Source organism: Spea bombifrons, chromosome 3, assembly GCF_027358695.1.
Source record: "Spea bombifrons isolate aSpeBom1 chromosome 3, aSpeBom1.2.pri, whole genome shotgun sequence".
Lineage (NCBI taxonomy): Eukaryota > Metazoa > Chordata > Amphibia > Anura > Pelobatidae > Spea > Spea bombifrons.
Window position 1 is genome coordinate 78,021,964 of NC_071089.1, and position 72,089 is coordinate 78,094,052.

Genomic DNA, 72,089 nt, shown 5'->3' on the forward strand with positions numbered 1-72,089 from the left:
GCCGGTTGTGCCAACAGACACCACCGTCGCCTTCTGCCAGTCTCACATACACCCTATACACCCTTATCACGGTCACCTAAGGCCGGATGTGCCAAAAGACACCACCGTCGCCTTCATCCAGTCTCACAACCACCACTACCATGACCGCCTCAAGCTGGTTGCACCAACAGACACCACCTCCGTCATCGGCCAATCTCACATGCACCCAAACCACGTGAATTTCAGGCTGGTTGTGCCAACAGACACCACAGTCACCTTCAGCCAGTCTCGCATACACCCAAACCACATTCAGTTCAGGCCAGTTGTGCTCACAGACACCACCGTCGCCTTCAGCCAGTCTCACATACACCCATATTACGGTCACCTAAGGACAGATGTGCCAAAAGACACCACGTCGCCTTCAGCCAGTCTCACAACCACCACTACCATGACCGCCTCAAGCTTGTTGCACCAACAGACACCACCTCCGTCATTGGACAATCTCACATACACTCAAACCACGTTCATTTCAGGCCGGTTGTGCCAACAGACACCACCGTCGCCTTCTGCCAGTCTCACATACACCCTATACACCCTTATCACGGTCACCTAAGGCCGGATGTGCCAAAAGACACCACCGTCGCCTTCAGCCAGTCTCACAACCACCACTACCATGACCGCCTCAAGCTGGTTGCACCAACAGACACCACCTCCGTCATCGGCCAATCTCACATACACCCAAACCACGTTAATTTCAGGCTGGTTGTGCCAACAGACACCACCGTCGCCTTCAGCCAGTCTCACATACACACATATATCACAGTCACCTAAGGCCGGATGTGCCAAAAGACACCACCGTCGCCTTCAGCCAGTCTCACAACCACCACTACCATGACCGCCTCAAGGTGGTTGCACCAAGAGACACCACCACCGTCATCGGCCAATCTCGCATACACCCAAACCACGTTCAGTTCAGGCCAGTTGTCATCACAGACACCACCGTCGCCTTCAGCCAGTCTCACACACACCCATATCACATTCACCTAAGGCCGGATGTGCCAAAAAACACCACCGTCGCCTTCAGCCAGTCTCACAAACACCACTACCATGACCGCCTCAAGCTTGTTGCACCAACAGACACCACCGCCGTCATCGGCCAGTCTCGCATACACCCAAACCACATTCAGTTCAGGCCAGTTGTGCTCACAGACACCACCGTCGCCTTCAGCCAGTCTCACATACACCCATATTACAGTCACCTAAGGACAGATGTGCCAAAAGGCACCACGTTGCCTTCAGCCAGTCTCACAACCACCACTACCATGACCACCTCAAGCTGGTTGCACCAAGAGAAACCACCGCCGTCATCGGCCAGTCTCGCATACACCCAAACCACGTTCATTTCAGGCCGGTTGTGCCAATAGACACCACCGTCGCATTCTGCCAGTCTCACATACACCCTATACACCCTTATCACGGTCACCTAAGGCCGGATGTGCCAAAAGACACCACCGTCGCCTTCAACCAGTCTCACAACCACCACTTCCATGACCGCCTCAAGCCGGTTGCACCAACAGACACCACCGCCGTCTTCGGCCAATCTCACATACACCCAAACCACGTTAATTTCAGGCTGGTTGTGCCAACAGACACCACCGTCGCCTTCAGCCAGTCTCACACACACCCATATCACAGTCACCTAAGGCCGGATGTGCCAAAAGACACCACCGTCGCCTTCAGCCAGTCTCACAACCACCACTACCATGACCGCCTCAAGCTGGTTGCACCAACAGACACCACCGCCGTCATCGGCCAGTCTCGCATACACCCAAACCACATTCAGTTCAGGCCAGTTGTGCTCACAGACACCACCGTCGCCTTCAGCCAGTCTCACATACACCCATATTACGGTCACCTAAGGACAGATGTGCCAAACGACACCATGTCGCCTTCAGCCAGTCTCACAACCACCACTACCATGACCGCCTGAAGCTTGTTGCACCAACAGACACCACCTCCGTCATCGGACAATCTCACATACACTCAAACCACATTCATTTCAGGCCGGTTGTGCTAACAGACACCACCGTCGCCTTCTGCCAGTTTCACATACACCCTATAAACCCTTATCATGGTCACCTATGGCCGGATGTGCCAAAAGACACCACCGTCGCCTTCAGCCAGTCTCACAACCACCACTACCATGACCGCCTCAAGCTGGTTGCACCAACAGACACCACCTCTGTCATCGGCGAATCTCACATACACCCAAACCACGTTAATTTCAGGCTGGTTGTGCCAAAAGACACCACCGTCGCCTTCAGCCACTCTCACAACCACCACTACCGTGACCGCCTCAAGCTGGTTGCACCAACAGACACCACCGCCGTCATCGGCCAATCCTGCATACACCCAAAGCACGTTAATTTCAGGCTGGTTGTGCCAACAGACACCACCGTTGCCTTCAGCCAGTCTCACACACACCCATATCACAGTCACCTAAGGCCGGATGTGCCAAAAGACACCACCGTCGCCTTCAGCCAGTCTCACAACCACCACTACCATGACCGCCTCAAGCTGGTTGCACCAAGAGACACCACCGCCGTCATCGGCCAATCTCGCATACACCCAAACCACGTTAATTTCAGGCTGGTTGTGCTCACAGACACCACCGTCGCCTTCAGCCAGTCTCACATACACCCATATTACGGTCACCTAAGGACAGATGTGCCAAAAGACACCACGTCGCCTTCAGCCAGTCTAACAACCACCACTACCATGACCACTGAACCTGGTTGCACCAACAGACACCACCTCCATCATCGGACAATCTCACATACACCCAAACCACGTTAATTTCAGGCCGGTTGTGCCAACAGACACCACCGTCGCCTTCAGCCAGTCTCACAACCACCACTACCATGACCGCCTCAAGCTGGTTGCACCAACAGACACCACCTCCGTCATCGGACAATCTCACATACACTCAAACCACGTTCATTTCAGGCCGGTTGTGCCAACAGACACCACCGTCGCCTTCTGCCAGTCTCACATACACCCTATACACCCTTATCACGGTCACCTAAGGCCGGATGTGCCAAAAGACACCACCGTCGCCTTCATCCAGTCTCACAACCATCACTACCATGACCGCCTCAAGCTGGTTGCACCAACAGACACCACCTCCGTCATCGGCCAATCTCACAAACACCCAAACAACGTTAATTTCAGGCTGGTTGTGCCAACAGACACCACCGTCGCCTTCAGCCAGTCTCACATACACCCATATCACGGTCGCCTTAGGCCGGATGTGCCAAAAGACACCACCGTCGCCTTCAGCCAGTCTCACAACCACCACTACCGTGACCGCCTCAAGCTGGTTGCACCAACAGACACCACCGCCGTCTTCGGCCAATCTCACATACACCTAAACCACGTTCAGTTCAGCCTGGTTGTGCCAACAGACACCACCGACGCATTCGGCCAGTCTCACATACACACATATCACGGTCACCTTAGGCCGGATGTGCCAAAAGACACCACCGTCGCCTTCAGCCAGTCTCACAACCACCACTACCGTGACCGCCTCAAGCTGGTTGCACCAACAGACACCACCACCGTCATCGGCCAATCTCGCATACACACAAACCACGTTCAGTTCAGGCCAGTTGTCATCACAGACACCACCGTCGCCTTCAGCCAGTCTCACACACACCCATATCACAGTCACCTAAGGCCGGATGTGCCAAAAGACACCACCGTCGCCTTCAGCCAGTCTCACAAACACCACTACCATGACCGCCTCAAGCTGGTTGCACCAACAGACACCACCGCCGTCATCGGCCAGTCTCGCATACACCAAAACACATTCAGTTCAGGCCAGTTGTGCTCACGGACACCACCGTCGCTTTCAGCCAGTCTCACATACATCCATATTACAGTCACCTAAAGGACAGATGTGCCAAAAGACACCACGTCGCCTTCAGCCAGTCTCACAACCACCGCTACCATTACCGCCTCAAACTGGTTGCACCAACAGACACCACCTCTGTCATCGGCGAATCTCACATACACCCAAACCACGTTAAATTCAGCCTGGTTGTGCCAACAGACACCACCGACGCATTCGGCCAGTCTCACATACACCCATATCACGGTCACCTTAGGCCGGATGTGCCAAAAGACACCACCGTCGCCTTCAGCCAGTCTCACAACCACCACTACCGTGACCGCCTCAAGCTGGTTGCACCAACAGACACCACCGCCGTCATCGGCCAATCTCGCATACACCCAAACCACGTTCAGTTCAGGCCAGTTGTCATCACAGACACCACCGTCGCCTTCAGCCAGTCTCACACACACCCATATCACAGTCACCTAAGGCCGGATGTGCCAAAAGACACCACCGTCGCCTTCAGCCAGTCTCACAACCACCACTACCATGACCGCCTCAAGCTGGTTGCACCAAGAGACACCACCACCGTCATCGGCCAGTCTCACATACACCAAACCACATTCAGTTCAGGCCAGTTGTGCTCACGGACACCACCGTCGCCTTCAGCCAGTCTCACATACATCCATATTACAGTCACCTAAGGACAGATGTGCCAAAAGACACCACGTCGCCTTCAGCCAGTCTCACAACCACCACTACCATGACCGCCTCAAGCTGGTTGCACCAACAGACAACACCGACGCATTCGGCCAGTCTCATACACCCATATCACAATCACCTAAGGCCGGATGTGCCAAAAGACACCACCGTCGCCTTCAGCCAGTCTCACAACCACCACTACCATGACCGCCTCAAGGTGGTTGCACCAAGAGACACCACCGCCGTCATCGGCCAGTCTCACATACACCCAAACCACATTCAGTTCAGGCCAGTTGTGCTCACAGACACCACCGTCGCCTCCAGCCAGTCTCACATACACCCATATTACGGTCACCTAAGGACAGATGTACCAAAAGACACCACGTCGCCTTCAGCCAGTCTCACAACCACCACTACCATGACCACCTGAAGCTGGTTGCACCAACAGACACCACCTCCGTCATCGGACAATCTCACATACACTCAAACCACGTTCATTTCAGGCCGGTTGTGCCAACAGATACCACCGTCGCCTTCTGCCAGTCTCACATACACGCTATACACCCTTATCACGATCACCTAAGGCCGGATGTGCCAAAAGACACCACCGTCGCTTTCAGACAGTCTCACAACCACCACTACCGTGACCGCCTCAAGCTGGTTGCACCAACAGACAACACCGCCGTTTTCGGCCAATCTCACATACACCCAAACCACGTTCAGTTCAGCCTGGTTGTGCCAACAGATACCACCGACGCATTCGGCCAGTCTCACATACACGCTATACACCCATATCACGGTCACCTTAGGCCGGATGTGCCAAAAGACACCACCGTCGCCTTCAGCCAGTCTCACAACCACCACTACCGTGACCGCCTCAAGCTGGTTGCACCAACAGACACCACCGCCGTCATCGGCCAATCTTGCATACACCTAAACCACGTTCAGTTCAGGCCAGTTGTCATCACAGACACCACCGTCGCCTTCAGCCAGTCTCACACACACCCATATCACAGTCACCTAAGGCCGGATGTGCCAAAAGACACCACCGTCGCCTTCAGCCAGTCTCACAACCACCACTACCATGACCGCCTCAAGCTGGTTGCACCAAGAGACACCACCGCCGTCATCGGCCAATCTCGCATACACCCAAACCACGTTAATTTCAGGCTGGTTGTGCTCACAGACACCACCGTCGCCTTCAGCCAGTCTCACATACACCCATATTACGGTCACCTAAGGACAGATGTGCCAAAAGACACCACGTCGCCTTCAGCCAGTCTAACAACCACCACTACCATGACCACTGAACCTGGTTGCACCAACAGACACCACCTCCATCATCGGACAATCTCACATACACCCAAACCACGTTAATTTCAGGCCGGTTGTGCCAACAGACACCACCGTCGCCTTCAGCCAGTCTCACAACCACCACTACCATGACCGCCTCAAGCTGGTTGCACCAACAGACACCACCTCCGTCATCGGACAATCTCACATACACTCAAACCACGTTCATTTCAGGCCGGTTGTGCCAACAGACACCACCGTCGCCTTCTGCCAGTCTCACATACACCCTATACACCCTTATCACGGTCACCTATGGCCGGATGTGCCAAAAGACACCACCGTCGCCTTCATCCAGTCTCACAACCATCACTACCATGACCGCCTCAAGCTGGTTGCACCAACAGACACCACCTCCGTCATCGGCCAATCTCACAAACACCCAAACAACGTTAATTTCAGGCTGGTTGTGCCAACAGACACCACCGTCGCCTTCAGCCAGTCTCACATACAGCCATATCACGGTCGCCTTAGGCCGGATGTGCCAAAAGACACCACCGTCGCCTTCAGCCAGTCTCACAACCACCACTACCACACATACACCCATATTACGGTCACCTAAGGACAGATGTACCAAAAGACACCACGTCGCCTTCAGCCAGTCTCACAACCACCACTACCATGACCACCTGAAGCTGGTTGCACCAACAGACACCACCTCCGTCATCGGACAATCTCACATACACTCAAACCACGTTCATTTCAGGCCGGTTGTGCCAACAGATACCACCGTCGCCTTCTGCCAGTCTCACATACACGCTATACACCCTTATCACGATCACCTAAGGCCGGATGTGCCAAAAGACACCACCGTCGCTTTCAGACAGTCTCACAACCACCACTACCGTGACCGCCTCAAGCTGGTTGCACCAACAGACAACACCGCCGTTTTCGGCCAATCTCACATACACCCAAACCACGTTCAGTTCAGCCTGGTTGTGCCAACAGATACCACCGACGCATTCGGCCAGTCTCACATACACGCTATACACCCATATCACGGTCACCTTAGGCCGGATGTGCCAAAAGACACCACCGTCGCCTTCAGCCAGTCTCACAACCACCACTACCGTGACCGCCTCAAGCTGGTTGCACCAACAGACACCACCGCCGTCATCGGCCAATCTTGCATACACCTAAACCACGTTCAGTTCAGGCCAGTTGTCATCACAGACACCACCGTCGCCTTCAGCCAGTCTCACACACACCCATATCACAGTCACCTAAGGCCGGATGTGGCAAAAGACACCACCGTCGCCTTCAGCCAGTCTCACAACCACCACTACCATGACCGCCTCAAGCTGGTTGCACCAACAGACACCACCGCCGTCATCGGCCAGTCTCGCATACACCCAAACCACATTCAGTTCAGTCCAGTTGTGCTCACAGACACCACCGTCGCCTTCAGCCAGTCTCACATACACCCATATTACGGTCACCTAAGGACAGATGTGCCAAAAGACACCACGTCGCCTTCAGCCAGTCTCACAACCACCACTACCATAACCGCCTGAAGGTGGTTGCACCAACAGACACCACCTCCGTCATCGGACAATCTCACATACACCCAAACCACGTTAATTTCAGGCCGGTTGTGCCAACAGACACCACCGTCGCCTTCAGCCAGTCTCACAACCACCACTACCATGAACGCCTCAAGCTGGTTGCACCAACAGACACCACATCCGTCATGGGACAATCTCACATACACTCAAACCACGTTCATTTCAGGCCGGTTGTGCCAACAGACACCACCGTCGCCTTCTGCCAGTCGCACATACACCCTATACACCCTTATCACGGTCACCTAAGGCCGGATGTGCCAAAAGACATCACCGTCGCCTTCATCCAGTCTCACAACCACCACTACCATGACCGCCTCAAGCAGGTTGCACCAACAGACACCACTTCCGTCATCGGCCAATCTCACAAACACCCAAACAACGTTAATTTCAGGCTGGTTGTGCCAACAGACACCACCGTCGCCTTCAGTCAGTCTCACACACACCCATATCACCGTCGCCTTAGGCCGGATGTGCCAAAAGACACCACCGTCGCCTTCAGCCAGCCTCATAACCACCACTACCGTGACCGCCTCAAGCTGGTTGCACAAACAGACACCACCGCCGTCTTCGGCCAATCTCACATACACCCAAACCACGTTCAGTTCAGCCTGGTTGTGCCAACAGACACCACCGACGCATTCGGCCAGTCTCACATACACACATATCACGGTCACCTTAGGCCGGATGTGCCAAAAGACACCACCGTCGCCTTCAGCCAGTCTCACAACCACCACTACCGTGACCGCCTCAAGCTGGTTGCACCAACAGACACCACCACCGTCATCGGCCAATCTCGCATACACCCAAACCACGTTCAGTTCAGGCCAGTTGTCATCACAGACACCACCGTCGCCTTCAGCCAGTCTCACACACACCCATATCACAGTCACCTAAGGCCGGATGTGCCAAAAGACACCACCGTCGCCTTCAGCCAGTCTCACAAACACCCCTACCATGACCGCCTCAAGCTGGTTGCACCAACAGACACCACCGCCGTCATCGGCCAGTCTCGCATACACCAAACCACATTCAGTTCAGGCCAGTTGTGCTCACGGACACCACCGTCGCCTTCAGCCAGTCTCACATACATCCATATTACAGTCACCTAAGGACAGATGTGCCAAAACACACCACGTCGCCTTCAGCCAGTCTCACAACCACCACTACCATGACCGCCTCAAGCTGGTTGCACCAAGAGACACCACCGCCGTCATCGGCCAGTCTCGCATACACCCAAACCACGTTCATTTCAGGCCGGTTGTGCCAATAGACACCACCGTCGCCTTCTGCCAGTGTCACATACACCCTATACACCCTTATCACGGTCACCTAAGGCCGGATATGCCAAAAGACACCACCGTCGCCTTCAGCAAGTCTCACAACCGACACTACCATGACCGCCTCAAGCTGGTTGCACCAACAGACACCACCGCCGTCTTCGGCCAATCTCACATACACCCTATACACCCTTATCACGGTCAACTAAGGCCGGATGTGCCAAAAGACACCACCGTCGCCTTCAGCCAGTCTCACAACCACCACTACCATGACCGCCTCAAGCTGGTTGCACCAACAGACACCACCGCCGTCATCGGCCAGTCTCGCATACACCCAAACCACATTCAGTTCAGGCCAGTTGTGCTCACAGACACCACCGTCGCCTTCAGCCAGTCTCACATACACCCATATTACGGTCACCTAAGGACAGATGTGCCAAAAGACACCACGTCGCCTTCAGCCAGTCTCACAACCACCACTACCAGGACCGCCTGAAGCTGCTTGCACCAACAGACACCACCTCCGTCATCGGACAATCTCACATACACCCAAACCACGTTAATTTCAGGCCGGTTGTGCCAACAGACACCACCGTCGCCTTCAGCCAGTCTCACAACCACCACTACCATGACCGCCACAAGCTGGTTGCACCAACAGACACCACCTCCGTCATCGGACAATCTCACATACACTCAAACCACGTTCATTTCAGGCCGGTTGTGCCAACAGACACCACCGTCGCCTTCTGCCAGTCTCACATACACCCTATATACCCTTATCACGGTCACCTAAGGCCGGATGTGCCAAAAGACACCACCGTCGCCTTCAGCCAGTCTCACAACCACCACTACCGTGACCGCCTCAAGCTGGTTGCACCAACAGACACCACCGCCGTCATCGGCCAGTCTCGCATACACCCAAACCACATTCAGTTCAGGCCAGTTGTGCTCACAGACACCACCGTCGCCATCAGCCAGTCTCACATACACCCATATTACGGTCACCTAAGGACAGATGTGCCAACATACACCACCGTCACCTTCAGCCAGTCTCACATACACCCATATCACGGTCGCCTTAGGCCGGATGTGCCAAAAGACACCACCGTCGCCTTCAGCCAGCCTCACAACCACCACTACCGTGACCGCCTCAAGCTGGTTGCACAAACAGACACCACCGCCGTCTTCGGCCAATCTCACATACACCCAAACCACGTTCAGTTCAGCCTGGTTGTGCCAAGAGACACCACCAACGCATTCGGCCTGTCTCACATACACACATATCACGGTCACCTTAGGCCGGATGTGCCAAAACATACCACCGTCGCCTTCAGCCAGTCTCACAACCACCACTACCGTGACCGCCTCAAGCTGGTTGCACCAACAGACACCACCACCGTCATCGGGCAATCTTGGATACACCCAAACCACGTTCAGTTCAGGCCAGTTGTCATCACAGACACCATCGTCGCCTTCAGCCAGTCTCACACACACCCATATCACAGTCACCTAAGGCCGGATGTGCCAAAAGACACCACCGTCGCCTTCAGCCAGTCTCACAAACACCACTACCATGACCGCCTCAAGCTGGTTGCACCAACAGACACCACCGCTGTCATCGGCCAGTCTCGCATACACCAATCCACATTCAGGTCAGGCCGGTTGTGCTCACGGACACCACCGTCGTCTTCAGCCAGTCTCACATACATCCATATTACAGTCACCTAAGGACAGATGTGCCAAAAGACACCACGTCGCCTTCAGCCAGTCTCACAACCACCACTACCATGACCGCCTCAAGCTGGTTGCACCAACAGACACCACCGTCGTCATCGGCCAGTCTCGCATACACCCAAACCACGTTCATTTCAGGCCGGTTGTGCCAATAGACACCACCGTCGCCTTCTGCCAGTCTCACATACACCCTATACACCATTATCACGGTCACCTAAGGCCGGATGTGCCAAAAGACACCACCGTCGCCTTCAGCCAGTCTCACAACCAACAATACCATGACCGCCTCAAGCTGGTTGCACCAACAGACACCACCGCCGTCATCGGCCAGTCTCGCATACACCCAAACCACATTCAGTTCAGGCCAGTTGTGCTCACAGACACCACCGTCGCCTTCAGCCAGTCTCACATACACCCATATTACGGTCACCTAAGGACAGATGTGCCAAAAGACACCACGTCGCCTTCAGCCAGTCTCACAACCACCACTACCATGACCGCCTGAAGGTGGTTGCACCAACAGACACCACCTCCGTCATCGGACAATCTCACATACACTCAAACCACGTTCATTTCAGGCCGGTTGTGCCAACAGACACCACCGTCGCCTTCTGCCAGTCTCACATACACCCTATACACCCTTATCATGGTCACCTAAGGCCGGATATGAGAAAAGACACCACCGTCGCCTTCAGCCAGTCTCACAACCACCACTACCATGACCGCCTCAAGCAGGTTGCACCAACAGACACCACCTCCGTCATCGGCCAATCTCACCAACACCCAAACAACGTTAATTTCAGGCTGGTTGTGCCAACAGACACCACCGTCGCCTTCAGCCAGTCTCACAACCACCACTACCATGACCGCCTCAAGCTGGTTGCACCAAGAGACACCACCGCTGTCATCGGCCAGTCTCGCATACACCCAAACCACGTTCATTTCAGGCCGGTTGTGCCAATAGACACCACCGTCGCCTTCTGCCAGTCTCACATACACCCTATACACCCTTATCACGGTCACCTAATGCCGGATATGCCAAAAGACACCACCGTCGCCTTCAGCAAGTCTCACAACCGACACTACCATGACCGCCTCAAGCTGGTTGCACCAACAGACACCACCGCCGTCTTCGGCCAATCTCACATACACCCAAACCACGTTCAGTTCAGCCTGGTTGTGCCAACAGACACCACCGACGCATTCGGCCAGTCACACATACACCCATTTCACGGTCACCTTAGGCCGGATGTGCCAAAAGACACCACCGTCGCCTTCAGCCAGTCTCACAACCACCACTACCGTGACCGCCTCAAGCTGGTTGCACCAACAGACACCACCGCCGTCATCAGCCAATCTCGCATACACCCAAACCGCGTTCAGTTCAGGCCACTTGTAATCACAGACACCACCGTCGCCTTCAGCCAGTCTCACACACACCCATATCACAGTCACCTAAGGCCGGATGTGCCAAAAGACACCACCGTCGCCTTCAGCCAGTCTCGCAACCACCACTACCATGACCGCCTCAAGCTGGTTGCACCAACAGACACCACCTCCGTCATCGGACAATCTCACATACACTCAAACCACGTTCATTTCAGGCCGGTTGTGCCAACAGACACCACCGTCGCCTTCTGCCAGTCTCACATACACCCTATAAACCCTTATCACGGTCAACTAAGGCCGGATGTGCCAAAAGACACCACCGTCGCCTTCAGCCAGTCTCACAACCACCACTACCATGACCACCTCAAGCTGGTTGCACCAACAGACACCACCGCCGTCATCGGCCAGTCTCGCATACACCCAAACCACATTCAGTTCAGGCCAGTTGTGCTCACAGACACCACCGTCGCCTTCAGCCAGTCTCACATACACCCATATTACGGTCACCTAAGGACAGATGTGCCAAAAGACACCACGTCGCCTTCAGCCAGTCTCACAACCACCACTACCATGACCGCCTGAAGCTGGTTGCACCAACAGACACCACCTCCGTCATCGGACAATCTCACATACACCCAAACCACGTTAATTTCAGGCCGGTTGTGCCAACAGACACCACCGTCGCCTTCAGCCAGTCTCACAACCACCACTACCATGACCGCCTCAAGCTGGTTGCACCAACAGACACCACCTCCGTCATCGGACAATCTCACATACACTCAAACCACGTTCATTTCAGGCCGGTTGTGCCAACAGACACCACCGTCGCCTTCTGCCAGTCTCACATACACCCTATATACCCTTATCACGGTCACCTAAGGCCGGATGTGCCAAAAGACACCACCGTCGCCTTCAGCCAGTCTCACAACCACCACTACCATGAACGCCTCAAGCTGGTTGCACCAACAGACACCACCTCCGTCATCGGACAATCTCACATACACTCAAACCACGTTCATTTCAGGCCGGTTGTGCCAACAGACACCACCGTCGCCTTCTGCCAGTCTCACATACACCCTATACACCCTTATCACGGTCACCTAAGGCCGGATGTGCCAAAAGACACCACCGTCGCCTTCATCCACTCTCACAACCACCACTACCATGACCGCCTCAAGCTGGTTGCACCAACAGACACCACCGCCGTCTTCGGCCAATCTCACATACACCCAAACCACGTTCAGTTCAGCCTGGTTGTGCCAACAGAAACCACCGACGCATTCGGCCAGTCTCACATATACCCATATCACGGTCACCTTAGGCCGGATGTGCCAAAAGACACCACCGTCGCCTTCAGCCAGTCTCACAACCACCACTACCGTGACCGCCTCAAGCTGGTTGCACCAAGAGACACCACCGCCGTCATCGGCCAATCTTGCATACACCCAAACCACGTTCAGTTCAGGCCAGTTGTCATCACAGACACCACCGTCGCCTTCAGCCAGTCTCACAACCACCACTACCATGACCGCCTCAAGCTGGTTGCACCAACAGACACCACCGCTGTCATCGGCCAGTCTCGCATACACCCAAACCACGTTAGTTTCAGGCCGGTTGTGCCAATAGACACCACCGTCGCATTCTGCCAGTCTCACATACACCCTATACACCCTTATCACGGTCACCTAAGGCCGGATGTGCCAAAAGACACCACCGTCGCCTTCAGCCAGTCTCACAACCACCACTACCATGACCGCCTCAAGCTGGTTGCACCAACAGACACCACCTCCGTCATCGGCCAATCTCACATACACCCAAACCACGTTAATTTCAGGCTGGTTGTGCCAACAGACACCACAGTCACCTTCAGCCAGTCTCACATACACCCATATCACGGTCGCCTTAGGCCGGATGTGCCAAAAGACACCACCGTCGCCTTCAGCCACTCTCACAACCACCACTACTGTGACCGCCTCAAGCTGGTTGCACCAACAGACACCACCGCCGTGATCGGCCAATCTTGCATACACCCGTTCAGTTCAGGCCAGTTGTAATCACAGACACCACCGTCGCCTTCAGCCAGTCTCACACACACCCATATCACAGTCACCTAAGGCCGGATGTGGCAAAAGACACCACCGTCGCCTTCAGCCAGTCTCACAACCACCACTACCATGACCGCCTCAAGCTGGTTGCACCAACAGACACCACCGCCGTCATCGGCCAGTCTCACATACACCAAAGCCACATTCAGTTCAAGCCAGTTGTGCTCACAGACACCACCGTCGCCTTCAGCCAGTCTCACATACACCCATATTACGGTCACCTAAGGACAGATGTGTCAAAAGACACCACGTCGCCTATAGCCAGTCTCACAACTACCACTACCATGACCGCCTGAAGCTGGTTGCACCAACAGACACCACCTCCGTCATCGGACAATCTCACATACACCCAAACCACGTTAATTTCAGGCCGGTTGTGCCAACAGACACCACCGTCGCCTTCAGCCAGTCTCACAACCACCACTACCATGACCGCCTCAAGCTGGTTGCACCAACAGACACCACCTCCGTCATCGGACAATCTCACATACACTCAAACCACGTTCATTTCAGGCCGGTTGTGCCAACAGACACCACCGTCGCCTTCTGCCAGTCTCACATACACCCTATATACCCTTATCACGGTCACCTAAGGCCGGATGTGCCAAAAGACACCACCGTCGCCTTCAGCCAGTATCACAACCACCACTACCATGAACGCCTCAAGCTGGTTGCACCAACAGACACCACCTCCGTCATCGGACAATCTCACATACACTCAAACCACGTTCATTTCAGGCCGGTTGTGCCAACAGACACCACCGTCGCCTTCTGCCAGTCTCACATGCACCCTATACACCCTTATCACGGTCACCTAAGGCCGGATGTGCCAAAAGACACCACCGTCGCCTTCAGCCAGTCTCACAACCAACACTACCATGACGGCCTCAAGCTGGTTGCACCAACAGACACCACCTCCGTCTTCGGCCAATCTCACATACACCCAAACCATGTTCAGTTCAGCCTGGTTGTGCCAACAGACGCCACAGACACATTCGGCCAGTCTCACATACACACATATCACGGTCACCTTAGGCCGGATGTGCCAAAAGACACCACCGTCGCCTTCAGCCAGTCTCACAACCACCACTACCGTGACCGCCTCAAGCTGGTTGCACCAACAGACACCACCGCCGTCATCGGCCAGTCTCGCATACACCCAAACCACATTCAGTTCAGGCCAGTTGTGCTCACAGACACCACCGTCGCCTTCAGCCAGTCTCACATACACCCATATTACGGTCACCTAAGGACAGATGTGCCAACAGACACCACCGTCACCTTCAGCCAGTCTCACATACACCCATATCACGGTCGCCTTAGGCCGGATGTGCCAAAAGACACCACCGTCGCCTTCAGCCAGCCTCACAACCACCACTACCGTGACCGCCTCAAGCTGGTTGCACAAACAGACACCACCGCCGTCTTCGGCCAATCTCACATACACCCAAACCACGTTCAGTTCAGCCTGGTTGTGCCAAGAGACACCACCAACGCATTCGGCCTGTCTCACATACACACATATCACGGTCACCTTAGGCCGGATGTGCCAAAACATACCACCGTCGCCTTCAGCCAGTCTCACAACCACCACTACCGTGACCGCCTCAAGCTGGTTGCACCAACAGACACCACCACCGTCATCGGGCAATCTTGCATACACCCAAACCACGTTCAGTTCAGGCCAGTTGTCATCACAGACACCATCGTCGCCTTCAGCCAGTCTCACACACACCCATATCACAGTCACCTAAGGCCGGATGTGCCAAAAGACACCACCGTCGCCTTCAGCCAGTCTCACAAACACCACTACCATGACCGCCTCAAGCTGGTTGCACCAACAGACACCACCGCTGTCATCGGCCAGTCTCGCATACACCAATCCACATTCAGTTCAGGCCAGTTGTGCTCACGGACACCACCGTCGTCTTCAGCCAGTCTCACATACATCCATATTACAGTCACCTAAGGACAGATGTGCCAAAAGACACCACGTCGCCTTCAGCCAGTCTCACAACCACCACTACCATGACCGCCTCAAGCTGGTTGCACCAACAGACACCACCGTCGTCATCGGCCAGTCTCGCATACACCCAAACCACGTTCATTTCAGGCCGGTTGTGCCAATAGACACCACCGTCGCCTTCTGCCAGTCTCACATACACCCTATACACCCTTATCACGGTCACCTAAGGACGGATGTGCCAAAAGACACCACCGTCGCCTTCAGCCAGTCTCACAACCAACAATACCATGACCGCCTCAAGCTGGTTGCACCAACAGACACCACCGCCGTCCTCGGCCAATCTCACATACACCCAAACCACGTTCAGTTCAGCCTGTTTGTGTCAACAGACACCACCGACGCATTCGGCCAGTCTCACATACACCCATATCACGGTCACCTTAGGCCGGATGTGCCAAAAGACACCACCGTCGCCTTCAGCCAGTCTCACAACCACCACTACCGTGACCGCCTCAAGCTGGTTGCACCAACAGACACCACCGCCGTCATCAGCCAATCTCGCATACACCCAAACCACGTTCAGTTCAGGCCAGTTGTAATCACAGACACCACCGTCGCCTTCAGCCAGTCTCACACACACCCATATCACAGTCACCTAAGGCCGGATGTGCCAAAAGACACCACCGTCGCCTTCAGCCAGTCTCACAACCACCACTACCATGACCGCCTCAAGCTGGTTGCACCAAGAGACACCACCGCCGTCATCGGCCAGTCTCGCATACACCCAAACCACATTCAGTTCAGGCCAGTTGTGCTCACAGACACCACCGTCGCCTTCAGCCAGTCTCACATACACCCATATTACGGTCACCTAAGGACAGATGTGCCAAAAGACACCACGTCGCCTTCAGCCAGTCTCACAACCACCACTACCATGAACGCCTGAAGCTTGTTGCACCAACAGACACCACCTCCGTCATCGGACAATCTCACATACACTCAAACCAAGTTCATTTCAGGCCGGTTGTGCCAACAGACACCACCGTTGCCTTCTGCCAGTCTCACATACACCCTATACACCCTTATCACGGTCACCTAAGGCCGGATGTGCCAAAAGACACCACCGTCGCCTTCAGCCAGTCTCACAACCACCACTACCATGACCGCCTCAAGCTGGTTGCACCAACAGACACCACCTCCGTCATCGGCCAATCTCACATACACCCAAACCACGTTCATTTCAGGCTGGTTGTGCCAACAGACACCACAGTCGCCTTCAGCCAGTCTCACATACACCCATATCACGGTCACCTTAGGCCGGATGTGCCAAAAGACACCAACGTCGCCTTCAGCCAGTCTCACAACCACCACTACCGTGACCGCCTCAAGCTGGTTGCACCAACAGACACCACCGCCGTCATCGGCTAATCTCGCATACACCCAAATCGCGTTCAGTTCAGGGCAGTTGTAATCACAGACACCACTGTCGCCTTCAGCCAGTCTCACACACACCCATATCACAGTCACCTAAGGCCGGATGTGCCAAAAGACACCACCGTCGCCTTCAGCCAGTCTCACAACCACCACTACCATGACCGCCTCAAGCTGGTTGCACCAAGAGACACCACCGCCGTCATCGGCCAGTCTCACATACACCCAAACCACATTCAGTTCAGGCCAGTTGTGCTCACAGACACCACCGTCGCCTTCAGCCAGTCTCACATACACCCATATTACGGTCACCTAAGGACAGATGTGCCAAAAGACACCACGTCGCCTTCAGCCAGTCTCACAACCACCACTACCATGACCACCTGAAGCTGGTTGCACCAACAGACACCACCTCCGTCATCAGACAATCTCACATACACTCAAACCACGTTCATTTCAGGCCGGTTGTGCCAACAGACACCACCGTCGCCTTCAGCCAGTCTCACAACCACCACTACCATGAACGCCTCAAGCTGGTTGCACCAACAGACACCACCGCCGTCATCGGCCAATCTTGCATACACCCAAACCACGTTCAGTTCAGCCTGGTTGTGCCAACAGAAACCACCGACGCATTCGGCCAGTCTCACATACACCCATATCACGGTCACCTTAGGCCGGATGTGCCAAAAGACACCATCGTCACCTTCAGCCAGTCTCACAACCACCACTACCGTGACCGCCTCAAGCTGGTTGCACCAACAGACACCACCGCCGTCATCGGCCAATCTTGCATACACCCAAACCACGTTCAGTTCAGGCCAGTTGTCATCACAGACATCACCGTCACCTTCAGCCAGTCTCACACACACCCATATCACAGTCACCTAAGGCCGGATGTGGCAAAAGACACCACCGTCGCCTTTAGCCAGTCTCACAACCACCACTACCGTGACCGCCTCAAGCTGGTTGCACCAACAGACACCACCGCCGTCATCGGCCAGTCTCGCATACACCCAAACCACATTCAGTTCAGGCCAGTTGTGCTCACAGACACCACCGTTGCATTCAGCCAGTCTCACATACACCCATATTACGGTCACCTAAGGACAGATGTGCCAAAAGACACCACGTCGCCTTCAGCCAGTCTCACAACCACCACTACCATGACCGCCTGAAGCTGGTTGCACCAACAGACACCACCTCCGTCATCGGACAATCTCACATACACCCAAACCACGTTAATTTCAGGCCGGTTGTGCCAACAGACACCACCGTCGCCTTCATCCAGTCTCACAACCACCACTACCATGACCGCCTCAAGCTGGTTGCACCAACAGACACCACCTCCATCATCGGACAATCTCACATACACTCAAACCACGTTCATTTCAGGCCGGTTGTGCCAACAGACACCACCGTCGCCTTCTGCCAGTCTCACATACACCCTATATACCCTTATCACGGTCACCTAAGGCCGGATGTGCCAAAAGACACCACCGTCGCCTTCAGCCAGTCTCACAACCACCACTACCATGAACGCCTCAAGCTGGTTGCACCAACAGACACCACCTCCGTCATCGGACAATCGCACATACACTCAAACCACGTTCATTTCAGGCCGGTTGTGCCAACAGACACCACCGTCGCCTTCTGCCAGTCTCACATACACCCTATACACCCTAATCACGGTCACCTAAGGCCGGATGTGCCAAAAGACACCACCGTCGCCTTCATCCAGTCTCACAACCACCACTACCATGACCGCCTCAAGCTGGTTGCACCAACAGACACCACCGCCGTCTTCGGCCAATCTCAAATACACCCAAACCACGTTCAGTTCAGCCTGGTTGTGCCAACAGAAACCACCGACGCATTCGGCCAGTCTCACATACACCCATATCACGGTCACCTTAGGCCGGATGTGCCAAAAGACACCACCGTCGCCTTCAGCCAGTCTCACAACCACCACTACCGTGACCGCCTCAAGCTGGTTGCACCAACAGACACCACCGCCGTCATCGGCCAATCTTGCATACACCCAAACCACGTTCAGTTAAGGCCAGTTGTCATCACAGACACCACCGTCGCCTTCAGCCAGTCTCACAACCACCACTACCATGACCGCCTCAAGCTGGTTGCACCAACAGACACCACCGCCGTCATCGGCCAGTCTCGCATACACCCAAACCACGTTCGTTTCAGGCCGGTTGTGCCAATAGACACCACCGTCGCATTCTGCCAGTCTCACATACACCCTATACACCCATATCACGGTCGCCTTAGGCCGGATGTGCCAAAAGACACCACCGTCGCCTTCAGCCACTCTCACAACCACCACTACCGTGACCGCCTCAAGCTGGTTGCACCAACAGACACCACCGCCGTGATCGGCCAATCTTGCATACACCCGTTCAGTTCAGGCCAGTTGTAATCACAGACACCACCGTCGCCTTCAGCCAGTCTCACACACACCCATATCACAGTCACCTAATGCCGGATGTGCCAAAAGACACCACCGTCGCCTTCAGCCAGTCTCACAAACACCCCTACCATGACTGCCTCAAGCTGGTTGCACCAACAGACACCACCGCCGTCATCGGCCAGTCTCGCATACACCAAACCACATTCAGTTCAGGCCAGTTGAGCTCACGGACACCACCGTCGCCTTCAGCCAGTCTCACATACATCCATATTACAGTCACCTAAGGACAGATGTGCCAAAACACACCACGTCGCCTTCAGCCAGTCTCACAACCACCACTACCGTGACCGCCTCAAGCTGGTTGCACCAACAGACACCACCGCCGTCATCAGCCAATCTCGCATACACCCAAACCGCGTTCAGTTCAGGCCACTTGTAATCACAGACACCACCGTCGCCTTCAGCCAGTCTCACACACACCATATCACAGTCACCTAAGGCCGGATGTGCCAAAAGACACCACCGTCGCCTTCAGCCAGTCTCGCAACCACCACTACCATGACCGCCTCAAGCTGGATGCACCAACAGACACCACCTCCGTCATCGGACAATCTCACATACACTCAAACCACGTTCATTTCAGGCCGGTTGTGCCAACAGACACCACCGTCGCCTTCTGCCAGTCTCACATACACCCTATAAACCCTTATCACGGTCAACTAAGGCCGGATGTGCCAAAAGACACCACCGTCGCCTTCAGCCAGTCTCACAACCACCACTACCATGACCACCTCAAGCTGGTTGCACCAACAGACACCACCGCCGTCATCGGCCAGTCTCGCATACACCCAAACCACATTCAGTTCAGGCCAGTTGTGCTCACAGACACCACCGTCGCCTTCAGCCAATCTCACATACACCCATATTACGGTCACCTAAGGACAGATGTGCCAAAAGACACCACGTCGCCTTCAGCCAGTCTCACAACCACCACTACCATGACCGCCTGAAGGTGGTTGCACCAACAGACAACACCTCCGTCATCGGACAATCTCACATACACCCAAACCACGTTAATTTCAGGCCGGTTGTGCCAACAGACACCACCGTCGCCTTCAGCCAGTCTCACATACACCCATATCACGGTCGCCTTAGGCCGGTTGTGCCAACAGACACCACCGTCGCCTTCAGCCAGTCTCACAACCACCACTACCATGACCGCCTCAAGCTGGTTGCACCAAGAGACACCACCGCTGTCATCGGCCAGTCTCGCATACACCCAAACCACGTTCATTTCAGGCCGGTTGTGCCAACAGACACCACCGTCGCCTTCTGCCAGTCTCACATACACCCTATACACCCTTATCACGGTCACCTAAGGCCGGATATGCCAAAAGACACCACCGTCGCCTTCATCCAGTCTCGCAACCGACACTACCATGACCGCCTCAAGCTGGTTGCACCAACAGACACCACCTCCGTCATCGGCCAATCTCACATACACCCAAACCACGTTAATTTCAGGCTGGTTGTGCCAACAGACACCACAGTCACCTTCAGCCAGTCTCGCATACACCCAAACCACATTCAGTTCAGGCCAGTTGTGCTCACAGACACCACCGTCGCCTTCAGCCAGTCTCACATACACCCATATTACGGTCACCTAAGGACAGATGTGCCAAAAGACACCACGTCGCCTATAGCCAGTCTCACAACTACCACTACCATGACCGCCTGAAGCTGGTTGCACCAACAGACACCACCTCCGTCATCGGACAATCTCACATACACCCAAACCACGTTAATTTCAGGCCGGTTGTGCCAACAGACACCACCGTCGCCTTCAGCCAGTCTCACAACCACCACTACCATGACCGCCTCAAGCTGGTTGCACCAACAGACACCACCTCCGTCATCGGACAATCTCACATACACTCAAACCACGTTCATTTCAGGCCGGTTGTGCCAACAGACACCACCGTCGCCTTCTGCCAGTCTCACATACACCCTATATACCCTTATCACGGTCACCTAAGGCCGGATGTGCCAAAAGACACCACCGTCGCCTTCAGCCAGTATCACAACCACCACTACCATGAACGCCTCAAGCTGGTTGCACCAACAGACACCACCTCCGTCATCGGACAATCTCACATACACTCAAACCACGTTCATTTCAGGCCGGTTGTGCCAACAGACACCACCGTCGCCTTCTGCCAGTCTCACATGCACCCTATACACCCTTATCACGGTCACCTAAGGCCGGATGTGCCAAAAGACACCACCGTCGCCTTCAGCCAGTCTCACAACCAACACTACCATGACGGCCTCAAGCTGGTTGCACCAACAGACACCACCTCCGTCTTCGGCCAATCTCACATACACCCAAACCATGTTCAGTTCAGCCTGGTTGTGCCAACAGACACCACAGACACATTCGGCCAGTCTCACATACACACATATCACGGTCACCTTAGGCCGGATGTGCCAAAAGACACCACCGTCGCCTTCAGCCAGTCTCACAACCACCACTACCGTGACCGCCTCAAGCTGGTTGCACCAACAGACACCACGACCGTCATCGGCCAATCTCGCATACACCCAAACCACGTTCAGTTCAGGCCAGTTGTCATCACAGACACCACCGTCGCCTTCAGCCAGTCTCACACACACCCATATCACAGTCACCTAAGGCCGGATGTGCCAAAAGACACCACCGTCGCCTTCAGCCAGTCTCACAAACACCACTACCATGACCGCCTCAAGCTGGTTGCACCAACAGACACCAACGCCGTCATCGGCCAGTCTCGCATACACCCAAACCACATTCAGTTCAGGCCAGTTGTGCTCACAGACACCACCGTCGCCTTCAGCCAGTCTCACAACCACCACTACCATGACCGCCTCAAGCTGGTTGCACCAAGAGACACCACCGCCATCATCGGCCAGTCTCGCATACACCCAAACCATGTTCATTTCAGGCCGGTTGTGCCAATAGACACCACCGTCGCATTCTGCCAGTCTCACATACACCCTATACACCCTTATCACGGTCACCTAAGGCCGGATGTGCCAAAAGACACCACGGTCGCCTTCAGCCAGTCTCACAACCACCACTACCATGACCGCCTCAAGCTGGTTGCACCAACAGACACCACCGACGCATTCGGCCAGTCTCACATACACCCATATCACGGTCACCTTAGGCCGGATGTGCCAAAAGACACCACCGTCGCCTTCAGCCAGTCTCACAACCACCACTACCGTGACCGCCTCAAGCAGGTTGCACCAACACACAACACCGCCGTCATCGGCCAATCTTGCATACGCCTAAACCACGTTCAGTTCAGGCCAGTTGTCATCACAGACACCACCGTCGCCTTCAGCCAGTCTCACACACACCCATATCACAGTCACCTAAGGCCGGATGTGGCAAAAGACACCACCGTCGCCTTCAGCCAGTCTCACAACCACCACTACTATGACCGCCTCAAGCTGGTTGCACCAACAGACACCACCGCCGTCATCGGCCAGTCTCGCATACACCCAAACCACATTCAGTTCAGTCCAGTTGTGCTCACAGACACCACCGTCGCCTTCAGCCAGTCTCACATACACCCATATTACGGTCACCTAAGGACAGATGTGCCAAAAGACACCACGTCGCCTTCAGCCAGTCTCACAACCACCACTACCATGACCGCCTGAAGGTGGTTGCACCAACAGACACCACCTCCGTCATCGGACAATCTCACATACACCCAAACCACGTTAATTTCAGGCCGGTTGTGCCAACAGACACCACCATCGCCTTCAGCCAGTCTCACAACCACCACTACCATGAACGCCTCAAGCTGGTTGCACCAACAGACACCACATCCGTCATCGGACAATCTCACATACACTCAAACCACGTTCATTTCAGACCGGTTGTGCCAACAGACACCACCGTCGCCTTCTGCCAGTCTCACATACACCCTATACACCCTTATCACGGTCACCTAAGGCCGGATGTGCCAAAAGACATCACCGTCGCCTTCATCCAGTCTCACAACCACCACTACCATGACCGCCTCAAGCAGGTTGCACCAACAGACACCACTTCCGTCATCGGCCAATCTCACAAACACCCAAACAACGTTAATTTCAGGCTGGTTGTGCCAACAGACACCACCTTCGCCTTCAGCCAGTCTCACATACACCCATATCACCGTCGCCTTAGGCCGGATGTGCCAAAAGACACCACCGTCGCCTTCAGCCAGCCTCACAACCACCACTACCGTGACCGCCTCAAGCTGGTTGCACCAACAGACACCACCGCCGTCTTCGGCCAATCTCACACACACCCAAACCACGTTCAGTTCAGCCTGGTTGTACCAACAGACACCACCGACGCATTCGGCCAGTCTCACATACACACATATCACGGTCACCTTAGGCCGGATGTGCCAAAAGACACCACCGTCGCCTTCAGCCAGTCTCACAACCACCACTACCGTGACCGCCTCAAGCTGGTTGCACCAACAGACACCACCACCGTCATCGGCCAATCTCGCATACACCCAAACCACGTTCAGTTCAGGCCAGTTGTCATCACAGACACCACCGTCGCCTTCAGCCAGTCTCACACACACCCATATCACAGTCACCTAAGGCCGGATGTGCCAAAAGACACCACCGTCGCCTTCAGCCAGTCTCACAACCACCACTACCATGACCGCCTCAAGCTGGTTGCACCAAGAGACACGACCGCCGTCATCGGCCAGTCTCGCATACACCCAAACCACGTTCAGTTCAGGCCAGTTGTCATCACAGACACCACCGTCGCCTTCAGCCAGTCTCACACACACCCATATCACAGTCACCTAAGGCCGGATGTGCCAAAAGACACCACCGTCGCCTTCAGCCAGTCTCACAAACACCACTACCATGACCGCCTCAAGCTGGTTGCACCAACAGACACCAACGCCGTCATCGGCCAGTCTCGCATACACCCAAACCACATTCAGTTCAGGCCAGTTGTGCTCACAGACACCACCGTCGCCTTCAGCCAGTCTCACAAACACCCCTACCATGACCGCCTCAAGCTGGTTGCACCAACAGACACCACCGCCGTCATCGGCCAGTCTCGCATACACCAAAACACATTCAGTTCAGGCCAGTTGTGCTCACGGACACCACCGTCGCCTTCAGCCAGTCTCACATACATCCATATTACAGTCACCTAAGGACAGATGTGCCAAAACACACCACGTCGCCTTCAGCCAGTCTCACAACCACCACTACCATGACCGCCTCAAGCTGGTTGCACCAAGAGACACCACCGCCGTCATCGGCCAGTCTCGCATACACCGAAACCACGTTCATTTCAGGCCGGTTGTGCCAATAGACACCACCGTCGCCTTCTGCCAGTCTCACATACACCCTATACACCCTTATCACGGTCACCTAAGGCCGGATATGCCAAAAGACACCACCGTCGCCTTCAGCAAGTCTCACAACCGACACTACCATGACCGCCTCAAGCTGGTTGCACCAACAGACACCACCGCCGTCTTCGGCCAATCTCACATACACCCAAACCACGTTCAGTTCAGCCTGGTTGTGCCAACAGACACCACCGACGCATTCGGCCAGTCACACATACACCCATTTCACGGTCACCTTAGGCCGGATGTGCCAAAAGACACCACCGTCGCCTTCAGCCAGTCTCACAACCACCACTACCGTGACCGCCTCAAGCTGGTTGCACCAACAGACACCAGCGCCGTCATCAGCCAATCTCGCATACACCCAAACCGCGTTCAGTTCAGGCCACTTGTAATCACAGACACCACCGTCGCCTTCAGCCAGTCTCATACACACCCATATCACAGTCACCTAAGGCCGGATGTGCCAAAAGACACCAGCGTCGCCTTCAGCCAGTCTCGCAACCACCACTACCATGACCGCCTCAAGCTGGTTGCACCAACAGACACCACCTCCGTCATCGGACAATCTCACATACACTCAAACCACGTTCATTTCATGCCGGTTGTGCCAACAGACACCACCGTCGCCTTCTGCCAGTCTCACATACACCCTATACACCCTTATCACGGTCAACTAAGGCCGGATGTGCCAAAAGACACCACAGTCGCCTTCAGCCAGTCTCACAACCACCACTACCATGACCGCCTCAAGCTGGTTGCACCAACAGACACCACCGCCGTCATCGGCCAGTCTCGCATACACCCAAACCACATTCAGTTCAGGCCAGTTGTGCTCACAGACACCACCGTCGCCTTCAGCCAGTCTCACATACACCCATATTACGGTCACCTAATGACAGATGTGCCAAAAGACACCACGTCGCCTTCAGCCAGTCTCACAACCACCACTACCATGACCGCCTGAAGCTGGTTGCACCAACAGACACCACCTCCGTCATCGGACAATCTCACATACACCCAAACCACGTTAATTTCAGGCCGGTTGTGCCAACAGACACCACCGTCGCCTTCAGCCAGTCTCATAACCACCACTACCATGACCGCCTCAAGCTGGTTGCACCAACAGACACCACCTCCGTCATCGGACAATCTCACATACACTCAAACCACGTTCATTTCAGGCCGGTTGTGCCAACAGACACCACCGTCGCCTTCTGCCAGTCTCACATACACCCTATATACCCTTATCACGGTCACCTAAGGCCGGATGTGCCAAAAGACACCACCGTCGCCTTCAGCCAGTCTCACAACCACCACTACCATGAACGCCTCAAGCTGGTTGCACCAACAGACACCACCTCCGTCATCGGACAATCTCACATACACTCAAACCACGTTCATTTCAGGCCGGTTGTGCCAACAGACACCACCGTCGCCTTCTGCCAGTCTCACATACACCCTATACACCCTTATCACGGACACCTAAGGCCGGATGTGCCAAAAGACACCACCGTTGCCTTCAGCCAGTCTCACAACCACCACTACCATGACCGCCTCAAGCTGGTTGCACCAACAGACACCACCTCCGTCATCGGCCAATCTCACATACACCCAAACCACGTTAATTTCAGGCTGGTTGTGCCAACAGACACCACAGTCACCTTCAGCCAGTCTCACATACACCCATATCACGTTCGCCTTAGGCCGGATGTGCCAAAAGACACCACCGTCGCCTTCAGCCACTCTCACAACCACCACTACCGTGACCGCCTCAAGCTGGTTGCACCAACAGACACCACCGCCGTCATCGGCCAGTCTCGCATACACCCAAACCACATTCAGTTCAGGCCAGTTGTGCTCACAGACACCACCGTCGCCTTCAGCCAGTCTCACATACACCCATATTACGGTCACATAAGGACAGATGTGCCAAAAGACACCACGTCGCCTTCAGCCAGTCTCACAACCACCACTACCATGACCGCCTCAAGCTTGTTGCACCAACAGACACCACCTCCATCATCGGACAATCTCACATACACTCAAACCACATTCATTTCAGGCCGGTTGTGCCAACAGACACCACCGTCGCCTTCTGCCAGTCTCACATACACCCTATACACCCTTATCACGGTCACCTAAGGCCGGATGTGCCAAAAGACACCACTGTCGCCTTCAGCCAGTCTCACAACCACCACTACCATGACCGCCTCAAGCTGGTTGCACCAACAGACACCACCTCCGTCATCGGCCAATCTCACATACACCCAAACCACGTTAATTTCAGGCTGGTTGTGCCAACAGACACCACCGTCGCCTTCAGCCAGTCTCACATACACACATATATCACAGTCACCTAAGGCCGGATGTGCCAAAAGACACCACCGTCGCCTTCAGCCAGTCTCACAACCACCACTACCATGACCGCCTCAAGGTGGTTGCACCAAGAGACACCACCACCGTCATCGGCCAATCTCGCATACACCCAAACCACGTTCAGTTCAGGCCAGTTGTCATCACAGACACCACCGTCGCCTTCAGCCAGTCTCACACACACCCATATCACGTTCGCCTTAGGCCGGATGTGCCAAAAGACACCACCGTCGCCTTCAGCCACTCTCACAACCACCACTACCGTGACCGCCTCAAGCTGGTTGCACCAACAGACACCACCGCCGTCATCGGCCAGTCTCGCATACACCCAAACCACATTCAGTTCAGGCCAGTTGTGCTCACAGACACCACCGTCGCCTTCAGCCAGTCTCACACACACCCATATCACAGTCACCTAAGGCCGGATGTGCCAAAAGACACCACGGTCGCCTTCATCCAGTCTCACAACCATCACTACCATGACCGCCTCAAGCTGGTTGCACCAACAGACACCACCACCGTCATCGGCCAATCTCGCATACACCCAAACCACGTTCAGTTCAGGCCAGTTGTCATCACAGACACCACCGTCGCCTTCAGCCAGTCTCACACACACCCATATCACAGTCACCTAAGGCCGGATGTGCCAAAAGACACCACCGTCGCCTTCAGTCAGTCTCACAAACACCACTACCATGACCGCCTCAAGCTGGTTGCACCAACAGACACCACCGCCGTCATCGGCCAGTCTCGCATACACCAAAACACATTCAGTTCAGGCCAGTTGTGCTCACGGACACCACCGTCGCTTTCAGCCAGTCTCACATACATCCATATTACAGTCACCTAAGGACAGATGTGCCAAAAGACACCACGTCGCCTTCAGCCAGTCTCACAACCACCACTACCATGACCGCCTCAAGCTGGTTGCACCAACAGACACCACCTCTGTCATAGGCGAATCTCACATACACCCAAACCACGTTAATTTCAGCCTGGTTGTGCCAACAGACACCACCGACGCATTCGGCCAGTCTCACATACACCCATATCACGGTCACCTTAGGCCGGATGTGCCAAAAGACACCACCGTCGCCTTCAGCCGGTCTCACAACCACCACTACCGTGACCGCCTCAAGCTGGTTGCACCAACAGACACCACCGCCGTCATCGGCCAATCTCGCATAAACCCAAACCACGTTCAGTTCAGGCCAGTTGTAATCACAGACACCACCGTCGCCTTCAGCCAGTCTCACACACACCCATATCACAGTCACCTAAGGACAGATGTGCCAAAAGACACCACGTCGTCTTCAGCCAGTCTCACAACCACCACTACCATGACCGCCTGAAGCTTGTTGCACAAACAGACACCACCTCCGTCATCGGACAATCTCACATACACTCAAACCACGTTCATTTCAGGCCGGTTGTGCCAACAGACACCACCGTCGCCTTCTGCCAGTCTCACATACACCCTATACACCCTTATCATGGTCACCTAAGGCCGGATGTGCCAAAAGACACCACCGTCGCCTTCAGCCAGTCTCACAACCACCACTACCATGACCGCCTCAAGCTGGTTGCACCAACAGACACCACCTCCGTCACCGGCCAATCTCACATACACCCAAACCACGTTAATTTCAGGCTGGTTGTGCCAACAGACACCACAGTCACCTTCAGCCAGTCTCACATACACCCATATCACGTTCGCCTTAGGCCGGATGTGCCAAAAGACACCACCGTCGCCTTCAGCCACTCTCACAACCACCACTAAACCACGTTAATTTCAGGCTGGTTGTGCTCACAGACACCACCGTCGCCTTCAGCCAGTCTCACATACACCCATATTACGGTCACCTAAGGACAGATGTGCCAAAAGACACCACGTCGCCTTCAGCCAGTCTAACAACCACCACTACCATGACCACTGAAGTTGGTTGCACCAACAGACACCACCTCCATCATCGGACAATCTCACATACACCCAAACCACGTTAATTTCAGGCCGGTTGTGCCAACAGACACCACCGTCGCCTTCAGCCAGTCTCACAACCACCACTACCATGACCGCCTCAAGCTGGTTGCACCAACAGACACCACCTCCGTCATCGGACAGTCTCACATACACTCAAACCACGTTCATTTCAGGCCGGTTGTGCCAACAGACACCACCGTCGCCTTCTGCCAGTCTCACATACACCCTATACACCCTTATCACGGTCACCTAAGGCCGGATGTGCCAAAAGACACCACCGTCGCCTTCATCCAGTCTCACAACCATCACTACCATGACCGCCTCAAGCTGGTTGCACCAACAGACACCACCTCCGTCATCGGCCAATCTCACAAACACCCTAACAACGTTAATTTCAGGCTGGTTGTGCCAACAGACACCACCGTCGCCTTCAGCCAGTCTCACATACACCAATATCACGGTCGCCTTAGGCCGGATGTGCCAAAAGACACCACCGTCGCCTTCAGCCAGTCTCACAACCACCACTACCGTGACCGCCTCAAGCTGGTTGCACCAACAGACACCACCGCCGTCTTCGGCCAATCTCACATACACCTAAACCACGTTCAGTTCAGCCTGGTTGTGCCAACAGACACCACCGACGCATTCGGCCAGTCTCACATACACACATATCACGGTCACCTTAGGCCGGATGTGCCAAAAGACACCACCGTCGCCTTCAGCCAGTCTCACAACCACCACTACCGTGACCGCCTCAAGCTGGTTGCACCAACAGACACCACCACCGTCATCGGCCAATCTCGCATACACCCAAACCACGTTCAGTTCAGGCCAGTTGTCATCACAGACACCACCGTCGCCTTCACCCAGTCTCACACACACCCATATCACAGTCACCTAAGGCCGGATGTGCCAAAAGACACCACCGTCGCCTTCAGCCAGTCTCACAACCACCACTACCATGACCGCCTCAAGCTGGTTGCACCAACAGACACCACCTCCGTCATCGGCCAATCTCACATACACCCAAACCACGTTCATTTCAGGCTGGTTGTGCCAACAGACACCACAGTCGCCTTCAGCCAGTCTCACATACACCCATATCACGGTCACCTTAGGCCGGATGTGCCAAAAGACACCAACGTCGCCTTCAGCCAGTCTCACAACCACCACTACCGTGACCGCCTCAAGCTGGTTGCACCAACAGACACCACCGCCGTCATCGGCCAATCTCGCATACACCCAAACCGCGTTCAGTTCAGGGCAGTTGTAATCACAGACACCACTGTCGCCTTCAGCCAGTCTCACACACACCCATATCACAGTCACCTAAGGCCGGATGTGCCAAAAGACACCACCGTCGCCTTCAGCCAGTCTCACAACCACCACTACCATGACCGCCTCAAGCTGGTTGCACCAAGAGACACCACCGCCGTCATCGGCCAGTCTCACATACACCCAAACCACATTCAGTTCAGGCCAGTTGTGCTCACAGACACCACCGTCGCCTTCAGCCAGTCTCACATACACCCATATTACGGTCACCTAAGGACAGATGTGCCAAAAGACACCACGTCGCCTTCAGCCAGTCTCACAACCACCACTACCATGACCACCTGAAGCTGGTTGCACCAACAGACACCACCTCCGTCATCAGACAATCTCACATACACTCAAACCACGTTCATTTCAGGCCGGTTGTGCCAACAGACACCACCGTCGCCTTCAGCCAGTCTCACAACCACCACTACCATGAACGCCTCAAGCTGGTTGCACCAACAGACACCACCGCCGTCATCGGCCAATCTTGCATACACCCAAACCACGTTCAGTTCAGCCTGGTTGTGCCAACAGAAACCACCGACGCATTCGGCCAGTCTCACATACACCCATATCACGGTCACCTTAGGCCGGATGTGCCAAAAGACACCATCGTCACCTTCAGCCAGTCTCACAACCACCACTACCGTGACCGCCTCAAGCTGGTTGCACCAACAGACACCACCGCCGTCATCGGCCAATCTTGCATACACCCAAACCACGTTCAGTTCAGGCCAGTTGTCATCACAGACACCACCGTCACCTTCAGCCAGTCTCACACACACCCATGTCACAGTCACCTAAGGCCGGATGTGGCAAAAGACACCACCGTCGCCTTTAGCCAGTCTCACAACCACCACTACCATGACCGCCTCAAGCTGGTTGCACCAACAGACACCACCGCCGTCATCGGCCAGTCTCGCATACACCCAAACCACATTCAGTTCAGGCCAGTTGTGCTCACAGACACCACCGTCGCCTTCAGCCAGTCTCACATACACCCATATTACGGTCACCTAAGGACAGATGTGCCAAAAGACACCACGTCGCCTTCAGCCAGTCTCACAACCACCACTACCATGACCGCCTGAAGCTGGTTGCACCAACAGACACCACCTCCGTCATCGGACAATCTCACATACACCCAAACCACGTTAATTTCAGGCCGGTTGTGCCAACAGACACCACCGTCGCCTTCATCCAGTCTCACAACCACCACTACCATGACCGCCTCAAGCTGGTTGCACCAACAGACACCACCTCCATCATCGGACAATCTCACATACACTCAAACCACGTTCATTTCAGGCCGGTTGTGCCAACAGACACCACCGTCGCCTTCTGCCAGTCTCACATACACCCTATATACCCTTATCACGGTCACCTAAGGCCGGATGTGCCAAAAGACACCACCGTCGCCTTCAGCCAGTCTCACAACCACCACTACCATGAACGCCTCAAGCTGGTTGCACCAACAGACACCACCTCCGTCATCGGACAATCTCACATACACTCAAACCACGTTCATTTCAGGCCGGTTGTGCCAACAGACACCACCGTCGCCTTCTGCCAGTCTCACATACACCCTATACACCCTTATCACGGTCACCTAAGGCCGGATGTGCCAAAAGACACCACCGTCGCCTTCATCCAGTCTCACAACCACCACTACCATGACCGCCTCAAGCTGGTTGCACCAACAGACACCACCGCCGTCTTCGGCCAATCTCAAATACACCCAAACCACGTTCAGTTCAGCCTGGTTGTGCCAACAGAAACCACCGACGCATTCGGCCAGTCTCACATACACCCATATCACGGTCACCTTAGGCCGGATGTGCCAAAAGACACCACCGTCGCCTTCAGCCAGTCTCACAACCACCACTACCGTGACCGCCTCAAGCTGGTTGCACCAAAGACACCACCGCCGTCATCGGCCAATCTTGCATACACCCAAACCACGTTCAGTTAAGGCCAGTTGTCATCACAGACACCACCGTCGCCTTCAGCCAGTCTCACACACACACATATCACAGTCACCTAAGGACAGATGTGCCAAAAGACACCACGTCGTCTTCAGCCAGTCTAACAACCACCAATACCATGACCGCCTGAAGCTTGTTGCACCAACAGACACCACCTCCGTCATCGGACAGTCTCACATACACTCAAACCACGTTCATTTCAGGCCAGTTGTGCCAACAGACACCACCGTCGCCTTCTGCCAGTCTCACATACACCCTATACACCCTTATCACGGTCACCTAAGGCCGGATGTGCCAAAAGACCCCACCGTCGCCTTCAGCCAGTCTCACAACCACCACTACCATGACCGCCTCAAGCTGGTTGCACCAACAGACACCACCTCCGTCATCGGCCAATCTCACATACACCCAAACCACGTTAATTTCAGGCTGGTTGTGCCAACAGACACCACAGTCACCTTCAGCCAGTCTCACATACACCCATATCACGTTCCCCTTAGGCCGGATGTGCCAAAAGACACCACCGTCGCCTTCAGCCACTCTCACAACCACCACTAAACCACGTTAATTTCAGGCTGGTTGTGCTCACAGACACCACCGTCGCCTTCAGCCAGTCTCACATACACCCATATTACGGTCACCTAAGGACAGATGTGCCAAAAGACACCACGTCGCCTTCAGCCAGTCTCACAACCACCACTACCATGACAGCCTCAAGCTGGTTGCACCAAGAGACACCACCGCCATTATCGGACAGTCTCGCATACACCCAAACCACGTTCATTTCAGGCCGGTTGTGCCAATAGACACCACCGTCGCCTTCTGCCAGTCTCACATACACCCTATACACCCTTATCACGGTCACCTAAGGCCGGATGTGCCAAAAGACACCACCGTCGCCTTCAGCCAGTCTCACAACCAACACTACCATGACCGCCTCAAGCTGGTTGCACCAACAGACACCACCGCCGTCTTCGGCCAATCTCACATACACCCAAACCACGTTCAGTTCAGCCTGGTTGTGCCAACAGACACCACCGACGCATTCGGCCAGTCTCACATACACCCATATCACGGTCACCTATGGCCGGATGTGCCAAAAGACACCACCGTCGCCTTCAACCAGTCTCACAACCACCACTACCGTGACCGCCTCAAGCTGGTTGCACCAACAGACACCACCGCCGTCATCAGCCAATCTCGCATACACCCAAACCACGTTAATTTCAGGCTGGTTGTGCCAACAGACACCACCGTCGCCTTCAGCCAGTCTCACACACGCCCATATCACGGTCACCTAAGGCCGGATGTGCCAAAAGACACCACCGTCGCCTTCAGCCAGTCTCACAACCACCACTACCATGACCGCCTCAAGCTGGTTGCACCAAGAGACACCACCGCCGTCATCGGCCAGTCTCGCATACACCCAAACCACATTCAGTTCAGGCCAGTTGTGCTCACAGACACCACCGTCGCCTTCAGCCAGTCTCACATACACCCATATTACGGTCACCTAAGGACAGATGTGCCAAACGACACCATGTCGCCTTCAGCCAGTCTCACAACCACCACTACCATGAACGCCTGAAGCTTGTTGCACCAACAGACACCACCTCCGTCATCGGACAATCTCACATACACTCAAACCACGTTCATTTCAGGCCGGTTGTGCTAACAGACACCACCATCGCCTTCTGCCAGTTTCACATACACCCTATACACCCTTATCACGGTCACCTATGGCCGGATGTGCCAAAAGACAACCACCGTCGCCTTCAGCCAGTCTCACAACCACCACTACCATGACCGCCTCAAGCTGGTTGCACCAACAGACACCACCTCTGTCATCGGCGAATCTCACATACACCCAAACCACGTTAATTTCAGGCTGGTTGTGCCAAAAGACACCACCGTCGCCTTCAGCCACTCTCACAACCACCACTACCGTGACCGCCTCAAGCTGGTTGCACCAACAGACACCACCGCCGTCATCGGCCAATCCTGCATACACCGAAACCACGTTCCGTTCAGGCCAGTTGTAATCACAGACACCACCGTCGCCTTCAGCCAGTCTCACACACACCCATATCACAGTCACCTAAGGCCGGATGTGCCAAAAGACACCACCGTCGCCTTCAGCCAGTCTCACAACCACCACTACCATGACCGCCTCAACCTGGTTGCACCAACAGACACCACCGCCGTCATCGGCCAGTCTCGCATACACCCAAACCACATTCAGTTCAGGCCAGTTGTGCTCACAGACACCACCGTCGCCTTCAGCCAGTCTCACATACACCCTATACACCCTTATCACGGTCACCTAAGGACGGATGTGCCAAAAGACACCACCGTCGCCTTCATCCAGTCTCACAACCATCACTACCATGACCGCCTCAAGCTGGTTGCACCAACAGACACCACCTCCGTCATCGGCCAATCTCACAAACACCCAAACAACGTTAATTTCAGGCTGGTTGTGCCAACAGACACCACCGTCACCTTCAGCCAGTCTCACAACCACCACTACCATGACCGCCTCAAGCTGGTTGCACCAACAGACACCACCTCCGTCATCGGACAATCTCACATACACTCAAACCACGTTCATTTCAGGCCGGTTGTGCCAACAGACACCACCGTCGCCTTCTGCCAGTCTCACATACACCCTATATACCCTTATCACAGTCACCTAAGGCCGGATGTGCCAAAAGACACCACCGTCGCCTTCAGCCAGTCTCACAACCACCACTACCATGAACGCCTCAAGCTGGTTGCACCAACAGACACCACCTCCGTCATCGGACAATCTCACATACACTCAAACCACGTTCATTTCAGGCCGGTTGTGCCAACAGACACCACCGTCGCCTTCTGCCAGTCTCACATACACCCTATACACCCTTATCACGGTCACCTAAGGCCGGATGTGCCAAAAGACACCACCGTCGCCTTCATCCAGTCTCACAACCACCACTACCATGACCGCCTCAAGCTGGTTGCACCAACAGACACCACCGCCGTCTTCGGCCAATCTCACATACACCCAAACCACGTTCAGTTCAGCCTGGTTGTGCCAACAGACACCACCGACGCCTTCTGCCAGTCTCACATACACCCTATACACCCTTATCACGGTCACCTAAGGCCGGATGTGCCAAAAGACACCACCGTTGCCTTCATCCAGTCTCACAACCACCACTACCATGACCGCCTCAAGCTGGTTGCACCAACAGACACCACCTCCGTCATCGGCCAATCTCACATGCACCCAAACCACGTTAATTTCAGGCTGGTTGTGCCAACAGACACCACAGTCACCTTCAGCCAGTCTCGCATACACCCAAACCACATTCAGTTCAGGCCAGTTGTGCTCACAGACACCACCGTCGCCTTCAGCCAGTCTCACATACACCCATATTACGGTCACCTAAGGACAGATGTGCCAAAAGACACCACGTCGCCTTCAGCCAGTCTCACAACCACCACTACCATGACCGCCTGAAGCTGGTTGCACCAATAGACACCACCTCCGTCATCGGACAATCTCACATACACCCAAACCACGTTAATTTCAGGCCGGTTGTGCCAACAGACACCACCGTCGCCTTCAGCCAGTCTCATAACCACCACTACCATGACCGCCTCAAGCTGGTTGCACCAACAGACACCACTCCGTCATCGGACAATCTCACATACACTCAAACCACGTTCATTTCAGGCCGGTTGTGCCAACAGACACCACCGTCGCCTTCTGCCAGTCTCACATACACCCTATACACCCTTATCACGGTCACCTAAGGCCGGATGTGCCAAAAGACACCACCGTCGCCTTCATCCAGTCTCACAACCACCACTACCATGACCGCCTCAAGCTGGTTGCACCAACAGACACCACCTCCGTCATCGGCCAATCTCACATGCACCCAAACCACGTGAATTTCAGGCTGGTTGTGCCAACAGACACCACAGTCACCTTCAGCCAGTCTCGCATACACCCAAACCACATTCAGTTCAGGCCAGTTGTGCTCACAGACACCACCGTCGCCTTCAGCCAGTCTCACATACACCCATATTACGGTCACCTAAGGACAGATGTGCCAAAAGACACCACGTCGCCTTCAGCCAGTCTCACAACCACCACTTCCATGACCGCCTGAAGCTGGTTGCACCAACAGACACCACCTCCGTCATGGGACAATCTCACATACACCCAAACCACGTTAATTTCAGGCCGGTTGTGCCAACAGACACCACCGTCGCCTTCAGCCAGTCTCACAACCACCACTACCATGACCGCCTCAAGCTGGTTGCACCAACAGACACCACCTCCGTCATCGGACAATCTCACATACACTCAAACCACGTTCATTTCAGGCCGGTTGTGCCAACAGACACCACCGTCGCCTTCTGCCAGTCTCACATACACCCTATATACCCTTATCACGGTCACCTAAGGCCGGATGTGCCAAAAGACACCACCGTCGCCTTCAGCCAGTCTCACAACCACCACTACCATGAACGCCTCAAGCTGGTTGCACCAACAGACACCACCTCCGTCATCGGACAATCTCACATACACTCAAACCACGTTCATTTCAGGCCGGTTGTGCCAACAGACACCACCGTCGCCTTCTGCCAGTCTCACATACACCCTATACACCCTTATCACGGTCAGTTCAGCCTGGTTGTGCCAACAGACACCACCGACGCATTCGGCCAGTCTCACATACACACATATCACGGTCACCTTAGGCCGGATGTGCCAAAAGACACCACCGTCGCCTTCAGCCAGTCTCACAACCACCACTACCGTGACCGCCTCAATCTGGTTACACCAACAGACACCACCACCGTCATCGGCCAATCTCGCATACACCCAAACCACGTTCAGTTCAGGCCAGTTGTCATCACAGACACCACCGTCGCCTTCAGCCAGTCTCACACACACCCATATTACAGTCACCTAAGGCCGGATGTGCCAAAAGACACCACCGTCGCCTTCAGCCAGTCTCACAAACACCACTACCATGACCGCCTCAAGCTGGTTGCACCAACAGACACCACCGCCGTCATCGGCCAGTCTCGCATACACCAAACCACATTCAGTTCAGGCCAGTTGTGCTCACGGACACCACCGTCGCCTTCAGCCAGTCTCACATACATCCATATTACAGTCACCTAAGGACAGATGTGCCAAAAGACACCACGTCGCCTTCAGCCAGTCTCACAACCACCACTACCATGACCGCCTCAAGCTGGTTGCACCAACAGACACCACCGCCGTCATCGGCCAATCTCGCGTACACCCAAACCAAGTTCATTTCAGGCCGGTTGTGCCAATAGACACCACCGTCGCCTTCTGCCAGTCTCACATACACCCTATACACCCTTATCACGGTCACCTAAGGCCGGATGTGCCAAAACACCCCGGTCGCCTTCAGCCAGTCTCACAACCAACACTACCATGACTGCCTCAAGCTGGTTGCACCAACAGACACCGCCGTCGTCATCGGCCAATCTCACATACACCCAAACCACGTTCAGTTCAGCCTGGTTGTGCCAACAGACACCACCGACGCATTCGGCCAGTCACACATACACCCATATCACGGTCACCTTAGGCCGGAATGCCAAAAGACACCACCGTCGCCTTCAGCCAGTCTCACAACCACCACTACCGTGACCGCCTCAAGCTGGTTGCACCAACAGACACCACCGCCGTCATCGGCCAATCTCGCATACACCCAAACCGCGTTCAGTTCAGGCCAGTTGTAATCACAGACACCACCGTCGCCTTCAGCCAGTCTCACACACACCCATATCACAGTCACCTAAGGCCGGATGTGCCAAAAGACACCACCGTCGCCTTCAGCCAGTCTCACAACCACCACTACCATGACCGCCTCAAGCTGGTTGCACCAAGAGACACCACCGCCGTCATCGGCCAGTCTCACATACACCCAAACCACATTCAGTTCAGGCCAGTTGTGCTCACAGACACCACCGTCGCCTTCAGCTAGTATCACATACACCCATATTACGGTCACCTAAGGACAGATGTGCCAAAAGACACCACGTCGCCTTCAGCCAGTCTCACAACCACCACTACCATGACCACCTGAAGCTGGTTGCACCAACAGACACCACCTCCGTCATCGGACAATCTCACATACACTCAAACCACGTTCATTTCAGGCCGGTTGTGCCAACAGACACCACCGTCGCCTTCTGACAGTCTCACATACACCCTATACACCCTTATCACGGTCACCTAAGGCCGGATGTGCCAAAAGACACCACCGTCGCCTTCAGCCAGTCTCACGACCACCACTACCATGACCGCCTCAAGCTGGTTGCACCAACAGACACCACCTCCGTCATCGGCCAATCTTGCATACACCCAAAACACGTTCAGTTCAGGCCAGTTGTCATCACAGACACCACCGTCGCCTTCAGCCAGTCTCACAACCACCACTACCATGACCGCCTGAAGCTGGTTGCACCAACAGACACCACCTCCGTCATCAGACAATCTCACATACACCCAAACCACGTTAATTTCAGGCCGGTTGTGCCAACAGACAGCACCGTCGCCTTCAGCCAGTCTCACAACCACCACTACCATAAACGCCTCAAGCTGGTTGCACCAACAGACACCACCTCCGTCATCGGACAATCTCACATACACTCAAACCACGTTCATTTCAGGCCGGTTGTGCCAACAGACACCACCGTCGCATTCGGCCAGTCTCACATACACACATATCACGGTCACCTTAGGCCGGATGTGCCAAAAGACACCACCGGTTGTGCCATCTCCGTCGCCTTCAGCCAGTCTCACAACCACCACTACCGTGACCGCCTCAAGCTGGTTGCACCAACAGACACCACCGCCGTCATCGGCCAATCTCGCATACACCTAAACCACGTTCAGTTCAGGCCAGTTGTCATCACAGACACCACCATCGCCTTCAGCCAGTCTCACACACACCCATATCACAGTCACCTAAGGTCGGATGTGCCAAAAGACACCACCGTCGCCTTCAGCCAGTCTCACAAACACCACTACCATGACCGCCTCAAGCTGGTTGCACCAACAGACACCACCGCCGTCATCGGCCAGTCTCGCAAACACCAAACCACATTCAGTTCAGGCCAGTTGTGCTCACGGACACCACCGTTGCCTTCAGCCAGTCTCACATACATCCATATTACAGTCACCTAAGGACAGATGTGCCAAAAGACACCACGTCGCCTTCAGCCAGTCTCACAACCACCACTACCATGACAGCCTCAAGCTGGTTGCACCAACAGACACCACCGCCGTCACTGGCCTGTCTCACATACACCCAAACCACGTTCAATTCAGGCCGGTTGTGCCAATAGACACCACCGTCGCCTTCTGCCAGTCTCACATACACCCTATACACCCTTATCACGGTCACCTAAGGCCGGATGTGCCAAAAGACACCACCGTCGCCTTCAGCCAGTCTCACAAAAAACACTACCATGACAGCCTGAAGCTGGTTGCACCAACAGACACGACCGCCGTCTTCGGCCAATCTCACATACACCCAAACCACGTTCAGTTCAGCCTGGTTGTGCCAACAGACACCACCGACGCATTCGGCCAGTCACACATACACCCATATCACGGTCACCTTAGGCCGGATGTGCCAAAAGACACCACCGTCGCCTTCAGCCAGTCTCACAACCACCACTACCGTGACCGCCTCAAGCTGGTTGCACCAACAGACACCACCGCCGTCATCGGCCAATCTCGCATACACCCAAACCGCGTTCAGTTCAGGCCAGTTGTAATCACAGACACCACCGTCGCCTTCAGCCAGTCTCACACACACCCATTTCACAGTCACCTAAGGCCGGATGTGCCAAAAGACACCACCGTCGCCTTCAGCCAGTCTCACAACCACCACTACCATGACCGCCTCAAGGTGGTTGCACCAAGAGACACCACCGCCGTCATCGGCCAGTCTCACATACACCCAAACCACATTCAGTTCAGGCCAGTTGTGCTCACAGACACCACCGTCGCCTTCAGCCAGTCTCACATACACCCATATTACGGTCACCTAAGGACAGATGTGCCAAAAGACACCACATCGCCTTCAGCCAGTCTCACAACCACCACTACCATGACCACCTGAAGCTGGTTGCACCAACAGACACCACCTCCGTCATCGGAAAATCTCACATACACTCAAACCACGTTCATTTCAGGCCGGTTGTGCCAACAGACACCACCGTCGCCTTCTGACAGTCTCACATACACCCTATACACCCTTATCACGGTCAACTAAGGCCGGTTGTGCCAACAGACACCACCGTCGCCTTCAGCTAGTCTCACAACCACCACTACCATGAACGCCTCAAGCTGGTTGCACCAACAGACACCACCTCCGTCATCAGACAATCTAACATACACTCAAACCACGTTCATTTCAGGCCGGTTGTGCCAACAGACACCACCGTCGCCTTCTGCCAGTCTCACATACACCCTATACACCCTTATCACGGTCACCTAAGGCCGGATGTGCCAAAAGACACCACCGTCGCCTTCAGCCAGTCTCACAACCAACACTACCATGACCGCCTCAAGCTGGTTGCACCAACAGACACCACCTCCGTCTTCGGCCAATCTCACATACACCCAAACCATGTTCAGTTCAGCCTGGTTGTGCCAAGACACCACCGACGCATTCGGCCAGTCTCACATACACACATATCACGGTCACCTTAGGCCGGATGTGCCAAAAGACACCACCGTCGCCTTCAGCCAGTCTCACAACCACCACTACCGTGACCGCCTCCAGCTGGTTGCACCAACAGACACCACCACCGTCATCGGCCAATCTCGCATACACCCAAACCACATTCAGTTCAGGCCAGTTGTCATCACAGACACCACCGTCGCCTTCAGCCAGTCTCACACACTCCCATATCACAGTCACCTAAGGCCGGATGTGCCAAAAGACACCACCGTCGCCTTCAGCCAGTCTCACAAAAACCACTACCATGACCGCCTCAAGCTGGTTGCACCAACAGACACCACCGCCGTCATCGGCCAGTCTCGCATACACCAAACCACATTCAGTTCAGGCCAGTTGTGCTCACGGACACCACCGTCGCCTTCAGCCAGTCTCACATACATCCATATTACAGTCACCTAAGGACAGATGTGCCAAAAGACACCACGTCTCCTTCAGCCAGTCTCACAACCACCACTACCATGACCGCCTCAAGCTGATTGCACCAAGAGACACCACCGCCGTCATCGGCCAGTCTCGCATACACCCAAACCACGTTCATTTCAGGCCGGTTGTGCCAATAGACACCACCGTCGCCTTCTGCCAGTCTCACATACACCCTATACACCCTTATCACGGTCACCTAAGGCCGGATGTGCCAAAAGACACCACCGTCGCCTTCAGCCAGTCTCACAACCACCACTACCATGACCACCTGAAGCTGGTTGCACCAACAGACACCACCGCCGTCATCGGCCAGTCTCGCATACACCCAAACCACATTCAGTTCAGGCCAGTTGTGCTCACAGACACCACCGTCGCCTTCAGCCAGTCTCACATACACCCATATTACAGTCACCTAAGGACAGATGTGCCAAAAGGCACCACGTTGCCTTCAGCCAGTCTCACAACCACCACTACCATGACCGCCTCAAGCTGGTTGCACCAAGAGACACCACCGCCGTCATCGGCCAGTCTCGCATACACCCAAACCACGTTCATTTCAGGCCGGTTGTGCCAATAGACACCACGGTCGCATTCTGCCAGTCTCACATACACCCTATACACCCTTATCACGGTCACCTAAGGCCGGATGTGCCAAAACACACCACCGTCGCCTTCAACCAGTCTCACAACCACCACTTCCATGACCGCCTCAAGCCGGTTGCACCAACACACACCACCGCCGTCTTCGGCCAATCTCACATACACCCAAACCACGTTCAGTTCAGCCTGGTTGTGCCAACACTACCATGACCGCCTCAAGCTGATTGCACCAAGAGACACCACCGCCGTCATCGGCCAGTCTCGCATACACCCAAACCACGTTAATGTCAGGCTGGTTGTGCCAACAGACACCAAAGTGGCCTTCAGCCAGTCTCACATACACCCATATCACGGTCACCTTAGGCCGGATGTGCCAAAAGACACCACCGTCGCCTTCAGCCAGTCTCACAACCACCACTACCGTGACCGCCTCAAGCTGGTTGCACCAACAAACACAACCGCCGTCATCGGCCAATCTTGCATACACCCAAACCACGTTCAGTTCAGGCCAGTTGTCATCACAGACACCACCGTCGCCTTCAGCCAGTCTCACACACACCCATATCACAGTCACCTAAGGCCGGATGTGGCAAAAGACACCACCGTCGCCTTCAGCTAGTCTCACAACCACCACTACCATGACCGGCTCAAGCTGGTTGCACCAACAGACACCACCGCCGTCATCGGCCAGTCTCGCATACACCCAAACCACATTCAGTTCAGGCCAGTTGTGCTCACAGACACCACCGTTGCCTTCAGCCAGTCTCACAACCACCACTACCATGACCGCCTGAAGCTGGTTGCACCAACAGACACCACCTCCGTCATCGGACAATCTCACATACACCCAAACCACGTTAATTTCAGGCCGGTTGTGCCAACAGACACCACCGTCGCCTTCAGCCAGTCTCACAACCACCACTACCATGAACGCCTCAAGCTGGTTGCACCAACAGACACCACCTCCGTCATCGGACAATCTCACATACACTCAAACCACGTTCATTTCAGGCCGGTTGTCATCACAGACACCACCGTCGCCTTCAGCCAGTCTCACACACACCCTATACACCCTTATCACGGTCACCTAAGGCCGGATGTGCCAAAAGACACCACCGTCGCCTTCAGCCAGTCTCACAACCACCACTACCATGACCGCCTCAAGCTGATTGCACCAAGAGACACCACCGCCGTCATCGGCCAGTCTCGCATACACCCAAACCATGTTCAGTTCAGCCTGGTTGTGCCAACAGACACCACCGACGCATTCGGCCAGTCTCACATACACACATATCACGGTCACCTTAGGCCGGATGTGCCAAAAGACACCACCGTCGCCTTCAGCCAGTCTCACAACCACCACTACCGTGACCGCCTCAAGCTGGTTGCACCAACAGACACCACCGCCGTCATCGGCCAATCTCGCATACACCCAAACCACGTTCAGTTCAGGCCAGTTGTCATCACAGACACCACCGTCGCCTTCAGCCAGTCTCACACACACCCATATCACAGTCACCTAAGGCCGGATGTGCCAAAAGACGCCACCGTCGCCTTCAGCAAGTCTCACAAACACCACTACCATGACCGCCTCAAGCTGGTTGCACCAACAGACACCACCGCCGTCATCGGCCAGTCTCGCATACACCAAACCACATTCAGTTCAGGCCAGTTGTGCTCACGGACACCACCGTCGCCTTCAGCCAGTCTCACATACATCCATATTACAGTCACCTAAGGACAGATGTGCCAAAAGACACCACGTCGCCTTCAGCCAGTCTCACAACCACCACTACCATGACTGCCTCAAGCTGGTTGCACCAAGAGACACCACCGCCATCGGCCAGTCTCGCATACATCCAAACCACGTTCATTTCAGGCCGGATGTGCCAATAGACACCACCGTCGCCTTCTGCCAGTCTCACATACACCCTATACACCCTTATCACGGTCACCTAAGGCCGGATGTGCCAAAAGACACCACCGTCGCCTTCAGCCAGTCTCACAACCACCACTACCATGACCGCCTCAAGGTGGTTGCACCAAGAGACACCACATCCGTCATCGGCCAATCTTGCATACACCCAAACCACGTTCAGTTCAGGCCAGTTGTCATCACAGACACCACCGTCGCCTTCAGCCAGTCTCACATACACCCATATTACGGTCACCTAAGGACAGATGTGCCAAAAGACACCACGTCGCCTTCAGCCAGTCTCACAACCACCACTACCATGACCGCCTGAAGCTGGTTGCACCAACAGACACCACCTCCGTCATCAGACAATCTCACATACACCCAAACCACGTTAATTTCAGGCCGGTTGTGCCAACAGACACCTCCGTCGCCTTCAGCTAGTCTCACAACCACCACTACCATGAACGCCTCAAGCTGGTTGCACCAACAGACACCACCTCCGTCATCGGACAATCTAACATACACTCAAACCACGTTCATTTCAGGCCGGTTGTGCCAACAGACACCACCGTCGCCTTCTGCCAGTCTCACATACACCTTATACACCGTTATCACGGTCACCTAAGGCCGGATGTGCCAAAAGACACCACCGTCGCCTTCAGCCAGTCTCACAAACACCACTACCATGACCGCCTCAAGCTGGTTGCACCAACAGACACCACCGCCGTCATCGGCCAGTCTCGCATACACCCAAACCACATTCATTTCAGGCCGGTTGTGCCAACAGACACCACCGTCGCCTTCTGCCAGTCTCACATACACCTTATACACCGTTATCACGGTCACCTAAGGCCGGATGTGCCAAAAGACACCACCGTCGCCTTCAGCCAGTCTCACAAACACCACTACCATGACCGCCTCAAGCTGGTTGCACCAACAGACACCACCGCCGTCATCGGCCAGTCTCGCATACACCCAAACCACATTCAGTTCAGGCCAGTGGTGCTCACAGACACCACCGTCGCCTTCAGCCAGTCTCACATACACCCATATTACAGTCACCTAAGGACAGATGTGCCAAAAGACACCACGTCGCCTTCAGCCAGTCTCACAACCACCACTACTATGACCGCCTCAAGCTGGTTGCACCAAGAGACACCACCGCCGTCATCGGCCAGTCTCGCATACACCCAAACCATGTTCAGTTAAGCCTGGTTGTGCCAACAGACACCACCGACGCATTCGGCTAGTCTCACATACACACATATCACGGTCACCTTAGGCCGGATGTGCCAAAAGACACCACCGTCGCCTTCAGCCAGTCTCACAACCACCACTACCGTGACCGCCTCAAGCTGGTTGCACCAAGAGACACCACCGCCATCATCGGCCAGTCTCGCATACACCCAAACCACATTCAGTTCAGGCCAGTTGTGCTCACAGACACCACCGTCGCCTTCAGCCAGTCTCACATACACCCATATTACGGTCACCTAAGGACAGATGTGCCAAAAGACACCACGTCGCCTTCAGCCAGTCTCACAACCACCACTACCATGACCGCCTGAAGCTGGTTGCACCAACAGACACCACCTCCGTCATCGGCCAGTCTCGCATACACCCAAACCACATTCATTTCAGGCCGGTTGTGCCAACAGACACCACCGTCACCTTCTGCCAGTCTCACATACACCCTATACACCCTTATCACGGTCACCTAAGGCCGGATGTGCCAAAAGACACCACCGTCGCCTTCAGCCAGTCTCACAACGACCACTACTATGACCGCCTCAAGCTGGTTGCACCAACAGACACCACCTCCGTCATCGGCCAATCTCACATACACCCAAACCACGTTAATTTCAGGCTGGTTGTGCCAACAGACACCACAGTCGCCTTCAGCCAGTCTCACATACACCCATATCACGGTCGCCCTAGGCCGGATGTGCCAAAAGACACCACCGTTGCCTTCAGCCAGTCTCACAACCACCACTACCGTGACCGCCTCAAGCTGGTTGCACCAACAGACACCACCGCCGTCTTCGGCCAATCTCACATACACCCAAACCACGTTCAGTTCAGCCTGGTTGTGCCAACAGACACCACCGACGCATTCGGCCAGTCTCACTTACACACATATCACGGTCACCTTAGGCCGGATGTGCCAAAAGACACCACCGTCGCCTTCAGCCAGTCTCACAACCACCACTACCGTGACCGCCTCAAGCTGGTTGCACCAACGGACACCACCACCGTCATCGGCCAATCTCGCATACACCCAAACCACGTTCAGTTCAGGCCAGTTGTCATCACAGACACCACCGTCGCCTTCAGCCAGTCTCACACACACCCATATCACAGTCACCTAAGGCCGGATGTGCCAAAAGACACCACCGTCGCCTTCAGCCAGTCTCACAAACACCACTACCATGACCGCCTCAAGCTGGTTGCACCAACAGACACCACCGCCGTCATCGGCCAGTCTCGCATACACCAAACCACATTCAGTTCAGGCCAGTTGTGCTCACGGACACCACCGTCGCCTTCAGCCAGTCTCACATACGTACATATTACAGTCACCTAAGGACAGATGTGCCAAAAGACACCACGTCGCCTTCAGCCAGTCTCACAACCACCACTACTATGACCGCCTCAAGCTGGTTGCACCAAGAGACACCACCGCCGTCATCGGCCAGTCTTGCATACAACCAAACCACGTTCGTTTCAGGCCGGTTGTGCCAATAGACACCACCGTTGCATTCTGCCAGTCTCACATACACCCTATACACCCTTATCACGGTCACCTAAGGTCGGATGTGCCAAAAGACACCACCGTCGCCTTCAGCGAGTCTCACAACCACCACTACCATGACCGCCTCAAGCTGGTTGCACCAACAGACACCACCGCCGTCTTCGGCCAATCTCACATACACCCAAACCACGTTCAGTTCAGCCTGGTTGTGCCAACAGACACCACCGACGCATTCGGCCAGTCTCACATACACCCATATCACGGTCACCTTAGGCCGGATGTGCCAAAAGACACCACCGTCGCCTTCAGCCAGTCTCACAACCACCACTACCGTGACCGCCTCAAGCTAGTTGCACCAACAGACACCACCACCGTCATCGGCCAATCTCGCATACACCCAAACCACGTTCAATTCAGGCCAGTTGTCATCACAGACACCACCGTCGCCTTCAGCCAGTCTCACACACTCCCATATCACAGTCACCTAAGGCCGGATGTGCCAAAAGACACCACCGTCGCCTTCAGCCAGTCTCACAAACACCACTACCATGACCGCCTCAAGCTGGTTGCACCAACAGACACCACCGCCGTCATCGGCCAGTCTCGCATACACCAAACCACATTCAGTTCAGGCCAGTTGTGCTCACGGACACCACCGTCGCCTTCAGCCAGTCTCACACACACCCATATCACAGTCACCTAAGGCCGGATGTGCCAAAAGACACCACCGTCGCCTTCATCCAGTCTCACAACCATCACTACCATGACCGCCTCAAGCTGGTTGCACCAACAGACACCACCACCGTCATCGGCCAATCTCGCATACACCCAAACCACGTTCAGTTCAGGCCAGTTGTCATCACAGACACCACCCTCGCCTTCAGCCAGTCTCACACACACCCATATCACATTCACCTAAGGCCGGATGTGCCAAAAAACACCACCGTCGCCTTCATCCAGTCTCACAACCATCACTACCATGACCGCCTCAAGCTGGTTGCACCAACAGACACCACCACCGTCATCGGCCAATCTCGCATACACCCAAACCACGTTCAGTTTAGGCCAGTTGTCATCACAGACACCACCGTCGCCTTCAGCCAGTCTCACATACACCCATATTACAGTCACCTAAGGACAGATGTGCCAAAAGGCACCACGTTGCCTTCAGCCAGTCTCACAACCACCACTACCATGACCGCCTCAAGCTGGTTGCACCAACAGACACCACCGCCGTCATCGGCCAGTCTCGCATACGCCAAAACACATTCAGTTCAGGCCAGTTGTGCTCACGGACACCACCGTCGCTTTCAGCCAGTCTCACATACATCCATATTACAGTCACCTAAGGACAGATGTGCCAAAAGACACCACGTCGCCTTCAGCCAGTCTCACAACCACCACTACCATGACCGCCTCAAGCTGGTTGCACCAACAGACACCACCTCTGTCATCGGCGAATCTCACATACACCCAAACCACGTTAATTTCAGCCTGGTTGTGCCAACAGACACCACCGACGCATTCGGCCAGTCTCACATACACCCATATCACGGTCACCTTAGGCCGGATGTGCCAAAAGACACCACCGTCGCCTTCAGCCAGTCTCACAACCACCACTACCGTGACCGCCTCAAGCTGGTTGCACCAAGAGACACCACCGCCGTCATCGGCCAGTCTCGCATACACCCAAACCACATTCAGTTCAGGCCAGTTGTGCTCACAGACACCACCGTCGCCTTCAGCCAGTCTCACATACACCCATATTACGGTCACCTAAGGACAGATGTGCCAAAAGACACCACGTCGCCTTCAGCCAGTCTCACAACCACCACTACCATGATCGCCTGAAGCTTGTTGCACCAACAGACACCACCTCCGTCATCGGACAATCTCACATACACTCAAACCACGTTCATTTCAGGAGGGTTGTGCCAACAGACACCACCGTCGCCTTCTGCCAGTCTCACATACACCCTATACACCCTTATCACGGTCACCTAAGGCCGGATGTGCCAAAAGACACCACCGTCGCCTTCAGCCAGTCTCACAACCACCACTACCATGACCGCCTCAAGCTGGTTGCACCAACAGACACCACCTCCGTCATCGGCCAATCTCACATACACCCAAACCACGTTAATTTCAGGCTGGTTGTGCCAACAGACACCACCGTCGCCTTCAGCCAGTCTCACATACACACATATATCACAGTCACCTAAGGCCGGATGTGCCAAAAGACACCACCGTCGCCTTCAGCCAGTCTCACAACCACCACTACCATGACCGCCTCAAGGTGGTTGCACCAAGAGACACCACCACCGTCATCGGCCAATCTCGCATACACCCAAACCACGTTCAGTTCAGGCCAGTTGTCATCACAGACACCACCGTCGCCTTCAGCCAGTCTCACACACACCCATATCACATTCACCTAAGGCCGGATGTGCCAAAAAACACCACCGTCGCCTTCAGCCAGTCTCACAAACACCACTACCATGACCGCCTCAAGCTGGTTGCACCAACAGACACCACCGCCGTCATCGGCCAGTCTCGCATACACCCAAACCACATTCAGTTCAGGCCAGTTGTGCTCACAGACACCACCGTCGCCTTCAGCCAGTCTCACATACACCCATATTACAGTCACCTAAGGACAGATGTGCCAAAAGGCACCACGTTGCCTTCAGCCAGTCTCACAACCACCACTACCATGACCACCTCAAGCTGGTTGCACCAAGAGACACCACCGCCGTCATCGGCCAGTCTCGCATATACCCAAACCACGTTCATTTCAGGCCGGTTGTGCCAATAGACACCACCGTCACATTCTGCCAGTCTCACATACACCCTATACACCCTTATCACGGTCACCTAAGGCCGGATGTGCCAAAAGACACCACCGTCGCCTTCAACCAGTCTCACAACCACCACTTCCATGACCGCCTCAAGCCGGTTGCACCAACAGACACCACCGCCGTCTTCGGCCAATCTCACATACACCCAAACCACGTTCAGTTCAGCCTGGTTGTGCCAACAGACACCACCGACGCATTCGGCCAGTCTCACATACACCCATATCACGGTCACCTTAGGCCGGATGTGCCAAAAGACATCACCGTCGCCTTCAACCAGTCTCACAACCACCACTACCGTGACCGCCTCAAGCTAGTTGCACCAACAGACACCACTGCCGTCATCGGCCAATCTCGCATACACCCAAACCACGTTAATTTCAGGCTGGTTGTGCCAACAGACACCACCGTCGCCTTCAGCAAGTCTCACACACACCCATATCACAGTCACCTAAGGCCGGATGTGCCAAAAGACACCACGGTCGCCTTCATCCAGTCTCACAACCACCACTACCATGACCACCTGAAGCTGGTTGCACCAACAGACACCACCTCCGTCATCGGCCAATCTCACAAACACCCAAACAACGTTAATTTCAGGCTGGTTGTGCCAACAGACACCACCGTCGCCTTCAGCCAGTCTCACAACCACCACTACCGTGACCGCCTCAAGCTGGTTGCACTAACAGACACCACCGCCGTCTTCTGCCAATTTCACATACACCCAAACCACGTTCAGTTCAGCCTGGTTGTGCCAACAGACACCACCAACGCATTCGGCCAGTCTCACATACACACATATCACGGTCACCTTAGGCCGGATGTGCCAAAAGACACCACCGTCGCCTTCAGCCAGTCTCACAACCACCACTACCATGACCGCCTCAAGCTGGTTGCACCAACAGACACCACCACCGTCATCGGCCAATCTCGCATACACCAAACCACATTCAGTTCAGGCCAGTTGTGCTCACGGACACCACCGTCGCCTTCAGCCAGTCTCACATACATCCATATTACAGTCACCTAAGGACAGATGTGCCAAAAGACACCACGTCGCCTTCAGCCAGTCTCACAACCACCACTACCATGACCGCCTCAAGCTGGTTGCACCAACAGACACCACCGCCGTCACCGGCCAGTCTCGCATACACCCAAACCACGTTCATTTCAGGCCGGTTGTGCCAATAGACACCACCGTCGCCTTCTGCCAGTCTCACATACACCCTATACACCCTTATCACGGTCACCTAAGGCCGGATGTGCCAAAAGACACCACCGTCGCCTTCAGCCAGTCTCACAACCAACACTAACATGACCGCCTCAGGCTTGTTGCACCAACAGACACCACCGCCGTCTTCGGCCAATCTCACATACACCCAAACCACGTTCAGTTCAGCCTGGTTGTGCCAACAGACACCACCGACGCATTCGGCCAGTCACACATACACCCATATCACGGTCACCTTAGGCCCGATGTGCCAAAAGACACCACCGTCGCCTTCAGCCAGTCTCACAACCACCACTACCGTGACCGCCTCAAGCTGGTTGCACCAACAGACACCACCGCCGTCATTGGCCAATCTCGCATACACCCAAACCGCGTTCAGTTCAGGCCAGTTGTAATCACAGACACCACCGTCGCCTTCAGCCAGTCTCACACACACCCATATCACAGTCACCTAAGGCCGGATGTGCCAAAAGACACCACCGTCGCCTTCAGCCAGTCTCACAACCACCACTACCATGACCGCCTCAAGGTGGTTGCACCAAGAGACACCACCGCCGTCATCGGCCAGTCTCACATACACCCAAACCACATTCAGTTCAGGCCAGTTGTGCTCACAGACACCACCGTCGCCTTCAGCCAGTCTCACATACACCCATATTACGGTCACCTAAGGACAGATGTGCCAAAAGACACCACGTCGCCTTCAGCCAGTCTCACAACCACCACTACCATGACCACCTGAAGCTGGTTGCACCAACAGACACCACCTCCGTCATCGGACAATCTCACACACACCCAAACCACGTTAATTTCAGGCTGGTTGTGCCAACAGACACCACAGTGGCCTTCAGCCAGTCTCACATACACCCATATCACGGTCGCCTTAGGCCGGATGTGCGAAAAGACACCACGGTTGCCTTCAGCCAGTCTCACAACCACCACTACCGTGACCGCCTCAAGCTGGTTGCACCAAACAGACACCACCGCCGTCTTCGGCCAATCTCACATACACCCAAACCACGTTCAGTTCAGCCTGGTTGTGCCAACAGAAACCACCGACGTATTCGGCCAGTCTCACATACACCCATATCACGGTCACCTTAGGCCGGATGTGCCAAAAGACACCACCGTCGCGCCTTCAGCCAGTGGCACAACCACCACTACCATGAACGCCTCAAGCTGGTTGCACCAACAGACACCACCTCCGTCATCGGACAATCTCACATACACCCAAACCACATTCAGTTCAGGCCAGTTGTCATCACAGACAACACCGTCGCCTTCAGCCAGTCTCACATACACCCATATTACGGTCACCTAAGGACAGATGTGCCAAAAGACACCACGTCGCCTTCAGCCAGTCTCACAACCACCACTACCATGACCGCCTGAAGCTGGTTGCACCAACAGACACCACCTCCGTCATCGGAGAATCTCACATACACTCAAACCACGTTCATTTCAGGCCGGTTGTGCCAACAGACACCACCGTCACCTTCTGCCAGTCTCACATACACCCTATACACCCTTATCACGGTCACCTAAGGCCGGATGTGCCAAAAGACACCACCGTCGCCTTCAGCCAGTCTCACAACGACCACTACTATGACCGCCTCAAGCTGGTTGCACCAACAGACACCACCTCCGTCATCGGCCAATCTCACATACACCCAAACCACGTTAATTTCAGGCTGGTTGTGCCAAAAGACACCACCGTCGCCTTCAGCCAGTCTCACATACACCCATATCACGGTCGCCTTAGGCCGGATGTGCCAAAAGACACCACCGTTGCCTTCAGCCAGTCTCACAACCACCACTACCGTGACCGCCTCAAGCTGGTTGCACCAACAGACACCACCACCGTCATCGGCCAATCTCGCATACACCCAAACCACGTTCAGTTCAGGCCAGTTGTCATCACAGACACCACCGTCGCCTTCAGCCAGTCTCACAACCACCACTACCATGACTGCCTCAAGCTGGTTGCACCAAGAGACACCAGCGCCGTCATCGGCCAGTCTCGCATACACCCAAACCACGTTCATTTCAGGCCGGATGTGCCAATAGACACCACCGTCGCCTTCTGCCAGTCTCACATACACCCTATACACCCTTATCACGGTCACCTAAGGCCGGATGTGCCAAAAGACACCACCGTCGCCTTCAGCCAGTCTCACAACCACCACTACCATGACCGCCTCAAGGTGGTTGCACCAAGAGACACCACCTCCGTCATCGGCCAATCTTGCATACACCCAAACCACGTTCAGTTCAGGCCAGTTGTCATCACAGACACCACCGTCGCCTTCAGCCAGTCTCACATACACCCATATTACGGTCACCTAAGGACAGATGTGCCAAAAGACACCACGTCGCCTTCAGCCAGTCTCACAACCACCACTACCATGACCGCCTGAAGCTGGTTGCACCAACAGACACCACCTCCGTCATCAGACAATCTCACATACACCCAAACCACGTTAATTTCAGGCCGGTTGTGCCAACAGACACCACCGTCGCCTTCAGCTAGTCTCACAACCACCACTACCATGAACGCCTCAAGCTGGTTGCACCAACAGACACCACCTCCGTCATCGGACAATCTAACATACACTCAAACCACGTTCATTTCAGGCCGGTTGTGCCAACAGACACCACCGTCGCCTTCTGCCAGTCTCACATACACCCTATACACCCTTATCACGGTCACCTAAGGCCGGATGTGCCAAAAGACACCACCGTCGCCTTCAGCCAGTCTCACAAACACCACTACCATGACCGCCTCAAGCTGGTTGCACCAACAGACACCACCTCTGTCATCGGCGAATCTCACATACACCCAAACCACGTTAATTTCAGCCTGGTTGTGCCAACAGACACCACCGACGCATTCGGCCAGTCTCACATACACCCATATCACGGTCACCTTAGGCCGGATGTGCCAAAAGACACCACCGTCGCCTTCAGCCAGTCTCACAACCACCACTACCGTGACCGCCTCAAGCTGGTTGCACCAACAGACTCCACCGCCGTCATTGGCCAATCTCGCATAAAGCCAAACCGCGTTCAGTTCAGGCCAGTTGTAATCACAGACACCACCGTCGCCTTCAGCCAGTCTCACACACACCCATATCACAGTCACCTAAGGACAGATGTGCCAAAAGACACCACGTCGTCTTCAGCCAGTCTAACAACCACCAATACCATGACCGCCTGAAGCTTGTTGCACCAACAGACACCACCTCCGTCATCGGACAATCTCACATACACTCAAACCACGTTCATTTCAGGCCAGTTGTGCCAACAGACACCACCGTCGCCTTCTGCCAGTCTCACATACACCCTATACACCCTTATCACGGTCACCTAAGGCCGGATGTGCCAAAAGACCCCACCGTCGCCTTCAGCCAGTCTCACAACCACCACTACCATGACCGCCTCAAGCTGGTTGCACCAACAGACACCACCTCCGTCATCGGCCAATCTCACATACACCCAAACCACGTTAATTTCAGGCTGGTTGTGCCAACAGACACCACAGTCACCTTCAGCCAGTCTCACATACACCCATATCACGTTCCCCTTAGGCCGGATGTGCCAAAAGACACCACCGTCGCCTTCAGCCACTCTCACAACCACCACTAAACCACGTTAATTTCAGGCTGGTTGTGCTCACAGACACCACCGTCGCCTTCAGCCAGTCTCACATACACCCATATTACGGTCACCTAAGGACAGATGTGCCAAAAGACACCACATCGCCTTCAGCCAGTCTCACAACCACCACTACCATGACCACCTGAAGCTGGTTGCACCAACAGACACCACCTCCGTCATCGGAAAATCTCACATACACTCAAACCACGTTCATTTCAGGCCGGTTGTGCCAACAGACACCACCGTCGCCTTCTGACAGTCTCACATACACCCTATACACCCTTATCACGGTCAACTAAGGCCGGTTGTGCCAACAGACACCACCGTCGCCTTCAGCTAGTCTCACAACCACCACTACCATGAACGCCTCAAGCTGGTTGCACCAACAGACACCACCTCCGTCATCAGACAATCTAACATACACTCAAACCACGTTCATTTCAGGCCGGTTGTGCCAACAGACACCACCGTCGCCTTCTGCCAGTCTCACATACACCCTATACACCCTTATCACGGTCACCTAAGGCCGGATGTGCCAAAAGACACCACCGTCGCCTTCAGCCAGTCTCACATACACCCATATTACGGTCACCTAAGGACAGATGTGCCAAAAGACACCACGTCGCCTTCAGCCAGTCTCACAACCACCACTACCATGACCACCTGAAGCTGGTTGCACCAACAGACACCACCTCCGTCATCGGCCAATCTCACATACACCCAAACCACGTTAATTTCAGGCTGGTTGTGCCAACAGACACCACAGTGGCCTTCAGCCAGTCTCACATACACCCATATCACGGTCGCCTTAGGCCGGATGTGCGAAAAGACACCACGGTTGCCTTCAGCCAGTCTCACAACCACCACTACCGTGACCGCCTCAAGCTGGTTGCACCAAACAGACACCACCGCCGTCTTCGGCCAATCTCACATACACCCAAACCACGTTCAGTTCAGCCTGGTTGTGCCAACAGAAACCACCGACGCATTCGGCCAGTCTCACATACACCCATATCACGGTCACCTTAGGCCGGAAGTGCCAAAAGACACCACCGTCGCCTTCAGCCAGTGTCACAACCACCACTACCATGAACGCCTCAAGCTGGTTGCACCAACAGACACCACCTCCGTCATCGGACAATCTAACATACACTCAAACCACGTTCATTTCAGGCTGGTTGTGCCAACAGACACCACCGTCGAATTCGGCCAGTCTCACATACACCCATATTACGGTCACCTTAGGCCGGATGTGCCAAAAGACACCACCGTCGCCTTCAGCCAGTCTCACAACCACCACTACCGTGACCGCCACAAGCTGGTTGCACCAACAGACACCACAGCCGTCATCGGCCAATCTCGCATACACCCAAACCACGTTCAGTTCAGGCCAGTTGTAATCACAGACACCACCGTCGCCTTCAGCCAGTCTCACACACACCCATATCACAGTCACCTAAGGCCGGATGTGCCAAAAAACACCACCGTCGCCTTCAGCCAGTCTCACAACCACTACTACCATGACCGCCTCAAGCTGGTTGCACCAAGAGACACCACCGCCGTCATCGGCCAGTCTCGCATACACCCAAACCACATTCAGTTCAGGCCAGTTGTGCTCACAGACACCACCGTCGCCTTCAGCCAGTCTCACATACACCCATATTACGGTCACCTAAGGACAGATGTGCCAAAAGACACCACGTCGCCTTCAGCCAGTCTCACAACCACCACTACCATGACCGCCTGAAGCTTGTTGCACCAACAGACACCACCTCCGTCATCGGACAATCTCACATACACTCAAACCACGTTCATTTCAGGCCGGTTGTGCCAACAGACACCACCGTCGCCTTCTGCCAGTCTCACATACACCCTATACACCCTTATCACGGTCACCTAAGGCTGGATGTGCCAAAAGACACCACCGTCGCCTTCAGCCAGTCTCACAACCAACACTACCATGACCGCCTCAAGCTGGTTGCACCAACAGACACCACCGCCGTCTTCGGCCAATCTCACATACACCCAAACCACGTTCAGTTCAGCCTGGTTGTGCCAACAGACACCACCGACGCATTCGGCCAGTCACACATACACCCATATCACGGTCACCATAGGCCAGATGTGCCAAAAGACACCACCGTCGCCTTCAGCCAGTCTCACAACCACCACTACCGTAAACCGCCTCAAGCTGGTTGCACCAACAGACACCACCGCCGTCATCGGCCAATCTCGCATACACCCAAACCGCGTTCAGTTCAGGCCAGTTGTCATCACAGACACCACCGTCGCCTTCAGCCAGTCTCACATACACCCATATTACGGTCACCTAAGGACAGATGTGCCAAAAGACACCACGTCGCCTTCAGCCAGTCTCACAACCACCACTACCATGACCACCTGAAGCTGGTTGCACCAACAGACACCACCTCCGTCATCGGACAATCTCACATACACTCAAACCACGTTCATTTCAGGCCGGTTGTGCCAACAGACACCACCGTCGCCTTCTGCCAGTCTCACATACACCCTATACACCCTTATCACGGTCACCTAAGGCCGGATGTGCCAAAAGACACCACCGTCGCCTTCAGCCAGTCTCCCAACCACCACTACCATGACCGCCACAAGCTGGTTGCACCAACAGACACCACCTCCGTCATCGGACAATCTCACATACACTCAAACCACGTTCAATTCAGGCTGGTTGTGCCAACAGACACCACAGTCGCCTTCAGCCAGTCTCACATACACCCATATCATGGTCGCCTTAGGCCGGATGTGCCAAAAGACACCACCGTTGCCTTCAGCCAGTCTCACAACCACCACTACCGTGACCGCCTCAAGCTGGTTGCACCAACAGACACCACCGCCGTCTTCGGCCAATCTCACATACACCCAAACCACGTTCAGTTCAGCCTGGTTGTGCCAACAGACACCACCGACGCATTCGGCCAGACTCACTTACACACATATCACGGTCACTTTAGGCCGGATGTGCCAAAAGACACCACCGTCGCCTTCAGCCAGTCTCACAACCACCACTACCGTGACCGCCTCAAGCTGGTTGCACCAACAGACACCACCACCGTCATCGGCCAATCTCGCATACACCCAAACCACGTTCAGTTCAGGCCAGTTGTCATCACAGACACCACCGTCGCCTTCAGCCAGTCTCACACACACCCATATCACAGTCACCTAAGGCCGGATGTGCCAAAAGACACCACCGTCGCCTTCAGCCAGTCTCACAAACACCACTACCATGAACGCCTCAAGCTGGTTGCACCAACAGACACCACCGCCGTCATCGGCCAGTCTCGCATACACCAAACCACATTCAGTTCAGGCCAGTTGTGCTCACGGACACCACCGTCGCCTTCAGCCAGTCTCACATACATACATATTACAGTCACCTAAGGACAGATGTGCCAAAAGACACCACGTCGCCTTCAGCCAGTCTCACAACCACCACTACCATGACTGCCTCAAGCTGGTTGCACCAAGAGACATCACCGCCGTCATCGGCCAGTCTCGCATACACCCAAACCACGTTCATTTCAGGCCGGATGTGCCAATAGACACCACCGTCGCCTTCTGCCAGTCTCACATACACCCTATACACCCTTATCACGGTCACCTAAGGCCGGATGTGCCAAAAGACACTACCGTCGCCTTCAGCCAGTCTCACAACCACCACTACCATGACCGCCTCAAGGTGGTTGCACCAAGAGACACCACATCCGTCATCGGCCAATCTTGCATACACCCAAACCACGTTCAGTTCAGGCCAGTTGTCATCACAGACACCACCGTCGCCTTCAGCCAGTCTCACATACACCCATATTACGGTCACCTAAGGACAGATGTGCCAAAAGACACCACGTCGCCTTCAGCCAGTCTCACAACCACCACTACCATGACCGCCTGAAGCTGGTTGCACCAACAGACACCACCTCCGTCATCAGACAATCTCACATACACCCAAACCACGTTAATTTCAGGCCGGTTGTGCCAACAGACACCACCGTCGCCTTCAGCTAGTCTCACAACCACCACTACCATGAACGCCTCAAGCTGGTTGCACCAACAGACACCACCTGCGTCATCGGACAATCTAACATACACTCAAACCACGTTCATTTCAGGCCGGTTGTGCCAACAGACACCACCGTCGCCTTCTGCCAGTCTCACATACACCCTATACACCGTTATCACGGTCACCTAAGGCCGGATGTGCCAAAAGACACCACCGTCGCCTTCAGCCAGTCTCACAAACACCACTACCATGACTGCCTCAAGCTGGTTGCACCAAGAGACACCACCGCCGTCATCGGCCAGTCTCGCATACACCCAAACCACATTCAGTTCAGGCCAGTTGTGCTCACAGACACCACCGTCGCCTTCAGCCAGTCTCACATACACCCATATTACAGTCACCTAAGGACAGATGTGCCAAAAGACACCACGTCGCCTTCAGCCAGTCTCACAACCACCACTACTATGACCGCCTCAAGCTGGTTGCACCAAGAGACACCACCGCCGTCATCGGCCAGTCTCGCATACACCCAAACCACGTTCGTTTCAGGCCGGATGTGCCAATAGACACCACCGTTGCATTCTGCCAGTCTCACATACACCCTATACACCCTTATCACGGTCACCTAAGGTCGGATGTGCCAAAAGACACCACCGTCGCCTTCAGCGAGTCTCACAACCACCACTACCATGACCGCCTCAAGCTGGTTGCACCAACAGACACCACCGCCGTCTTCGGCCAATCTCACATACACCCAAACCACGTTCAGTTCAGCCTGGTTGTGCCAACAGACACCACCGACGCATTCGGCCAGTCTCACATACACCCATATCACGGTCACCTTAGGCCGGATGTGCCAAAAGACACCACCGTCGCCTTCAGCCAGTCTCACAACCACCACTACCGTGACCGCCTCAAGCTGGTTGCACCAACAGACACCACCACCGTCATCGGCCAATCTCGCATACACCCAAACCACGTTCAGTTCAGGCCAGTTGTCATCACAGACACCACCGTCGCCTTCAGCCAGTCTCACACACTCCCATATCACAGTCACCTAAGGCCGGATGTGCCAAAAGACACCACCGTCGCCTTCAGCCAGTCTCACAAACACCACTACCATGACCGCCTCAAGCTGGTTGCACCAACAGACACCACCGCCGTCATCGGCCAGTCTCGCATACACCAAACCACATTCAGTTCAGGCCAGTTGTGCTCACGGACACCACCGTCGCCTTCAGCCAGTCTCACATACATCCATTTTACAGTCACCTAAGGACAGATGTGCCAAAAGACACCACGTCGCCTTCAGCCAGTCTCACAACCACCACTACCATGACCGCCTCAAGCTGATTGCACCAAGAGACACCACCGCCGTCATCGGCCAGTCTCGCATACACCCAAACCACGTTCATTTCAGGCCGGTTGTGCCAATAGACACCACCGTCGCCTTCTGCCAGTCTCACATACACCCTATACACCCTTATCACGGTCACCTAAGGCCGGATGTGCCAAAAGACACCACCGTCGCCTTCAGCCAGTCTCACAACCACTACTACCATGAACGCCTCAAGCTGGTTGCACCAACAGACACCACCTCCGTCATCGGACAATCTCACATACACTCAAACCACGTTCATTTCAGGCCGGTTGTGCCAACAGACACCACCATCGCCTTCCGCCAGTCTCACATACACCCTATACCAGGGCTTGACAAATTTGTTGTGAATCTAGGCGCCAGGTAGAAAAGTTAGGAGCCAGGATTTTTTTTAAACTAACAGATGGTCAGGAGGGATCCGATCATCATCAGCCCACTTACTAAACTCACAGCGTTTGACCTGGAAGCACCCTGGACTTTCAGGTCAGTGCTGTTTGGTTTTTTTTTTAAATACATTTTTTTCATTTTTTTAACTCTTTCGATGCTGATGTTCCATTGGAGCACAGCATTGACAGATATTTAGTCCCCAAAAGCTTGTGGGGACAAATGTTGACCCCTGCAATGCCACGAATGTGTCATACACAATTGTGGCATTGAAGGGGTTAACGCTGCACTGTCGCTCTCATGGAGTGATCAGGCAGCAGGGGGGTGTTGGGGCTGGTCTCCACACTCATGGCAGACCAAAGAACCCTCTCACCCTGTCCTTGAAGCTGCCTCTGGCAGCTGGGAAGCAATTGCTGGTCTATAGAGCAGCCACTGCAGGGGGAGTCTATGATGACTGCTGTAGGCTTCTATGCCTACAGGAATCATCAAAGGGCTTGTGGGGGCTCGTTTTTTTGCTGTTGCTGGTCTGTCTGAGCTTCCAGGCAGACCACCAGCAGCAAAGCCCCCAAAACGGGAATTAACCCACGATCGCGGCATTGAAGGGGTTAACGCTGCACTGTCGCTCTCAGGGAGCGATCAGGCAGCGGGGGGTGTTGGGGCTGGTCTCCACACTCATGTGGAGACCGAAGAACCCTCTCCCCTGTCCCTGAAGCTGCCTCTGGCAGCTGGGACTCAATTGCTGGTCTATGGACCAGCCATTGCAGAGGGAGTCTCTTTGATGACTGCTGTAGGCTTCCATACCTACAGGAGTCATCAAAGGGCTTGTGGGGGCTCGTTTTTCCTGTTGCTGGTCTGTCTGAGCTTCCAGGCAGACCACCAGCAGCAAAGCCCCCAAAACGGGAATTAACCCCTAAATGCCGCGATCGCGGCATTGAAGGGGTTAACGCTGCGCTGTCGCTCCCATGGAGCAATCAGGCAGCTGGGGGGTGTTGGGTGAGGTCCCCAGACTTGTGTGGGGACCCAATCAACACACAAACCCCTTCCCTGAGGCTGCCTGTGGCAGCTGAAAACACGATTGCTGCTTTTCCAGCAACCGCGTTTTCAGCCTACAGGATCACTCCATGGGAGTGATCTCAGGCTCGGGGGCGGGCTCTGAGTGGCTGTGCTGTCTGCCCAGACTTCTGGGCAGACAGTAGCAGCAGCGCCCCCGTGTGGTGACTCAGCCTCTTACATCCACAATTTTATCTGGATGTAAGAGGCTGACAAAACCTAGGCGCCAGGACAAAATTCTCTGTCACCATGGCGACCTGGCGCCTGGGATTTGTCGAGCCCTGCCCTATACACCCTTATCACGGTCACCTAAGGCCGGATGTGCCAAAAGACACCACCGTCGCCTTCATCCAGTCTCACAACCACCACTACCATGACCGCCTCAAGCTGGTTGCACCAACAGACACCACCTCCGTCATCGGCCAATCTCACAAACACCCAAACAACGTTAATTTCAGGCTGGTTGTGCCAACAGACACCACCGTCGCCTTCAGCCAGTCTCACATACACCCATATCACGGTCGCCTAAGGCCGGATGTGCCAAAAGACACCACCGTCGCCTTCATCCAGTCTCACAACCACCACTACCATGACCGCCTCAAGCTGGTTGCACCAACAGACACCACCTCCGTCATCGGACAATCTCACATACACTCAAACCACGTTCATTTCAGGCCGGTTGTGCCAACAGACACCACCATCACCTTCCGCCAGTCTCACATACACCCTATACACCCTTATCACGGTCACCTAAGGCCGGATGTGCCAAAAGACACCACCGTCGCCTTCATCCAGTCTCACAACCACCACTACCATGACCACCTCAAGCTGGTTGCACCAACAGACACCACCTCCGTCATCGGCCAATCTCACAAACACCCAAACAACGTTAATTTCAGGCTGGTTGTGCCAACAGACACCACCGTCGCCTTCAGCCAGTCTCACTTACACCCATATCACGGTCGCCTTAGGCCGGATGTGCCAAAAGACACCACCGTCGCCTTCAGCCAGTCTCACAACCACCACTACCGTGACCGCCTCAAGCTGGTTGCACCAACAGACACCACCGCCGTCTTCTGCCAATTTCACATACACCCAAACCACGTTCAGTTCAGCCTGGTTGTGCCAACAGACACCACCGACGCATTCGGCCAGTCTCACATACACACATATCACGGTCACCTTAGGCCGGATGTGCCAAAAGACACCACCGTCGCCTTCAGCCAGTCTCACAACCACCACTACCATGACCGCCTCAAGCTGGTTGCACCAACAGACACCACCACCGTCATCGGCCAATCTCGCATACACCAAACCACATTCAGTTCAGGCCAGTTGTGCTCACAGACACCACCGTCGCCTTCAGCCAGTCTCACATACATCCATATTAAAGTCACCTAAGGACAGATGTGCCAAAAGACACCACGTCGCCTTCAGCCAGTCTCACAACCACCACTACCATGACCGCCTGAAGCTGGTTGCACCAACAGACACCACCTCCGTCATCAGACAATCTCACATACACCCAAACCACGTTAATTTCAGGCCGGTTGTGCCAACAGACACCACCGTCGCCTTCAGCTAGTCTCACAACCACCATGAACGCCTCAAGCTGGTTGCACCAACAGACACCACCTCCGTCATCGGACAATCTAACATACACTCAAACCACGTTCATTTCAGGCCGGTTGTGCCAACAGACACCACCGTCGCCTTCAGCCAGTCTCACAACCAACACTACCATGACCGCCTCAAGCTGGTTGCACCAACAGACACCACCTCCGTCTTCGGCCAATCTCACATACACCCAAACCATGTTCAGTTCAGCCTGGTTGTGCCAACAGACACCACCGACGCATTCGGCCAGTCTCACATACACACATATCACGGTCACCTTAGGCCGGATGTGCCAAAAGACACCACCGTCGCCTTCAGCAAGTCTCACATCACCACTACCGTGACCGCCTCAAGCTGGTTGCACCAACAGACACCACCGCCGTCATCAGCCAGTCTCGCATACACCAAACCACATTCAGTTCAGGCCAGTTGTGCTCACGGACACCACCGTCGCCTTCAGCCAGTCTCACATACATCCATATTACAGTCACCTAAGGACAGATGTGCCAAAAGACACCACCGTCGCCTTCAGCCAGTCTCACAACCACTACTACCATGACCGCCTGAAGCTGGTTGCACCAACAGACACCACCTCCGTCATCGGACAATCTCACATACACCCAAACCACGTTAATCTCAGGCCGGTTGTGCCAACAGACACCACCGTCGCCTTCAGCCAGTCTCACAACCACTACTACCATGACCGCCTGAAGCTGGTTGCACCAACAGACACCACCTCCGTCATCGGCCAATCTCACAAACAACCAAACAACGTTAATTTCAGGCTGGTTGTGCCAACAGACACCACCGTCGCCTTCAGCCAGTCTCACATACACCCATATCACGGTCGCCTAAGGCCGGATGTGCCAAAAGACACCACCGTCGCCTTCATCCAGTCTCACAACCACCACTACCATGACCGCCTCAAGCTGGTTGCACCAACAGACACCACCTCCGTCATCGGCCAATCTCACAAACACCCAAACAACGTTAATTTCAGGCTTGTTGTGCCAACAGACACCACCGTCGCATTCAGCCAGTCTCACATACACCCAAACCACATTCAGTTCAGGCCAGTTGTGCTCACAGACACCACCGTCGCCTTCAGCCAGTTTCACATACACCCATATTACGGTCACCTAAGGACAGATGTGCCAAAAGACACCACGTCGCCTTCAGCCAGTCTCACAACCACCACTAACATGACCACCTGAAGCTGGGTGCACCAACAGACACCACCTCCGTCATCGGACAATCTCACATACACTCAAACCACGTTCATTTCAGGCCGGTTATGCCAACAGACACCACCGTCGCCTTCTGCCAGTCTCACATACACCCTATACACCCTTATCACGGTCACCTAAGGCCGGATGTGCCAAAAGACACCACCGTCGCCTTCAGCCACTCTCACAACCACCACTATCGTGACCGCCTCAAGCTGGTTGCACCAAGAGACACCACCGCCGTCATCGGCCAGTCTCGCATGCACCCAAACCACATTCAGTTCAGGCCAGTTGTGCTCACAGACACCACCGTCGCCTTCAGCCAGTGTCACATACACCCATATTACGGTCACCTAAGGACAGATGTACCAAAAGACACCACGTCGCCTTCAGCCAGTCTCACAACCACCACTACCATGACCGCCTGAAGCATGTTGCACCAACAGACACCACCTCCGTCATCGGACAATCTCACATACACTCAAACCACGTTCATTTCAGGCCGGTTGTGCCAACAGACACCACCGTCGCCTTCAGCCAGTCTCACAACCACCACTACCGTGACCGCCTCAAGCTGGTTGCACCAACAGACACCACCGTCGTCTTCTGCCAATTTCACATACACCCAAACCACGTTCAGTTCAGCCTGGTTGTGCCAACAGACACCAATGACGCATTCGGCCAATCTCACATACACACATATCACGGTCACCTTAGGCCGGATGTGCCAAAAGACACCACCGTCGCCTTCAGCCAGTCTCACAACCACCACTACCATGACCGCCTCAAGCTGGTTGCACCAACAGACACCACCACCGTCATCGGCCAATCTCGCATACACCAAACCACATTCAGTTCAGGCCAGTTGTGCTCACGGACACCACCGTCGCCTTCAGCCAGTCTCACATACATCCATATTACAGTCACCTAAGGACAGATGTGCCAAAAGACACCACGTCGCCTTCAGCCAGTCTCACAACCACCACTACCATGACCGCCTCAAGCTGGTTGCACCAACAGACACCACCGCCGTCACCGGCCAGTCTCGCATACACCCAAACCACGTTCATTTCAGGCCGGTTGTGCCAATAGACACCACCGTCGCCTTCTGCCAGTCTCACATACACCCTATACACCCTTATCACGGTCACCTAAGGCTGGATGTGCCAAAAGACACCACCGTCGCCTTCAGCCAGTCTCACAACCAACACTACCATGACCGCCTCAAGCTGGTTGCACCAACAGACACCACCGCCGTCTTCGGCCAATCTCACATACACCCAAACCACGTTCAGTTCAGCCTGGTTGTGCCAACAGACACCACCGACGCATTCGACCAGTCACACATACACCCATATCACGGTCACCTTAGGCCGGATGTGCCAAAAGACACCACCGTCGCCTTCAGCCAGTCTCACAACCACCACTACCGTGACCGCCTCAAGCTGGTTGCACCAACAGACACCTCCGCCGTCATCGGCCAATCTCGCATACACCCAAACCGCGTTCAGTTCAGGCCAGTTGTAATCACAGACACCACCGTCGCCTTCAGCCAGTCTCACACACACACATATCACAGTCACCTAAGGCCGGATGTGCCAAAAGACACCACCGTCGCCTTCAGCCAGTCTCACAACCACCACTACCATGACCGCCTCAAGGTGGTTGCACCAAGAGACACCACCGCCGTCATCGGCCAGTCTCACATACACCCAAACCACATTCAGTTCAGGCCAGTTGTGCTCACAGACACCACCGTCGCCTTCAGCCAGTCTCACATACACCCATATTACGGTCACCTAAGGACAGATGTGCCAAAAGACACCACGTCGCCTTCAGCCAGTCTCACAACCACCACTACCATGACCACCTGAAGCTGGTTGCACCAACAGACACCACCTCCGTCATCGGACAATCTCACATACACTGAAACCATGTTCATTTCAGGCCGGTTATGCCAACAGACACCACCGTCGCCTTCTGCCAGTCTCACATACACCCTATACACCCTTATCACGGTCACCTAAGGCCGGATGTGCCAAAAGACACCACCGTCGCCTTCAGCCACTCTCACAACCACCACTATCGTGACCGCCTCAAGCTGGTTGCACCAAGAGACACCACCGCCGTCATCGGCCAGTCTCGCATACACCCAAACCACATTCAGTTCAGGCCAGTTGTGCTCACAGACACCACCGTCGCCTTCAGCCAGTCTCACATACACCCATATTACGGTCACCTAAGGACAGATGTGCCAAAAGACACCACGTCGCCTTCAGCCAGTCTCACAACCACCACTTCCATGACCGCCTGAAGCTGGTTGCACCAACAGACACCACCTCCGTCATCGGACAATCTCACATACACCCAAACCACGTTAATTTCAGGCCGGTTGTGCCAACAGACACCACCGTCGCCTTCAGCCAGTCTCACAACCACCACTACCATGACCGCCTCAAGCTGGTTGCACCAACAGACACCACCTCCGTCATCGGACAATCTCACATACACTCAAACCACGTTCATTTCAGGCCGGTTGTGCCAACAGACACCACCGTCGCCTTCTGCCAGTCTCACATACACCCTATACACCCTTATCACGGTCACCTAAGGCCGGATGTGCCAAAAGACACCACCGTCGCCTTCAGCCAGTCTCCCAACCACCACTACCATGACCGCCACAAGCTGGTTGCACCAACAGACACCACCTCCGTCATCGGACAATCTCACATACACTCAAACCACGTTCATTTCAGGCTGGTTGTGCCAACAGACACCACAGTCGCCTTCAGCCAGTCTCACATACACCCATATCATGGTCGCCTTAGGCCGGATGTGCCAAAAGACACCACCGGTGCCTTCAGCCAGTCTCACAACCACCACTACCGTGACCGCCTCAAGCTGGTTGCACCAACAGACACCACCGCCGTCTTCGGCCAATCTCACATACACCCAAACCACGTTCAGTTCAGCCTGGTTGTGCCAACAGACACCACCGACGCATTCGGCCAATCTCGCATACACCCAAACCGCGTTCAGTTCAGGCCAGTTGTCATCACAGACACCACCGTCGCCTTCAGCCAGTCTCACATACACCCATATTACGGTCACCTAAGGACAGATGTGCCAAAAGACACCACGTCGCCTTCAGCCAGTCTCACAACCACCACTACCATGACTACCTGAAGCTGGTTGCACCAACAGACACCACCTCCGTCATCGGACAATCTCACATAAACTCAAACCACGTTCATTTCAGGCCGGTTGTGCCAACAGACACCACCGTCGCCTTCTGCCAGTCTCACATACACCCTATACACCCTTATCACGGTCACCTAAGCCCGGATGTGCCAAAAGACACCACCGTCGCCTTCAGCCAGTCTCCCAACCACCACTACCATGACCGCCACAAGCTGGTTGCACCAACAGACACCACCTCCGTCATCGGCCAATCTCACATACACTCAAACCACGTTCATTTCAGGCTGGTTGTGCCAACAGACACCACAGTCGCCTTCAGCCAGTCTCACATACACCCATATCATGGTCGCCTTAGGCCGGATGTGCCAAAAGACACCACCGTTGCCTTCAGCCAGTCTCACAACCACCACTACCGTGACCGCCTCAAGCTGGTTGCACCAACAGACACCACCGCCGTCTTCGGCCAATCTCACATACACCCAAACCACGTTCAGTTCAGCCTGGTTGTGCCAATAGACACCACCGACGCATTCGGCCAGACTCACTTACACACATATCACGGTCACCTTAGGCCGGATGTGCCAAAAGACACCACCGTCGCCTTCAGCCAGTCTCACAACCACCACTACCGTGACCGCCTCAAGCTGGTTGCACCAACAGACACCACCACCGTCATCGGCCAATCTCGCATACACCCAAACCACGTTCAGTTCAGGCCAGTTGTCATCACAGACACCACCGTCGCCTTCAGCCAGTCTCACACACTCCCATATCACAGTCACCTAAGGCCGGATGTGCCAAAAGACACCACCGTCGCCTTCAGCCAGTCTCACAAACACCACTACCATGACCGCCTCAAGCTGGTTGCACCAACAGACACCACCGCCGTCATCGGCCAGTCTCACATACACCAAACCACATTCAGTTCAGGCCAGTTGTGCTCACGGACACCACCGTCGCCTTCAGCCAGTCTCACATACATCCATATTACAGTCACCTAAGGACAGATGTGCCAAAAGACACCACGTCGCCTTCAGCCAGTCTCACAACCACCACTACCATGACCGCCTCAAGCTGATTGCACCAAGAGACACCACCGCCGTCATCGGCCAGTCTCGCATACACCCAAACCACGTTCATTTCAGGCCGGTTGTGCCAATAGACACCACCGTCGCCTTCTGCCAGTCTCACATACACCCTATACACCCTTATCACGGTCACCTAAGGTCGGATGTGCCAAAAGACACCACCGTCGCCTTTAGCCAGTCTCACAACCACTACTACCATGAACGCCTCAAGCTGGTTGCACCAACAGACACCACCTCCGTCATCGGACAATCTCACATACACTCAAACCACGTTCATTTCAGGCCGGTTGTGCCAACAGACACCACCATCGCCTTCCGCCAGTCTCACATACACCCTATACACCCTTATCACGGTCACCTAAGGCCGGATGTGCCAAAAGACACCACCGTCGCCTTCATCCAGTCTCACAACCACCACTACCATGACCGCCTCAAGCTGGTTGCACCAACAGACACCACCTCCGTCATCGGCCAATCTCACAAACACCCAAACAACGTTAATTTCAGGCTGGTTGTGCCAACAGACACCACCGTCGCCTTCAGCCAGTCTCACATACACCCATATCACGGTCGCTTAAGGCCGGATGTGCCAAAAGACACCACCGTCGCCTTCATCCAGTCTCACAACCACCACTACCCATGACCGCCTCAAGCTGGTTGCACCAACAGACACCACCTCCGTCATCGGCCAATCTCACAAACACCCAAACAACGTTAATTTCAGGCTGGTTGTGCCAACAGACACCACCGTCGCCTTCAGCCAGTCTCACATACACCCATATCACGGTCGCCTTAGGCCGGATGTGCCAAAAGACACCACCGTCGCCTTCAGCCAGTCTCACAACCACCACTACCGTGACCGCCTCAAGCTGGTTGCAACAACAGACACCACCGCCGTCTTCTGCCAATTTCACATACACCCAAACCACGTTCAGTTCAGCCTGGTTGTGCCAACAGACACCACCGACGCATTCGGCCAGTCTCACATACACACATATCACGGTCACCTTAGGCCGGATGTGCCAAAAGACACCACCGTCGCCTTCAGCCAGTCTCACAACCACTACTACCATGAACGCCTCAAGCTGGTTGCACCAACAGACACCACCTCCGTCATCGGCCAATCTCGCATACACCAAACCACATTCAGTTCAGGCCAGTTGTGCTCACAGACACCACCGTCGCCTTCAGCCAGTCTCACATACATCCATATTACAGTCACCTAAGGACAGATGTGCCAAAAGACACCACGTCGCCTTCAGCCAGTCTCACAACCACCACTACCATGACCGCCTGAAGCTGGTTGCAAAAACAGACACCACCTCCGTCATCAGACAATCTCACATACACCCAAACCACGTTAATTTCAGGCCGGTTGTGCCAACAGACACCACCGTCGCCTTCAGCTAGTCTCACAACCACCATGAACGCCTCAAGCTGGTTGCACCAACAGACACCACCTCCGTCATCGGACAATCTAACATACACTCAAACCACGTTCATTTCAGGCCGGTTGTGCCAACAGACACCACCGACGCATTCGGCCAGTCTCACAACCAACACTACCATGACCGCCTCAAGCTGGTTGCACCAACAGACACCACCTCCGTCTTCGGCCAATCTCACATACACCCAAACCATGTTCAGTTCAGCCTGGTTGTGCCAACAGACACCACCGACGCATTCGGCCAGTCTCACATACACACATATCACGGTCACCTTAGGCCGGATGTGCCAAAAGACACCACCATCGCCTTCAGCAAGTCTCACATAACCACTACCGTGACCGCTTCAAGCTGGTTGCACCAACAGACACCACCGCCGTCATCGGCCAGTCTCGCATACACCAAACCACATTCAGTTCAGGCCAGTTGTGCTCACGGACACCACCGTCGCCTTCAGCCAGTCTCACATACATCCATATTACAGTCACCTAAGGACAGATGTGCCAAAAGACACCACCGTCGCCTTCAGCCAGTCTCACAACCACTACTACCATGACCGCCTGAAGCTGGTTGCACCAACAGACACCACCTCCGTCATCGGACAATCTCACATACACCCAAACCACGTTAATTTCAGGCCGGTTGTGCCAACAGACACCACCGTCGCCTTCAGCCAGTCTCACAACCACCACTACCATGACCGCCTGAAGCTGGTTGCACCAACAGACACCACCTCCGTCATCGGACAATCTCACATACACTCAAACCACGTTCATTTCAGGCCGGTTATGCCAACAGACACCACCGTCGCCTTCAGCCAGTCTCACATACACCCATATCACAGTCACCTAAGGCCGGATGTGCCAAAAGACACCACCGTCACCTTCAGCCAGTCTCACAACCACCACTACCATGACCGCCTCAAGCTGGTTGCACCAACAGACACCACCGCCGTCTTCGGCCAATCTCACATACACCCAAACCACGTTCAGTTCAGCCTGGTTGTGCCAACAGACACCACCGACGCATTCGGCCAGTCACACATACACCCATATCACGGTCACCTTAGGCCGGATGTGCCAAAAGACACCACCGTCGCCTTCAGCCAGTCTCACAACCACCACTACCGTGACCGCCTCAAGCTGGTTGCACCAACAGACAGCACCGCCGTCATTGGCCAATCTCGCATACACCCAAACCGTGTTCAGTTCAGGCCAGTTGTAATCACAGACACCACCGTCGCCTTCAGCCAGTCTCACACACACCCATATCACAGTCACCTAAGGCCGGATGTGCCAAAAGACACCACCGTCGCCTTCAGCCAGTCTCACAACCACCACTACCATGACCGCCTCAAGGTGGTTGCACCAAGAGACACCACCGCCGTCATCGGCCAGTCTCACATACACCCAAACCACATTCAGTTCAGGCCAGTTGTGCTCACAGACACCACCGTCTCCTTCAGCCAGTCTCACATACACGCATATTACGGTCACCTAAGGACAGATGTGCCAAAAGACACCA